This window comes from Odocoileus virginianus, chromosome 11 (genome assembly GCF_023699985.2).
Source record: "Odocoileus virginianus isolate 20LAN1187 ecotype Illinois chromosome 11, Ovbor_1.2, whole genome shotgun sequence".
Classification (NCBI taxonomy): Eukaryota; Metazoa; Chordata; class Mammalia; order Artiodactyla; family Cervidae; genus Odocoileus; species Odocoileus virginianus.
The window spans coordinates 49,365,110-49,436,469 of NC_069684.1; the positions used below are offsets into that span (position 1 = coordinate 49,365,110).

At 46.6% G+C, this 71,360-nt stretch overlaps 1 protein-coding gene across 1 annotated transcript; it reads left to right on the forward strand.

Moving 5' to 3' along the window:
* The first annotated feature begins 15,401 nt into the window (after positions 1–15,401).
* Positions 15,402–57,666, forward strand: PARP1 (poly(ADP-ribose) polymerase 1). The gene is made up of 23 exons (XM_070474433.1): positions 15,402–15,718; positions 21,157–21,322; positions 28,035–28,159; positions 29,645–29,859; positions 32,301–32,400; positions 34,211–34,327; positions 34,921–35,097; positions 37,640–37,784; positions 39,576–39,716; positions 40,359–40,601; positions 40,881–40,949; positions 41,066–41,198; positions 43,328–43,523; positions 46,525–46,653; positions 49,544–49,627; positions 51,244–51,366; positions 51,917–52,045; positions 53,504–53,602; positions 54,109–54,261; positions 55,189–55,316; positions 56,080–56,141; positions 56,731–56,845; positions 57,124–57,666. Exons 1-23 carry the CDS (start codon positions 15,599–15,601, stop codon positions 57,203–57,205), a joined length of 3,051 nt encoding a protein of 1,016 aa, XP_070330534.1. The 5' UTR covers positions 15,402–15,598; the 3' UTR covers positions 57,206–57,666.
* The last annotated feature ends 13,694 nt before the right edge of the window (positions 57,667–71,360 follow it).

The window sequence follows — 71,360 nt, forward strand, 5'->3', positions numbered from 1 at the left end:
AATGAGGGTAGGGGCTTGAGAACAGAACATGCATTCCTAAGTCAAGACTTACAAATGACTAACTAGTCTCATGGGCACCAGGAATATATCAGCGAAGATTTCCATCACTATCTGGGGAATAACAGAGCATAAAGGCTACATGGTCCTAATAATTATTAAACAATATCTACTAATTACAATGCCCTTGACAACAGAGAAATTATTTGCTGCACAGTACAGTCCTGGGTAGGGTCAACAGAAGGATTGGAGAAACTGTAAGTGCCCAAGATGGAGTCAGTTATGCTAATAGCTATACAGTGGGTAAGGAAAGCTGCACACCCAGACAACAGCTAAGAGGGGGAAGAAGAATTTAGGAGCATTAGTCATTGCTATGAGGGCGCATCCAGGGAACTGGAGAGCCCCTCATGGCTCCAGGCTTCTGCTCTCTCCAAGAGGGGTGGGAACTCCTGCAGGCAGAATAACCTACCAGCACCCCCATTGCAGGAGCATGCACCCACTCTCACCTCCCCACCCTGCTCCCCACAGACTAAATCACCAGTCATGGGCCACGACAAACAAAACCAGAGATGAACATATATATAATCTCTAATACACACATCAGCAGATGACCAAGAACCACTAAAGGTTTGACTGCCAACACTGCAAAAGTCACACAGAGAAAAACCCAGAGACAGCTCTGGTTCAGAGTTCAGGTGATTGGTTACAGCGTGCTTCTGACCCATGCTTGGTTCTTGAGCAGGGGCAAGATAAATTTTATCTTTGGAGGAGGCAGGGCATATATAAAACTCTTTGGAGAAAACATAGGGGAAAAGCTTCGTGATGATGGATCTTGACAGTGATTTTTTTTTTTTTTTTTGGATTTGACCAAAAGCACAGGCAACAAAAGTAAAAACAGATAAGTTAGACTACAAAATTAATTAAGTGTTAACCAAAATTAAAAACTTCTGTGGATTAGAAGACATATACAACAGAGTGGGAAATCTATAGAATGGGAGAAAATATTTGCAAATCATATATTTGATAAGGAGGACAATGTTAAACATATATGTAGAAGTTCTACAACTTAAGAGTAAGAAAACATACAATGCTATTACAAAATGGGCAAAGGACCTGAATAGACATTTCTCCAGAGGCGCAAACACCGACAAGCATGTTAAAAGATGCTCAACCTTACTAATCATTTACAGAAATGCATATCTAAACCATGTTGAGACACCATCTCACGCCCATTAGAATGGCTACTACAAAAAGAAAAGAAGACCACAGAAAATTACAAATATTCGGGAGGATGTGGAAAAACTGAAATCCTTAAGCAGTGTAGATGAGCATGTAAAATAGTAGAGCTGCTGTGAAAAACAGTATGGTGGCTTCTCAAAAATTTTCAAATAGAATTACCATATAATCCAATTCCACTTCTGGGTATATATTCAATGTAATTGAACATAGGACCTCAAGTAGAGCTGCATTGTTCACAATAGCCAAAAGGAGGAAGCAACCCAAGGGTTCATGGACAGGTGAGTGGATAAAATGTGGTATACACATACAATGGAATATTATTCAGTATTAAAAACAAAGGAAATTCTGATACATACTACATTATAACATGGTTGAAACTTGAGGACATTATGCTGAGTGAAATAAGCCAGACGCAAAAGGACAAGTACTATATGATTCCACACTTACATGAATACCTAGAACAAACCTCCAATTCCTAGAGACAGAAAGTAGGAGGGTAGTTGCCAGGAGTTAGAAGACGGAAGAAACGGGAAGTTGTTTCATAAGTATACACTTTGAGTTTTACTGAAAAGAGTTCTGGAAAGCAGTTGCACAACATGAATGTATTTAACACTACTGTAGAACACATTCTCTTAGAAATGGTTCACACACTTAAAAACGGTTAGGATTATAAATGTTACATATATTTTATCATAATTAAAATAAAATTTAAAAAACTTTCAATTAGTTGATATTTTCTGTTTTACCTTCATTCTTATTTCACTGATCACTGATTTCTGCTCTTATTTATTTTATTCTGTCTTTATACTTAGAGTTTATTGTTTTTGTCACTTCCCCCCTTTTTACCTATTTTTTTAAGTTGGAGTATAGCTGATTTATAACATTGTGTTAGTTTTAGGTGTATGGCAAAGTGATTCATATATATATTCTTTTTTCAATTAATTTCCATTGCAGCTTATTATGAGATATTGAAACTAGTACTCTGTGCTATACAGTAAACCCTTGTTGCTTATTATCACTTCTTTTTTTAAAAAAAAATTTTATTGGAGTATATTTGATTTACAATGCTGTGTTAGTTTCTGCTGTACAACAAAGTGAATGAATTATATGTATGTATTATATTATATGTATATATGAATCATTATATACAAAATGATACACCCACTTCTTTTGAGATTCTTTTCTCATATGGGTCATTACAGAGTATTGAGTAGAGTTCCCTGTGCTACACAGTAGGTCCTTATTAGTTATCTATTTTATATATAGCAGTGTGCATATGTCAACCTCAGTCTCCCAATTTATCCCTCTACCATCCTTTCCCCGCTGGTAACCATAAATTTGTTTTCCACATCTGTGACTCTATTTTTGTTTTGTAAATATGTTCATTTGCATCTTTTTAAATCTTCACATATTAGTGATATCATATATTTGTCTTTTTCTGACATTTCACTCAGTATGATAATCTCTAGGTCCATACACGATGCTGCAAATGGCATTATTTCATTCATTTTTATGGTCAAGTAATATTCCATTGTGTATATATATACCACATCTTCTTTATCCATTCATTTGAACATTTATTATCACTTCTTAAATATGGGCATTAACTCATTTTGAAAAATGGGCTTTCTTCTTTTTTTAATATAGGTAGTTAAGACTACAAATTGCCCTTGGAGGGCCAATCTTGCTGGATTCCACAACTGTGAAGCAAAATGTTTGCATTATCACTCAGTTCTGGGCATTTTAATTATTTTATTTTGTCTTTTTAAAAAAAAATAACCATTTTTTAAAAATCAAGGTATAATTTACACACAATAAAATACACAGATCTTAAGTATTCAGTTTGATGAGTTTCAGCAATTGTAAACCACTAAGTTATTAAAACTCAAAATAACATACAAAACATTTCTGTTACCCCATGCCTCTTCCAGTCCATAGTCATCCACCCACACCTGCTGCAATTACTCTCCTGGTTTCTATCACCAGAATCATACAGCATTAATATTCTGTAGTTGGCTTCTTTTGCTAAATGTGAGGTTTTAATATTTATCTTTGTTATCAGTAGTTTATTCCTTTTTATTGCCAAGGCATAGTTCTTTGAAAGAATGTAATATAATTGGTTATCTTTTTTCCTATTGATGGATGTTTGGATTGTTTCTAGTGCTTGGCTATGTAAATAAAGTTGCTATGATTCTTTTCTTTTACAGAATATGTTTTCATTATTCTTAAGTATCTAGGAATGAAATTCTTGGATCATGGCATAGATGTGTACATAATTTTATGAGAAACTGTCAAAGAATTCTCCAAAGTAGTTGTTCCATTTACAATCCCACCAGGAATGTGAAGGAACTCCACTTCCTCCATATTTTCACCAACACTTGGAATTGTCAACCTTTTCAATTGTAGCTGTTCTGTTGGGTATTAACTAGTATCTCATGGTTTTAAATTGTACTCCTGCTGACTTGCTCTTGAGTTCCTCACATGTGCTTATAAGCTATCTATACGTTTTTTTCCCTGAGATGTCTATTCAAGTCTTTTACATGTCTTTATTAGGTTGCTTGTTTGCTTAATATTAACATATATTGATTTCAAATTCTTTTTCAGGTACACCTGTGCAAACGTAGTCTCAAATTCTATAGCCTGCTTATTTAGCATCCTCATAGTGTCACTTGAGAAGCTCAAGTTTTTTATTTTGATGAAGTGCAATTTATCACCATTTTCTTTCACAGAAGCTCTCTTTATCATAGAGACTTACACTCAGCTTTTTAAAAGATAATGCATGTTCTTTCTCTGCGTGCTAACATCTTTGTGTTCAGACCCTCCCCAAACCCCACCTCAGATGTTTCTCCAAGTTGAAGCACTCTAAATTATGGGTGACTCCCTCAAATAGGTGCTTGCTTTACTAGCATGTGGGGTTTTTAATTATAATAGTATTAGCACAAGAGGAGTTCCTTTGTCAGGCCCATCAAGATGTGCAGTTTTCACTTGCACTGATACCTCAACATTCTCCCACTCTGTTCTTGTCTCCTTTATTGTGTGTGATCAAAATGTGGAAGGCATTTTGAGACCTTGCCTGTTTTCTCTCTTAAGGTCTATTTTATGTCTTTCTCTCTTAAGACCTAGAGGGCTTCCTGGTAGCTCAGTTGGTAAAGAATCTGCCTGCAATGCAGGACACTGTCTGCAATGCAGGAAACCCTGGTTAGATCCCTAGGTTGGGACAATCCCCTGGAGAAGAAAATGACAACCCACTACAGTATTCTTTGTGTTAATTTGCTAGTTAACCTTGATGTCTTTAGCTTTTCCCATAAAAGATATATTTCACTCTGAAGTCTCTCTGATCAATACTACATGATTTTGTTGTTGGTAAATCTGGTGGCAAATTGATTCTTGTTCTTTTGTGTGTTCTGCTCTTTCTTTATATAGGTTTTGTCATTTTATCTTTATTTTTGGTATCCTTAACCTTCTGTATGAGTCTATAGGTGGGTTGTTCCTTTTCTATCTGAAATTCTATGGATCTTGCAACCAAAGGTTTTTCATGTTTGTTTGTTTTAATTTGGGGGAAATACCATCAGTATTTCTTGAAATAATTCCTTCTCCATTTCAATTTTTCTCTTTCTGGAATAGAAAAGAATAGGGATTTCTATTATTCAGATATTAGGATTTCTATTTCTTGTCTTCAGTTTGGTAAGTGGCAATGCCAGTATTCAAAACAATGCATCTTGGAGAAGGATCAGGGTTGTGTAGAAACCAGAAGAGTTTACTGTCTTTATTTTACTTGAAATTAAGGTATTTATTTATTTATTTTAAATATTTACTTGGCTGCATTAGCTCCTAGTTGCAGCACTTGGGCTCTTTAGTTGCAACATGTGAACTCTCAGTTGTGGCATGTGGGATCTAGTTCCCTGACCAGGGATCGAACCAGGGCCCCCTGCCCTGGGAGCACGGAGTCTTCACCACTGGTTAGTCAGGGAAGTTCCCTAAGGTATTTATTTTATTTTATTCTATTTTATTTTCTTGGCCACTTGTGTGGCATGTGGGATCTTAGTTCCCCGATAAGGAATTGAAACCCTGCCCCCTGCATTGAAGACACAGAATCTTAACCACTGGGTCACTGGGGAAGTCTCTGCAATTAAAGTATTTATGAAAAGTAATAGGATAAACCTTTTCAGAGACAAACAAACAAAAGCACGATATACATACAAAATCTGAAGAATATAGAAAAAACATAATTCAGGATAAAGTACATAGTCTTAAAATACATATTGGAAAGCAATAAAAATCAGTAACAACTTAGGGAGGCAAGAGGTTAGATTATGAAATTGAATTTTCATCTTTTGCTCTGTACACGTTTATTTTCTCTAAATCAGCTCTGCCCAAAAGAAATATAATGCAAAACGCTTATGTAATTTCAAATTTTAGCCATTTTAAAAAAAGAAGCATAAAATTAATTTTAACAATATATTTTATTTAACCCAATATTCCAAAACATTATCATTTCAACATATAATCAATATAAACAAATTACCAGTGAGATATTTTACTTTAGTTTTTTCAGACTAAGTCTCCAAAATCCATTGTGCACTTACACATACGGCACGTCTGAATTCAAACTCACCACATTTCAGGTGCTCTGTAGTCACACGTGGCAAGTGGTTGCTGTATTGAACACAGCCCTGGTAGCTCCGTTGGTAAAGAGTCTGCCCGCAGAGCAGGAGACCTGGGTTTGACCCCTGGGTCGGGAAGATCCCCTGGAAAAGGAAATGGCAACCCACTCCAGTATTCTTGCCTGAAGAATTCCCTGGACAGAGGAGCCGGGCAGGCTACAGGCCATATCTCAAGAGTCAGATACAACTTAGCAACTAAACCACTAAACCTAAATATTTTACAAAATAGATGTGCTTGTGTGTCATGTGTGAAATATGAAAACTCAGTAGAGATAAACATAAATAACATTATCATCCCTCCAAACAAACCAACAAAAGTATGGTTCATCTATTTTATAAATTTGCAAGCCGTTGAAAGGAATGGTATCTCTGTGATATTAAAAAATGTAGGTTACAATATGTATTCAACTCATACTGTGTGTGTAAAGAATCTTGCAGGTTATAGGCTGACCCATAAACAAAGATGAGTGATGACCTCTGAGCTGTGGGAACAGACATAGGGAGAGATTGAGAGTAGAAAGGTTTTCATTCTTTATTCTATTTATACCTGTGTTGTTTAATTTATTGTTTGTTTTTGTCATTTAGTTTTATCAAAGAAAACACACCCCTTAAATTCAGTCTCTATCACACACATACTTCTCTCCTCAAAACAATAATGTCTGGACTCTGGGGCTCCTCAGGCATCTCTGGAGGTCCTGAGAGACGGTGAGCAGGTGGGGACACACTTGCCCCTGCCCGGTTGCCCATCCCCACATACACCAGGAATTGAGGTTCCTTTGGAGGTAGCTATTCAATTTAGAAAATTGAGGGTACTTGAAAAATATGGATTTGATCAAATAAACACTTTCTGAGAGCCAACTAAGTGCCAGGCATCAAGCTGTCATACAGAAAAAAAGTTGAGCAAAAGAGAGTTTCTGCCAAAGAAGAGCTGAAACCTAGTGAGGGGCCAGGTTTGGTCACAGCCGACTGCAGTATAAGGAAGGGTGTAGAAGACACCAGAGCTTTCATCAGAGAGAAAAGGATGGAGGAGACAGTGGCGTAATCTGTAAACTGAGAGGGAAAGGCAGAGTCTCAGTTCTCATCCTGGCTTTAATATCAGGTGACCTTGAGCCCGTCCATTCTTCTCTGCTTATTTCCATTTTCTTATCTGAAATGAAAACAGCTCCTGGAGAGAATGTAGCTTAAAAAGTGAACACAGAGCATAGAGACTGAGTCTTCCCTGAGAAGACAGGACAGCTGCCATGCTGAGAGGGAGCCCAAATCGCAGCGAGGCCGTGTGGAGATGCTTCAGCCTACAGCCCAGCCAAGAGCCAGCTGCAGCCACCAAGAGGAAGCCTTCCAGTTGACTTCAGCCTCATCCCCCTCTGACTGCGACCACCTGAGACCTTGAGTGAGACACATCTGGCTAAAACCAGCAAACCCCTAGAAACAAGGCAGGTAATGACCATAAGTGACCTTATTGTTTTTCACCTCATAGTTTTGAGTGGTCGATTATGTAGCAATAGATAACAGGGAAGTAGCAAGAGGTGAGAGGACAACAACAATTGAATACCCCATTTTAAATGAGCAACACTCAGTCAGCTCCAGCCAATTGTTGCCACATGAGACTTCGAGGTCCAGGGTTCCCACATTTCAAGTTAAAACAGAAATCCAGGCTTTTATAAGAAACATTCAGGTTTTGAAATGTTAAAAAACAGTTCAAAACCATCTTAAGCCTGTTTAAGACAATGCTGTGGGCCAAATGTGGCCTTCAGGCCACCAGCTGTCTTGGTCTGGTTGGGCAAAGTGGAGTAACTATTGTCTGCCTAGCCCCTTCTTTCTCTGGGGACCACCCCCACCCCATCTACGTAGCTGCTATACAGAAGCTCCATGTTCTTACGTGACCAGACCTCTGAGTCCCTGTTGGTTGGTTCAGTGACAGGCATCTGACCCACAGTGGTTTCATCAGAATTCTCACCTGAAATGTCTTATGCAAAACAGAGGGGGAAAGACCCTCCCCCTAATGATACAAGCCATAAATAACGAGAGGTCAAGAGACATCGGGGCCTTAATCTCTGCTGTACATAGCAGAAGCCAGTCTTCTATGAGAAAAATGTTCTGGAGAAGTGGAGACAAGCAGCAGAGATAGACCCAGAGGCATCTCAGTCCCTGGATCCCACCATCTCTACTGCCATCCACACTCAGTCCTTCTCAGGTTTGGTTGATTCTTCCCTCGCTTCTTGGGGCTTCCCTGGTGGCTCAGATGGTAATCTGCCTGCAATGCAGGAAACCCAGGTTTGATCCCTGGGTCAGGAAGATCCCCTGCAGGAGGAAATGACAGCCATTCCAGTATTCTTGCCTAGAGAATTCCATGGACAAAGGAACCTAGCAGGCTACAGAGTCCATGGGGTCACAAGAGTCGGACATGACTGAGCAACTAACTTTGACTTTCCTTCTCTTATATAGCTACTTCAGAATTCTCTCCCTAAATTGCCCTTCTGATCCATCTTCTTTCTAGCCAGATCTCTGTCATGTATAATCAAAAAGGGTTTTTTTTTTAATTTCCCTATTTATTTTTGGCTGCGCTGGGTCTTCATTGCTGTGTGCAGGCTTTCTCTAGTTGCAATGTGCCAGCTTCTCATTGCAGTGGCTTCTCTTGTTGTAGATCACGGGCTTATCTCCCCTGAGATCTGTGGGATCTTCCAGGACCAGGGATCGAAACCATGTGCACCTCTTGGGCAGGCAGATTCTTAACCACTGGACCACCATGGAAGTCCTAGAGTCGAAAAAATAATTTTTTTCCCTTTTTTAAAAAAATGTATTTTTAATTGGAAGATAATTGCTTTACAATATTGTGTTGGTTGTCAACGTTTTGATACAGAAATTCAAGAGAGGGTTTTGAGCAGAGTAGACCTCATGATCAACTTTATTTTTAAAAAAGTTAACTTTGGAGCTTTGGCAGAAAACAGTAAAATTCTGCAAAGCAATTATCCTTCAATAAAAAATAAATAAATTTTTAAAAAATGCCAATTCAAAAAAAGAGAGGGAGGGGACATATGTATAGCTATGGCTGATTGATGTTGATGTTTGGTGAAAACCAACACAATTCTGTAAAGCCATTATCCTTCAATTAAAAATAAATCAATTTAAAAAATAAAAAACATAGTTTTGGCAATGGATGTATTGGAAGAGGGTGGGCAGGATAACACTGGGGGGTGAGGTGGTGGAGACGATGGCAGAGGGAAGGAGAGGAAGGGTCAGGGAGGCAGCAGACAAGGCTTAAAGGACCAAGGAATGAGCCGTCACCAGGCCTTTCAGGTTCACCCTCTTACGTGAAAACTGGGATTCAGAAACCCCTGGAGACGCTGTTGAGGCAAGTGAGAGCAAGGGGCGCTGAGCAACTCTGTGCCTCTCTGAGGAAAAGTAACTAAACACCGGCAAGACAGAGGAGGCCCTGAGAAGTCTGAGGTCAAATGATGTCATAGGCTCTTTGCATTAACTTGCCGGAAGGAGCCCAGGAAAATCCATCCAGATGCTGCAATCATTCTCAAGTTATTCTTTAAATGCTCAGAAAGGGGACTTCCCTGGCAGTCACGTGGTTAAGACTTCACCTTTCAATGCAGGGGGTACAGGTTCTATCCCTGGTTGGGGAGCTAAGATCCCACACAACTCATTGCCCAAGAAACCAAAACATAAAACAGAAGCAATATTGTAACAAATTCAATAAAGACTTTAAAAATGGTCCACCCCAAGGGGAAAAAAAATCGTTTAAAATGCTCAGAAAGGTGGAAAGCCTTGTCTGATGAAGAGAAAGGAAAATGTCAAGACTGGACAAGGCCCCTTATAAAACAGAAATGAAAACTTTTATTCCTCCCAAAACAGAAACAAAAAGAAGTTCAGGGTTTCCAACCACCCAAAAAGCCTCCTTTGTCTGGTTTCTTGTGTTAGATGTACCAACCCAAAACCATAGAAGATCCTGGTCTGTCTATTGGCAATGAGGCAAAGAAACTGGGAGAGATGTGAGTGACAGCACTGCAGATGGCAGGCAGCCTGAAAAGAAGACTGTACTGTGGAAGGAAAAGTACCAAAAGGATCTTGCTGCATCCTGAGCCAAAGGAAGGCTGCTATGGCAAAAAAAAAAAAAAAGATGATGTCAAGGCTGATCCAAACAAGAGGAAAAAAAAAAAAAGAGGAGAAAGACAAAGGAGAGATAAATGAAGAGGAGGAAGATAAAGACAACAAAGTTGAAGATAATAATTAGTGATGAATGAAGTAGTTCTAGGGCAGCATTTTTTCTTTCTTTCTTTCTTTCTTTCTTGTCTGTCAAGAATTTAACCTCCCTGGACACAATTCATCCTTTTAAATTTAAAAAAAAAAAATTGAAATGTAAAACTGTGTAATTTATTCTTTTAAACTGCCCCTTTTGGGGGTGGGGGATTATTGTTAACAAGAATTCCCAAATAAATTTTTAGACAACCCTGTACTGGTGATATTTTTCATGGCCACCAACCTCACCTGGTACCGTTTTTGGTTGTAAATCAGCATGGGAATTCAAAGCAGCTTTGTGTTGGCACACAGAACAAATTAATATAGGTGCATGCTCATTTTCTCAGTTGCCTCTCATGAAGCTTATAGGAAATAATTGTTCTGTTACTGAATTGTCCCCTGTAATTGGAGGTAGGGGGAGTTATAACAGTTTCATGACAGTCTAAATGCTTCTAAGTAAATATAATAGTGTGTTAGTTTAAAAAAAAAACTTTTAAGGCATTATCAGTTCAGTTCGGTCACTCAGTTGTGTCCAACTCTTTGCAACCCCATGGACTGCAGCACACCAGGCCTCCCTGTCCATCGTCAACTCCTGGAGTTTACTCAGACTCATGTTGGTGATGCCATCCAACCATCTCATACTCTCGCCCCTTTTTCCTCCTACCTTCAGTCTTTCCCAGCATCAGGGTCTTTTCCAATGACTCAGTTCTTCGAATCAAGTGGCCAAAGTATTGGAGCCTCAGCATCAGTCCTTCCTATAAATATTCAGGACTGATTTCCTTTAGGATGGACTGATTGGATCTCCTTGCAGTTCAAGGGACTCTCAAGAATTTTCTCCAACACCACAGTTCAAAAGCATCAGTCTTCAGCTTTCTTTATGGTCCAACTCTCACATCCATACATCATTACTGGAAAAACCATAGCCTTGACAAGATGGACCTTTGTTGGCAAAGTAATGTCTCTGCTTTTTAATATGCTGTCTAGGTTGGTCATAGCTTTTCTACCTAGGAGTAAGCATCTTTTACTTTTATGGCTGCAGTCACCATCTGCAGTGATTTTGGAGCAAAATAAAGTCTGTCACTGTTTCCACAGTTTCCCCGTCTATTTGGCATGAAGTGATGGAACCAGATGCCATGATCTTAGTTTTCTTAATGGTGAGCTTTAAGCCAACTTTTTCATTCTCCTCTTTCACTTTCATCAAGAGGCTCTTTAGTTCTTTGCCTTTTGCCATAAGGGTGGTGTCATCTGCATATCTGAGGTTCTTGATATTTTTCCCAGCAATCTTCATTCCAGCTTGTGCTTCATCCAACTCAGCATTTCTCATGATGTACTCTGCATGTAAGTTAAATAAGCAGGGTGACAATATACAGCCTTGACATACTCCTTTCTCTATTTGGAACCAGTCTGTTGTTCCATGTCCAGTTCTAACTGTTGCTTGCTGACCAGCATACAGATTTCTCAAGAGGCAGGTGAGGTGGTCTAATATTCCTGTCTCTTTAAGAGTATTCCACAGTTTGTTGTGATCCACACAGTCAAAGGCTTTGGCATAGTCAATAAGGCAGGAATAGATGTTTTTCTAGAACTCTCTTGCTTTTTCGATGATCCAGGGGATGTTGGCAATTTGACCTCTGGTTCCTCTGCCTTTTCTAAAACCAGCTTGAACATCTGAAAGTTCACAGTTCATATGGCATTGTAATGAGCAGCAAAAAAAATATGTTTGGGAAGATGCTTTGTAAAAATGAAAATCTGTATAAGTGTAAAGGAACATTATTATTAAACAGGTGGGCAGTGCAGAGGAAGTACCAGATGCGGATTCATTCATTCACTCAACCAATATTTTGAGTGCTTGTGCACTCAGGATATTACAACAGGCAAAACCGATGCCCTAGTGGAGCTTATCTTTTGGTAAAGGAGACAGACAATAAACATATACATGTATATGAAATATGCTTAGAAATAATAAGTGCAAAGAAGAACATAAGCAGGGCAAGAAGATGAAGATGGCGTACAGATGAAGCATCTTAGCTGGGGTGGTCACAGAGACGACTTAGCAGAGGCTGAATTAAGAGAGGGAGTGAGGCTTGTGCTCACTGGTAAAGACTATTGGGTGGGTGAGGGGTTGTAAATGCAAATCTCCAGGGTGGGAGTGGGCTTGAGGAACAGGCAGGAAGACAATGTGGCTGGGACAGCGGGAGCCCTCAGGAGATGATGGCTACAAAGTCAGGGAAGCAGCCAGAGCTCAGATTCAACCATAGGAAGAACTTTGGATTTTATTCCAAGTGTGATGAAAAGCCTTTAGGTTTTGGACATGGAAGTAACACAGGCTCAGATCTAAAGTGATCTTATATGCTTTCGTGGGGAGAAAAGAATGTAAAAGGGCCAGCATGGAAGGAGACACTCCCAGAACTGCCAAATATGCAGGCGGTCCCGAAACCAGTGCTATGTTGATGGGAAGATACTGAGAAGACTGTGGAGGTCAGGAGGTCAGCATTCAGCGATGGATCGGATTTGGAATAGAAAAACAAGTCAAGTCTGACTACAAAGCATTTAGCCTAAGCAATGCAGAGAACCATGGACCATTTGCTGAGGTAGAAAGCACTGGGAGAGGTTTTGGACATCACTGGATGTCCATGTAAGATATCCAAACAGAAATATCGAGTAGAGGGGTAGAATATACCTGGTTTTCCTTAGTGTTCTGGGGCAGGAATTCCCCCCACCTTTTTTTAAATTGAACTGTAGCTGATTTACAAGTTTGTGCTCATTTCTGCTATATAGCAAAGTGATTCAGTTATACAAATTTTTTTCATATTCTTTTCCATTTGGGTTTATTACAGGATATTGAATATTGTTCCCTGAGCTATCCAATAAAATCTTGCTATTTATTCAATCTATATATAACAGTTTGCATTTGCAAACTTCCAATCCAACCTCCCACTTGGCAAGTATAATCCCTTCTCTATGTCTGTGAGTCTGTTTCTTAGATAAGTTCATTTGCGTCATATGTTAAGATTCCACATGTAAGTGATATCATATGGTATTCGTCTCTCACTTCACTTAGTATGATAATCTCTAGGCCCATTCACGTAGCTGTGACTGGCATTATTTCATCCTTTTTTATGACTTATACTCCATTCCATTCATCTGTCAATGGACATTTGGGTTGTTTCGACGTCTTGACTATCGTACACAGTTCTGCTATGAACATCGGAGTGCATGTATCTTTTCAAATTATAGTTTCATTCAGATATATGTAGGGCAGGGATTCTTAACCTTTGTGTGTGCACCCAGGGCCCATTTGTCAATCCAGTGAAGTCTATGAGCCTCTAATGCAATGGTAGCTTCCAGATACACTATCAGGCAAGTTTTATCTGAGAAGTCACAAAACAGAAAGCTCCACAGACTAAGATGCTTGAATTGCAGGGCTTATTAAATCAATTTGAAACACCTGATTGACATCTCCTACAGCAAGAACAACATGGGGTGGATAACATACCCAGGACAGGCTGGAGGAGACGTGGGGCACACCATCTAAACCTGGGGTCCTGCAATGTTCATTTGTTCTGTCTCTCTGTGAGATTGACAGTGGGGTTACGAAGACTGGAACTAAGGATGCTCAAAGTTATTCAACAGAGAGTAAGTACCTGGAGCCAACTCACAGCCACCTATCAGAAAGACACAGGGGCAAGCACATCTGGCCAGCTCTCCAATAATCTGCTGAACAGATTTTATCTGCAGTTCTTGAGCAGAGCTCATGGAAGCCAGAATGGGATCACAACATTGTCACCAGTGAGTGGCTATTAGGGATGACACAGTTGTCAACCCAGAGGTCAAATGATGATGCCTGTTGATTTGGTTACCCTCCAAGTAAAATTCATTTGTTGCATCATATATTCCACTTACTCTATTCACATGCAACATCAAACTGGTCACTACTTAAGCTTCTTGCCTAGGTCTGTCTCACAACCTACTAGCCTACTCAACATCCGCATCTCAAAAACTTCTAGCTTTTTCCTTCTCTATGTTTAACAAGTTTTGTTTCATTCATCCTGTTTATTTTTCTTTTCCTCAATAGAATGGAATATTCTCAAATAGAGCATATTCCATTATAATCATGTTTTAGATGACTAAAATAAAATGCATAGAATTTTAAAATAAACCAGATATATACAGTTCCACATTAAATAACAAGACCCAGGGCGGCAGGTCTTTCAATGACCAAAATTTAAGTAGTGATGAGCTTAATACTGAGTTCTCCCTGTTAACTAAAAAAAGATGTACAATGTAAGAGTTTTGAGTTGTTTTATTTGGGGCAAAATGAGGACTGCCGCCTGGGAGGCAGCATCTCAGCTAGCTCTGAGAGACTGCTCCAAAGCGGCAGTGGGGGAAAGTCAATATATAAGGTTTTGGTGAAGGGGGAGTTCACTGCCATAAACACTGAACTTACAAAAGGTTTTTGTTAGTCATGAGGATTTGATGTCACCATGAAGGGATTTAGTGTGTCTCTAGATATGAGGAGACGCAAGAACTGAGATCATAAAATCTGTTCCTAAACACATCCAACTATCTAAAGACTTGTCCCATCAGATTCCCTGGAGCACAGAGTGCCCCTCACTCCCCTGAACTCCCTCAGGGTTGTTGAAGGTCAACAGCTTTAGCAGCATGGGGATCAATCTCTGTAGAGGCAGATGGCAAATGCCTTTGTTGTTGTCACTGGCAATGCTCTTGGTAAGTGCCAATTTGTAATTTACATCCCAAACAACTGTAAAGTGATATTAAAATGCTGTGATAACTATTGCTGAGACTCCCGAAGTTTGTATCCATGCATTAAAATTCATATGAAGGCGATGCGAGATTTCAGGTAGTATTCGGTTCCAATGGTCCGCGGACTGCAGTCAAACCTGGGCGGAGAGCCTGCCCAGGTCGTTTGGCTGCCAAAGGCCTTTCCCCAGCCAGTCCAGTCCCTTCCAGATCTGGCCGCCCTCAACGGAGAGAGGACACAAGCATTAAAAAGCGACAAGGGTGGAATCAGTTGTGAGAACACTTAAGCCCTCCTGGGGACAAACAGTTAAAGGGGACAAATGATGAAACCCCGTCTTTCCCAGAGCTGCTGGCGAGGGGTGAGCCTGACCTCTGCCCTCAGCATCCCGGAGGGAGGTCGCGCAGCCGCAGGCGTCGGGGAGCTACCGCCCCGCCCCCCGGCCGGCAGGGGGCGCGCGCGCGCGCCAGCAGCCCCGCCCCGTGCGCACGGGCGCCGGGGCGTGCCCGCCGCCAGGCATCAGCAATCTATCGGGAGCGGCGGGTGGCCTGCGCGGCGTGTTCGGAGGCGGCGGCGGCGACGGTTCTAGACGCTTAGCCGCCCGTGGCTAGCGGATCGGTGGGTGAGGCTGCAGTAGCAGAAGCGGGTCTCCAGGTCGCGGCGTCGGGCTCCCGGAGCTGTAAGCAGCAGGAGAAGGATGGCGGAGTCTTCAGACAAGGTCTACCGGGTCGAGTACGCCAAGAGCGGGCGCGCGGCTTGCAAGAAATGCAAAGAGAGCATCCCCAAGGACTCGATCCGGATGGCCTTCATGGTGCAGGTGCGGGCGGAGGGGGCGCTTTGTGCGCAGCCGGGCCTTCGCGCGTCCGAGTAGGGTGGGGGGAGGGCCGGCCCGGAGCCGTGGGCCTGGCCGACCGCTCCCAGCCTGCGCGGGGCCTGCGGGCACAGCTGCTATCGCGGGACGAGCCCGCCGGGTGGACCCTTCTTCCGTCAGGTTTTGCTGATCTTGCAGGAAAAGCCCGGGAAATACGGTCTGCAGCCGGTGGGGCCTTATACTCTGTGAAAATAAGGAGCCACTTCTATCCTTTTCTGGGTTTATTTTATTGTCGTTCGCTTCGGGAAGGAAACTGACTCGTGGTTTTTTGAAGCTAGTCTGGTTTTGACCTACCTTGTTTTGGAAGATATTTGTCCTACATTGACGGTGGCGACTGGCAAGTGACGATTTGGATTTTTTTTTTTTAATCTATTTTTGGCTATCATTTCAACACCCGCTCGTTTTTTTTTTAATTATGCAAAACTATGCAAGTCGATGTTATTTCAGTATAGTGCGTTCACTTTTGGCTTACGCTACGGTTTAACATTTTCCCCCAAACTTTCCAAGTTCACAGAACGTTGTCTTTGTAGCTATCTGGTTTGAGTAAGAGTGGTTCCTGGAGATTCTCATCTGGGCTTCTTAATAGAGTCAAGATTCTCTCCGGTGGTCCCGGAGGCTTCCGAGCAGGCCAGAGGGGTGTTGGAGTGAGGTGGTGTGTCTAGAGACCCCTCCCAGGGCAGAGAGATTCCTGCCTCTTTCAGCTTCCAAAAGCTCCCGTCTGTCTGTGTAATTCTAGTTCCCACCTGCCCTGTCCTCCCCACCCCAACCAAGGTAAAGCTTTTGTCCAAGCTTAGTGCTCATGGTCAAGATGGCTTAATTTTCCCTCCATGGGTGAGGCGGTAAGGTATTTTAGGAATGACTAGATGGTATCGCTGCATTTGCAGTAGTTAGGTGGTGGAGGGGAATGGGTACTAGTGTGTACTTAAGCTATCTCATTTCATAATATTGTTACCGAGTCCCAACTCAATCTGCTTACTGCACGACAGGCTAATTGAAGCAAGGAATACTAACTTTATTATTTGGAAAGCCAACCGACCGAGAAAATGGCAGACTGTTGTCTTAAAATCAGCTGTCTTGTTGGGATTTGGATGCCCGCTTCTTTTATAGGACACAAAGGGGAAGGAGTTGTGAAAGTAAAGATCATTTTCTTGCAGATCTCTCCTGAAATGGCCAACCTTAGGGAGGGGAAAGAAAGAAACTGAAGTTACTTAGTCGTGTCCAACTCTGAAACCCCATGTACTGTAACCTGCCAGGTTCCTCCGTCCATGGGATTTTCCAGGCAAGAATACTGGAGTGGGTTGCCATTTCCTTCTCCAGGGGATCTTCCCAACCCAGGGATTGAAACCGGGTCCCCGGCACTGCAGGCAGATTCTTTACCATCTGAGCCACCGGGGAAGCCCTTAGAGAGGGGATGTGTGTGTTAATCTCTTCAGGCAGAGGGGTAGGGTGCCCTGAGGCAGGTTATTATATGTGGTTACAATAACAAGAGCAATGAAAAACAAAGGTTAAAGTCCAATAAACAGGTCCTGATCCATCTGGGAGTTAGAATTAGCAACAGTATGTCACTTCTTAGGTGGCACTAGTGGTAAAGAACCTGTCTGCCAATGCAGGAGACCTGAGAGATGCAGGTTTGATCCTTGGAAAGATCCCCTGGAGAAGGAAATGGCAACCCACTCCAGTATTTTTGCCTGGGAAATTACATGGACAGAGGAGCCTGGCGGGCTCCAACAATATGACAGGGATTGGCATTGTCATCTTAGTATCATTATCAGGACCACCTAGCTCACTACCCAACACTTATCACTTACTAAACACTCACTGAACACCAGTTAGGTTCTAGGCATGGTGTTAGGTACCATGGGCGCAAGGACAGACTCCATTTCTGGGAGCTCCCAGTTTGGTTAAAGGGGTGATGACTGGTAAACATTGCTCTGCTGGGGTGGGTGCCACCTGATGGAGCTGTGCCCTTGGCATGGTGGGTGCCAAATTGGAGCTCACCACAGAAGTGGCAGAAAGTTGAGGATGGAGGAGTAGACAGGCCTACTGTTTGAGGAGCCTTATCTCCCCCAGAGCGTCTTTTCATTTCATCCTAACGTTTGGGTGGCCGGCTGATCTCGTGAAGTCCCCATTAGTGCAGGGGCTCTTAACCTGGAGTCTGTGGGATGGCACATAGAACTCGAGAGGTCCATGAGTTTCAATGAGAAAAGATTCCTGTCTTCCCTGGACTTCGGTTACAATTCATCGCTTCCTACAGTTATGAATGTAAGCCACAAAGCAAAGGCACATTAACAGTAACTGCAGTTTTTGTCATCAGTAGTAGTTATTTTCATATCATTTATAGTTGTTGGGGATTTTTTAAAATAACCATTTATACTCATCTCAACAAGATGGTGGGCTTCCCTGGTGGCTCAGACGGCAAAGAGTCCGCCTGCAGTGCGGGAGACCTGGGTTCGATCCATGGGTTGGGAAGGTCCTCTGGAGGAGGGCACAGCAACCCACTCCAGTATTCCTGCCTGGAGAATCCCCATGGACAGAGGAGCCTGGCAGCCTACAGCCTGTCGGGTCACAAAGGATCGGGCATGACTGACCAACTAAGCATGGCATGACGTGGCAACAAGATGAAAGTGAAAAGTCGCTCAGTCGTGTCCGACTCTTTGCGACCCCATGGGCTGTAGCCCACCAGGCTCCTAATCCATGGAATTTTCTAGGCCAGAGTACCGGAGTGGTTTGCCATTTCCTTCTCCAGGAAGATTACAGTAGTTGTTAGCAATAAGATTATAGTAGTTATTGAAGTGGGTACTGTATCTTGTTATTTAATGCTTTAAAGTTTGTGGTAAAGGACAGGGAAGCCATGGGGTTGCAAAGGGTCGGACTGAGCGACTTGTAGATTACTGTATCCCAGCAAACTTTTTTAATGTTTTCATAATTATTTCAATACCATTGATTTCCTTTGTGAACTTACGTATTTTATTGTGCATTTTAAAATGTTACTCTGAGAAAGGGACATCATCCATAGGCTTCACTGGACCGTCAGAGAGGACCCTGTTCTTCTGGGACGCGGGTGAGCAGTGAAGAGGCTGGTTGGCTCTAGTCCAGGCAGTTGCACTGAGTAATCACTTCCTAAACTAAACAAAGTCTAACCTTCTGGGCTCTCCTTCTGCTTACTTGGTAGTGAAGGAAATTTTTGTTATTAAAATTAAGTGTGATTTTTCTCTAATGGTAATTGAAGGTGGAGTTTTAACACAAATGTTTTGTGGGTCCTGTAGGCTGAGCTGGTTCTTCCCCCACCCTCTTTGGATTTAAATACCTTCTTTTACATTTGTGTGGGAGGATTGTTCTCAGAGTATCAAATACCTGATACTTTAGCTGGCAGGCCCTGGGACAGCCTGGAGGGAAGTGAAGGAACCTTGGTGTTCTTGGGAGGGCCTGCAGGAAACACCTTGGTGACTTTCTTCGTGGTAACAGTTGTTCTGCACTCTCTGGGCTAGGCTGACCCTGGTGTGGCCTCTTTTTATGGCCCATTTCCCAGGAAGCAGCCTGAGAGTGGCTGGGTAAGGACCCTGGTGCATGGTGGGCACTCATGTTTGCTGAGTCTCCAGCCAAGGATTTTGCTCCTTACTGGAGCTGGGCGGCTGCCTGGTGAGGCAGTAGTCTTGTGACCTTGGTCTGGTTACTTTCCTGCCATCTCATCCTCAGTCCTGAGTTCTTAAGTATAAGGCTCTGCGTTGATCAAGGGTTCTTTCCTCTGGAGGGAGACCAGCTGCCTCGACAGTCCCGGAGTTTGTGCTGGGTATACCCTGGTGGAGGCTTTTCGTGTTTGGCACTGTGCCGGTGGCTGGGGACACAGCACTCAGGCCAAAGTTAAAGGAGCAAGTGTGGGGGCCTCAGAGAGCCAGAAGAAATTGTGGCCGTACGGTGGGGTGGGGGTAGAGCCGTGAGCCAGGGGCCCCGTCTCTGCACCTCGAGGAGGCTTAGAGAGGGGTTCCAGGGCAGGCAGAGCCAGGTCAAGGCCACTGCAGATGCTGTCACAGGACGTCCAAGTGCTTAAGGATATGTTGGCTGCCTTGGTGGACGTTTGAAAGCCGGGACACAAGTCCGCTCTCTGGAATGCCATTTGTTGTCTGATTGTGGATGGGGAGGGAGCTGTCTTGGAGGGAGCATCTTTCCCACAGCAGGAGTTCCTCCATCCTTCCTTTCTTCCTCTTCCCTCCAGACCTGGGGCACCCCACAAATGCTCTGAGTGCCTGCTCTGACTGTGCTGGCAAACAGGCATCGCTTGGCGCCTCTCTGGCAGCTCCTGACCTGATGCAGGACACAGATCTTGATCAAATAATAACCCAAATGGATCTTCTTAACTCTGGGGAGCTGTGGGAAGGGGCATCTGTCATGGGACCTGAGGAAGTGCTGTTGGCTCTGGTTAGTGCTGGGGAGCCCAGGGGACAGCCATTGCTGCTCTGCCCCAGCCGTTAACCCTGTATTTTATTCAGTGCTGTCGATAGAACCCAGAGAGAGACTGCTCACCTAGTAGGAGAGGCCGGTTGGGAGAGCTTGTCCCTGCTTTTCCTGAGCACTTTCCGAGTCCGCATGACTCCATCCTCAACGTTCTGTTTGGTGTTTATTTTTAAAAAACGCTGTTTTATGCCATCTGCTTGACATTTAGATTTATGTCCTATCAAAGCAGATGTTTGGGGCCTTCAGTCAGAACCGTCTGTGTATTTTTAAGTACCTCTTCCTGCCGAGCGACGTAGAGCAGTGTAGTGGAAAGACCCGGGGCTGAATCACCTATCTGACCCCACCCCCACGAGACCGCGAAATGGGGGTGCTGGCTCCTCAGAGACAGCTGCGGGGAGTCCCAGGGTCCCTCCAGCTCCTGGGGGTGGGGCGCCCGCCTGCCGGTCCCTTGCAGTCTCGCTCATCGAAGTCCTTCATTCCATGCACATCTGCGTGGTTGCTGCCAGCATGACACTTCTCTGAGACATCTGCTCAGCCCGGCGCTTATCGGGGACTCATTCCCCATTGTCCTAAGTGCACATAGCCCTGGGGGCCATGCGGGTCCTGGCAATGGTGGGGTCTCTTCCGCTTGGGGGGCCACGGGAAGCAGGACTGGCATCTCCTGCGCCCTCACCAGCTCTGAGCTGAGTCTGCGACTGAAACGCAGTGGCAAGTTTGGTGACCGTGCTTAGGGCTGAGCTCTAAGCTGTAGTGCCGGTCAGCCCCCGGGATGTCCTGGTGCCCGTCCCCAGGGCAGGCAAGGCAGCTTCCTCAGCTGAGGGGTGGGTGGTGTCCTCTGTTTACGGATAAGCAAGGGGGTTTGGGATGTCTGGTGCTGAGGGCCACGCCTGAGGCTCACAGCTCTTTTTCCGCCTCGGATTCCGCCCTTCTAGTCGCCCATGTTCGATGGGAAAATCCCGCACTGGCACCACCTCTCCTGCTTCTGGAAGGTCGGCCACTCCATCTGGCACCCTGATGTCGAGGTGGATGGGTTCTCCGAGCTCCGCTGGGATGACCAGCAGAAGATCAAGAAGATGGCCGAGACTGGAGGAGCGACAGGTGTGTGCGCAGTGGGGAGGCGCGGGGGTCGCCCCAACCCTGGAGCTAGGGGCCCGTTCTGTGAGAGCAGAGAGTAGGTCCTCCAGCTCACTCTCCCGTTGCTCCAGCAGCATCTCCGTGACCCAGAGTTGTCCTGTTGGGTGCAGGATATGTTACTTCCAGATGCTTGACATGTAGCCTTTAAATTTGCTGTGGTTGTTACTTTACTAGCCCCTCTTTTAGTGTAGTTTTAGGTTCACAGCACAATTAAGCAAAAAGTATGGAACGTGGAGAGTTTCCACAGAGGCATGACCTCTGCCACCATCAACTTCTCCCAGCAACTGAAGCTACATTGACACATCGGTTCATCCAAAGTCCAGAGTTTATATTAGCCATCAGTCGTGGTGGTGTACATCTTTCCTGTAAGGGTTTGGGCAAATGTGTAATGACGTATATCCATCATTATAATGTCATTCAGAGTATTTCCATCCCTCTGTAAAATTCCTCTGCATTCTGCCTGTTCATCCCTCCATCTCCCAACCCCTGGCAACCACTGATGTTTTTCCTATCTCCATAGTTTCATCTTTTCTAGAATATTGTGTCGTTAGAATCACACAGTATGTAACCTTTTCAAATTAGCTTATCTCAGTAGTATACATTTAAGGTTCCTGCATATCTTGTCACAGGTTGATTTCATTTCTTAGGGGCACTAAATATTCTACTGTCTGGAAGTACCACAGTTTATCCCTTCACCTACTGAAGGACACCTCAGGTGCTTCCAGTTCTGGCAATTATGAATAAAACTACTATAAATGTCCCCATGCAGGGTTTTGTGTGGACATAAGTTTTTTAATTGTTTGAATAAATACTAAATATCAAGGCACACAGTTGCTGGATTGTATGATTAAGAGTATCTTTAGACAGCAAGCTTCTTCCAAAGTGGCCAGACCATTACATTCCTACCAGTAATGAATAAGAGTTCCTGTTATTCCATGTCCTTACCAATGTTTGTTACCGGTGTTTTGGATTTTGGCAAGCTAATAGGTTTGTAGTGGTATCTTGTTTTAATTTGTAATTCCCTAGTACCGTATGGGCAAAGCTAACACAGTTCTGCTAAGAGAACGCACTGGTCATAGCAGACACTCTTTTTCAACAATGTAAGAGACACTTTACACATGGGTAACACCAAATGGTCAAAAGCAAGATCAGATTGATTACATTCTTTGTGGCCAAAGATGGAGAAGCTGTATATGTCAGCAAAAACGAGACCTGGAGTTGACTGTGGCTCAGATCATCAGCTCCTTATAGCAAAATTCAGGCTTAAATTAAAGAAAGCGAGAAAAACCACTAGGCCAGTACAATCTAAATCAAATCCCCTATAATTATGTAGTGGAGGTGATGAATAGATTCAGGGGATTAGATCTAGTAAGCAGAGTGCCTGAAGAACTGTGGACAGAGTTTCATAATATTGTACAGGAGGCAGTGAACAAAACCATCCCAAAGAAAAAGAAATGCAAGAAGGCACAGTGGTTGTTTGAGGAGACTTTACAAATAGCTGAGGAAAGAAGAGAAACAGAAAGCAAGGGAGAAGGGGAACGGTATACCCAACTGAGTGTAGAGGTCAAGAGAATAGCAGGGAGAGATCAGAAGGCCTTCTTCAGTGAACAGTGCAAAGAAATAGAAGAAAACAACAGAAGAGAAAAGACTAGAGTGCCCCTCAAGAAAATTGGAAATAGCAATGGAACATTTCATCCACAGATGGGCACAATAATGGCCAGAAACATAAAGACCTAATAGAAGCAGAAGAAATCAAGAAGAGATGGCAAGAATACACAGAACTGGACAAAAAAGATCTTAATGACATGGATAACCACAATGGTGTGGTCACTCACCCAGAGCCAGACATTCTGGAGTGTACAGTCAAGTGGGTGTTAGGAAGCACTGCTGCCAGTAAAGCTAGTGGAGGTGATAGAATTCCAGCAGAGCTATTTAAAATCCTAAAAAATGATGCTGTTAAAGTGCTGCACCCAGCATGTCAGCAAATTTGGAAAACCCAACAGTGACCGCAGGACTGACCCAATTCCCAAGAAGTACAGTACTAAAGAATGTTGCAGCTACTGGACAGTTGCACACATCTCCCGTGCTGGTAAGGTTATGCTCAAAATCCTTCAACCTTCCGCATTACGTGAACCGAGAACTTCCAGATGTTCAAGTTGGGTTTAGAAAAGGCAGAGGAACCACAGGTTAAAATGCCAACACTCATGGATCATAGAGAAAGCGAGGGAACTCCAAAAAAATCTACCTCTGTTTCACTGGCTATGCTAAAGCCATTGACTTTGTGGTTCATAACTGTCGAAAACTCTTAAAGAGATGGGAATACCAGACCGTCTTACCTGTCTCCTGAGAAACCTCTATGCAGGTCAAGAAGCAACAGTTAGAGCCTTATGTGGAACAACTGACTGGTTCAAAATTGAGAAAGCAATATGATAAGGCTCCTGTTTGTTTAACTTATATCCAGAGCACAGCATGCAAAATGCCAGAGTGGATGAGTTATAATCTGGAATCAAGATTGCCAGGAGAAATATCAACAACCTCAGATATGTAAATGATACCACTTTAATGACAGAAAGTGAAAAGAAACTCAGCCTTTTGAGGGTGAAAGAAGAGAGTGAAAAGGCTGGCTTTTAAAACTCAGCATTAGGAAACAAAGATCATGACATCCAGTCTCACCACTTCATGGCAAATAGAAGGGGACAAGGTGGAAGCAGTGACAGATTTCCTCTTCTTGGGCTCCAAAATCACTGTGGATGGTGACTGCAGCCATGAAATTAGAAAACAGTTGCTTCTTGAAGACAGGAAAGTTACAGCAAACCTAGACAGTATATTAAAAAGCAAAGACATCACTTTGCCAACAAAAGTTTGTATAGTCAAGGCTGTAGTCTTTTTTAGTAGCCATGTATGGATGTGAGAGTTGGGCCATAAAGAAAGCAGAGTGCCGAAGAATTGATGCTTTCAAAGTTGGTGCTGGAGAAGACTCTTGAGAGTCCCTTGGACAACAGGAAGATCAAACCATTCAATCCTAAAGGAAATCAACCCTGAGTACTCATTGGAAGGACTGATGCTGAAGCTGAAGCTCCAGTACTTTGGCTACCTTATGCAAAGAGCCGACTCATTGGAAAAATCCCTGATGCTGGGAAAAATTGAAGGCAGCAGGAGAAGAGGGCAACAGTGGATAAGATGGTTGGATGGCATCACCGATTCAATGGACATGAACTTGGGAAAACTCCAGGAGATGGTGAGAGACAGGGAGGCTTGGCATGCTGCCGCCCATGGGGTCCCAGATAATCAGAAACAACTTGGCAACTGAATAACAAGAAGTACCATGTGATTTTGCGCATCTTTTCACTTCGTTTTATTGAGTTCATCATATAGTTTGGACAGCAGTCCTTTATCAGATACGTCTTTTGCAAGTATTTCCTCTCAGTCGGCTTATATTTTTTATTTTCTTGGTGCTGTCTTTCACAGAGTAGACATTTTTGTTTTTAATAAAGTCTAGCTTATCAATGATTTCTTTTATGAACTGGGTCTGGTACTGTCTAAAAAGTTATCACCAGGGGCTTCCCTGACAGTACAGTGGTTGAGATTCCAGTGTGGGAGACTTAAGAAACACAGGTTCAGTCTCTGGGTTGGGAAGATCCCCTGGAGGAGGAAATGGCAACCCACTTCAGTATTCTTGCCTGGAGAATCCCATGGACGGAGGAGCCTGGTGGGCTCCTGGAAGTCCATAACGTCCCAGAGTCAGCCACGACTGAAGCAGCTTAGCACCATACCCGAGGTCATCTAGATTTTCTCCCATGTTATTTTCTAGAAGTTTTATAGTTTTATGTTTAATCAATACATTTAAGTCTGTGATCCATTTTGAGTTAATATTTGCAACAGATGTAATCTGTCTAGATTAAATTTTTTTTGCACATATATGTCCTGTTGTCCCAGAACCCCTTGTTGCAAAAGCTGTCCTCCGCTGTGTTGACTTTGCTCCTTTACCAAACATCAAGTGACTGTATCTGTGTGGCTTCTGGACTGTGTTCTGGCATATTTATCTATTTGTGTATTTCACCAGTATCACACTGGCTTGATTATGTAGCTTTATAATGAGTCTCGTTACGCAGTGTCAGGTCTTTTTACTCAGTGTCAGTTCCCCGGCTTTGTTCCTCTTTAATAATGTGTTGGCTATTCTGGGTCTCCTGCCTCTCCATAAAGATGCCTTTAAATTTTAAATGATTGATTTTTTTTTTTTTAATCATCCTTTGAAGGCGATCTCCTGAGACTGTATTCTCATTTCTCTGCCTTCCTGTGAACTGACCCAGTTTAACTTAGGATTGTGACTCCAGGCTGTTGTTGAGAACAAGAAGTTTTAAATTGTCCCAGATCCTGTAATTCGGAAAGAACTATCATTAATATTGCAGGATGTCTTATTAGAAAATGTTTTCTATTCAGATATTGATGCTTGTGTGTTAGTGTGTTTTTACTCCTGCAGAAAAAAGATTCTACCTTAAGTATAATACTAACTTCTTTCTTAGTGTCCTATCACCTTTTCTTTGTGATAAAATAAACATAACACAGTGCTTACCACTTTAAGTGTACATTTCAGTGGTGGTAAGTGCAATTCACACTGCTATGCTGCCATCACCATCATCCTGCTTCAAAACTTTTTCATCTTCCTAAACTATTACTTCATCCCCATTAAACATTAACTCCTCTTTTCTCCTCCCCCTACCCTCTAACAACCACTATTTCTGTCTCTGTGAGTTTGATTACTTCTAAGTACCCCATATAGTGGAATCACACAATATTTATCCTTTTGTGTTTGGCCTATACTGTATTTGTCCACCTGTGTCTGACTTATTTTACTCCGCATCATGTCTTCAGGGTTCATTCATGTGGCATCTGTCAGAATTTCCTTCCTTTTAAAGGCCGGATAAGAATTCTGTGATATGGCTATTCCACATATCATTTATCTGTTCATTCATCAGTGGCCATTTGGGTTGTTTCTACCTTTTTGGTAATTGGTCAATATTGGTATGCATTTATCTGATCCAGACCCTATTTTCTGTTCTCTTATCTATATACTCATAAGTGGAGTTATGAGTGGAATTATCATAAGTGGGATTATATCAATACTGTACATTCAGTTTTTTGTGTAAACTGCAGTACTGTTTGCCACAGCAGCTGTGCTGTGGGATTACGCATCCCCACCAAAAACACACGGGTTTTTTATTTCTCCACATCCTTATCAACACTTTTGTGTTCTGGATTTTTTGGTTTTTCAGGATTTTTATAAATAATATCCTTCTTAATGTTTTGAAGTGATATCTCATAATCTTGATTTGTATTTCCCTGTGGTCTACACATTGCATTTTACAGTTTAATATTTACTCTTCTCACATTAAAAGTTAACATTTCCATCATTATTGTTTAAGATAATGTTGAATTCATTTATTCAGATCTTGCTAAATTTTGTGCATCATTCAAGTATTTGGCATATATTATGGGAGTTTGATTGAATCTTTGCCCCATTGCTTTATCAGTTTTTCCAATTGAGTTGAGACACCTGGAGGTTAGTTGAGTGGCCCAAGGTTACCATGGTGGTGAACGCCCGAGGTGAGATTCAAGTCCAGACTCTTTTGCTTTTGAAACGAGGCTGTAAACCATCTAGCTCTGTTACAAACAGAACTTTCAACAAATTTCTCGTATATCCTGGGCATCTGTCCAGTTATTTCTTTAATTCTAAGAGGAGGAAATACTGCTAAAAAAGATGAACTGTTTCAAGGTATGTGTGCCAACCTGCCTTACAGAAAGATTTTATCAGTTCTACCTGTACCAGCAATGTGTAACGTACTCATTTCTCTACTTCCTCACCATCCCTGAGTACTTTCATTACTTTTCATTTTGCTGGACACGTGTTTCATTATAATGAGGCTTCATCTTTGAGTGTTCTTGTGATAATATCTGTTTTCTCACAGTACCTGTTTTTGGTATTTTGAAATTTTTCATCTGGAATTTTTTAAATAATACAGTTATATGCACAGACTTTACATGTACAATTCAGTGAATTTTGACAAATGCATGCACACATCTAACATTTACCCGTCAATAAGGTCGCTTATGCCCTTTCCGAGTTATCCTTTCTCTCATCAAGGTAACCACTGTTCTGATTCCTGTCCCTTTGAATTAATTTTGTGTGATTTAACATTTCAGAGAAAAAGGAATAGTATCTCTTTCTCTTGAAAGTTGCTTTTGTTCAGCATGTCTGTGAGACTCATCCAGGTTGTCTTGTGTGTCATCAGTTCTTTTTTTTAATTACTGAAGAGTGTCTCAGTTTGTTCATTCAATCTCCTGTTGGTCTACTATCATACATCATAGTAAGCGCTTACTAAGTTCTTTCCAAAGTGAGGAAGGGGGCTGCAGAGGAGGAGCCGGGGCTGGGGGTGGTAAGACCACCACCAGCTAACATTGTGCTGTTTCTAGGAGCCTGAGAAAATTTTTAATTTTATTGCCAGAGAAGAAACTGCTCACCAACCACAGTAGTTAGAAGCAAACGTAGATGAGATAGACCAACTGTGGTTGCCCAAAACACAAGGTGTCCTGGTAGAGAAATCCCAAGAGGTAGAGGAGGAGGGCAGGGCTCTTCGGAACTACACTGAGGCTGTTGAAATGAGCGTGGCTCTGTCAGATGTTTCAGGCAAAGGCCAAGATGGAGTTGGCAGCAAGACCGAGAAGACACTGATTGACTTTGGGGCTGGGTACGCCAAATCCAACAGAAGCACGTGCAAGAGCTGCATGGAGAAGATAGAAAAGGTGAGAGCTTGGGGCTTGGTCTGTCTGACTTTCAGGATTTCTTGCATAGCATGTCACTGGATATCTCAAAAAAAGAAAATAGGGCTTTAGGTGTTGGGTAAAAATAAAGTGAACCATCTTAGTAGAGACAGGAGATAACAATGACTTTTCCTGTGGGCAGATCTAGCCCTGGTTATCCACAGTGCCATCCTTGTGTGTGTCTCTGAACCTGCTCTTAGGAAACCTGGGAGAGTTTGGAAAACATGTACACAGTGGGTCTCTTCTGGACCCCCACAGGGCTGCAGGAAGCTGTTGGTTGTGTTTTATGGTAGACTCAGTTTAAGGAGTGCGTTTGTTCCCTAGCGTCGGCGTCCAGGCTTTCTTCCACTTAGTCAGGCACTTCGTCCACCCTCCTTCCTTTCCAGCTCTCACCCCTGTAGGATGACAGCTGGTCGGGTGGAGTGACTGCTGTCTGAGTAGCTCAGACGCAGGTCGAGGGGTCAGCCTGTGCCCTTTAGCCTTGTTACCCGAGATCCTCTCATCTTGGGCAAACATGCTGGTTGATTAATTCAAGGCACTGATGAGAAAGTTTCTGCCTCCTCAGTATTGTACAGGAAATTAAGGCGAGTCACTGAGTGTTCAGAAAGGAAAAACATGAAATTGCTGGATCTTCTCCAGCTGCCTTCTCCCACAAGAATTTGAGGCAGAAGTTAAAAGTGTCACAGAGCGCGCCCAGGCCTGAGGTCACGTTGTATCAGTGCCACTTCGTCTGAGCCTCCCCATCTGGGGCCCACGGGCCTGAACCTCAGTGGGGATGTCAGACCTGGGCAGGATGGCAGGACTGGATGCTGGCTCACAGGCTTGCTGCCGCATTTTAGGGAGCCTTCATCTGCTCCCTGAGACTGAGTGGGCTGGGGAGGAGGTTGCAGAAGACCCCTGCTAGGATTGGGGCCTGCTCTGCATCCCTCGGGGGCTTCCCTGGTGGCTTAGATGATAAGGAGTCTGCCTGCAATACAGGGGACCCAGTTTTGATCCCTGGGTCAGGAAGATCCCCTGGAGGAGGAAATGGCAACCCGCGCCAGTATTCTTGCCTGGAGAATTCCTTGGACAGAGGAGCCTGGCGGGCTACAGTCAATGGGATTGCAGAATCAGACACGACTGAGCGACTAACACTTCCACTTCTGGCTCCCTCGAGCCGGCAGTGTAGTGTCCCAGGCACTGTTCTTACCTCTGCTCCGGGGTCTGCAGAGCATCCTCAGGGTGATGTTACCACTTTATCGCTTGCCCAGGCAGCTGGGTGGGTAGGTAGCTAGTTGGACTTAACTTTATTTAAAAATGGGGAGCAGAGGCTTCAGGGTAACACAATCCTTAATGGCATAAAACAGCCAAAACCTTACAGCAGCCCTCCCATCACCTTCAGTGTGGACCTGGTCGCCCCTGGGCTGCCCCGATGTTTGACCACCCTTCTTTGTCTCTCTCTGGTAACACGTGTGGATTCTCCTACAGGGCCAGGTGCGCCTGTCCAAGAAGGTGGTGTACCCTGATAAGCCCCAGCTGGGCATGGTTGACTGCTGGTACCACCCAAAGTGTTTTGTTCAGAAACGGGAGGAGCTGGGCTTCCGTCCCGAGTTCAGCGCAAGCCAGCTCATGGGCTTCAGCTGCCTCACTGCAGAGGACCAAGAAGCCCTCAAGAAGCAGCTCCCGGAAATCAAGGGTGAAAGGTGGGTAGAGGGACTGGGGGTGGGGGGTGTCCATGGGGCTTCAGGGAAGAGCTTCACAAAGGCCCAGAGTCTGTATCAGACCGCTGCACCCTCCTGACTGCCCCGTCTGAGCACTCCCCTGACTGGAGTCCACCACCACCTTTCCTCTCACCACTCCATGACCCACTCTCACGTCCCCGTGGCATCCTCAAGTGTAGACGCAGCCTTCAAGCACTATCTCAGTTCTAAATGCGCGCGTTTAGGACGTCCTGGTGGTCCAGTGGTCGAGAGTCTGCCTTGCAATGCTGGGGACATGGGTTCAGTCCCTGGTCTGGGAAGATGCGACGTGCCGCAGGGCAGCTAAGCCTGTGTCACAACTTCTGCAGCCCATGTGCCCTAGAGCCCATGCTCTGCCACAAGAGAATCCACCACAATAAAGACGTCCTCGCACCACAACTAGAGAAGGCCCGCACACAGCAACAAAGACCCAGAGCAGCCATAAGCAAGTAGTAAATTTTAAAAATGAAATAGGTGCACAAGTTTATTGTACAGCACGTGTGGCTCTGGAATGTTAAAGAAAACTAGAAAGTCAGAGGCATGGATTTTATTTTATTTTATTTTTTTCATTTATTTTTATTAGTTGGAGGCTAATTACTTTACATCATTACAGTAGTTTTTGTCATACATTGAAATGAATTAGCCATGGATTTACATGTATTCCCCATCCCGGTCCCCCCTCCCACCTCCCTCTCCACCCGATCCCTCTGGGTCTTCCCAGTGCACCAGGCCCGAGCACTTGTCTCATGCACCCAACCTGGGCTGGTGATCTGTTTCACCCTAGATAATATACATGTTTCAATGCTGTTCTCTTGAAACATCCCACCCTCGCCTTCTCCCAGAGTCCACAAGTCTGTTCTATACATCTGAGTCTCTTTTTCTGTTTTGCATATAGGGTTATCGTTACCATCTTTCTAAAGTCCATATATATGTGTTAGTATACTGTAATGGTCTTTATCTTTCTGGCTTACTTCACTCTGTATAATGGGCTCCAGTTTCATCCATCTCATTAGAACTGCTTCAAATGAATTCTTTTTAATGGCTGAGTAATATTCCATGGTGTATATGTACCACAGCTTCCTCATCCATTCGTCTGCTGATGGGCATCTAGGTTGCTTCCATGTCCTGGCTATTATAAACAGTACTGCGATGAACATTGGGGTGCACGTGTCTCTTTTAGATCTGGTTTCCTCGATGTGCATGCCCAGAAGTGGGATTGCTGGGTCATATGGCAGCTCTATTTCCAGCTTTTTAAGAAATCTCCACACTGTTTTCCATAGTGGCTGTACTAATTTGCATTCCCACCAACAGTGGAAGAGGGTTCCCTTTTCTCCACACCCTCTCCAGCATTTATTGCTTGTAGACTTTTGGATAGCAGCCATCCTGACTGGCGTATAATGGTACCTCATTGTGGTTTTGATTTGCATTTCTCTGATAATGAGTGATGTTGAGCAGAGGCATGGATTTTAAAGTCCTCAGGGCGCTTTGACACTCGGTATAGGTGTAGGAAGAATGTATAAGCTTCCATTTATGCAGTACCACCAGAATTGGATGAACACTTCTGGTGTGCTGGGCACTATGCTAAGCCTTTTACAGGATAATTCATTTAACCATCACCACAATCCTACAAGGTAGAGGGTATACTTTTCCCCACGTTAATGAATGAGGGAAAATGCAGGCGTTTGATCTCAGGCCAGTGTGAGAGCTGAAAGCATTAACCACCATGGCTGACGTGCCCCGTTTCTAGGGGCTACTGATGACCCTCAGGGCCCTCTCCCAAGTCAGGGGTGATGCTCCTGGACTTGGTCAGCAGCGTTTGCTGACCAGCTGGCAGCGCCTACACTGTTGCTTCTTTGTGGGCTTTAAATGATAGCACAGCCTCCCGCTTCTGAGAACAGCCTCTTGGCCTCAGGAGCAGCCCCGTGTCTTAGCTTGACTCAGAGCCTGACCCTGGTGCTTTGTCTTCTGTGGTCCCTGCCCTCACCCGTTGCCTTAACTCTATAGTCCTTGCCAGATCTTCCAGGCCACCATGTCTATGCCCGGAGATGGGTGGCATTTTGATGTCTGATGGGGCCTAAGCCCTGGGTGCTACGCCGGGTTGTTCCAACGCTCTGGAGTGACTGCTGGCCCATCCTTGCAGTGGAGTATGTCGTGAAGTGGCAGCTGCGGGCCTGAGCAGACAGCGAGCTCCTGAGTGGGCAGCGCCTGGCCGAGCCGCGTTAGAGTGGCGTGAGGATGGTGTTAGAGGATGCTGCATGAGGATGGTGTTAGAGGATGCTGCGTGAGGATGGTGTTAGAGAATGCTGCGTGAGAATGGTGTTAGAGGATGCTGCGTCACCCCAGGTGTTGGTTTTCAGGGTTTCAGTGGTTCTGGTTCTTTCTCTCACATCCTTTGTCTCTTTCAGAAAGAGAAAAGGCGATGAGGTGGATGGAATGGATGAAGTGGCCAAGAAGAAATCTAAAAAAGAAAAAGACAAGGAGATTAAACTTGAAAAGGCCCTCAAGGTGAGTCCCAAGCTGCATGTCTCCTCTCCTCTCGCCATTCAGTCTAATTCTCTCCCTCATTCTGGGGAAAAAGTTCAAGGAGGTGCGGGTGTCCTGCTTTGTAAGAGCTTTTAAAACTCCCAGATCGATAGCTGTTGTTCAGTAGCCTGGCTTTCCCCCAAGGCTTTCTTCCCTCCTCCCAAAGCAACATGAAAGCATCCACAGTGGGCTCTCGGCATCAGACCAGTGGCCAGGCTGGTGGGAGCCGAGCTGTCGCTTCCCACTCGGCCTCTTGCTGGGATAGGCGTGTCATGCCTCAGCCACACAGTGCATCACTGCATCCCAGACCTAGAGCACGTTGGAAACTGGGTATTGAGTTCAAGGATACTCAAGGTTGTTGGCACAGAGAATGGCTGAAAGAAATAAAATTCGATTTTTTTTTTTTTTTTTTTTAATGAAAATCTCTTCTTGGGGGGAAAAAAAATAGAAGGCATACAGTAAAAGGAAAAAACTGCCCATTAAATCAGTGGTCATTGACCAGAGATATTCATCACCGTGTTGGTAAACGTGTATTAAAGCAAAGTGAGAATTATCAACCAGGAAATGGCGAGTGTTTGGGAAACTGGGGGGGGGCAGTCAGTCTCTTCTTGGGGCTGTGATTTCCATGCTTAATATGAATCACAGATTCGGTGCGAGTTGTCCTTCAGTTTAAAACGTGTCTGTTCTGTGCCATCCTGGGCTGCAGGGCCCCTGCGGTGGGTTTGATGTTCTTCCTTCCATGCCCCACACGCTCCCCAACCCGGCACATCCGTTTGTGCTGGCTTCCCATCCTTGGTCACATAGGTGACATCCTTCTGCTGCTTCCATCTCACCTTGCGCCCTTAGACTTCTTCCTTGTCCTCCCTCGTTCCTATGCTCTCTCGTTCCACATGGTCCTGCAGGGGTGGATATTTTTAGTTGTATATTTTATTTTTAAGAAATGATGCATATTTATATTTATTTTTACTTTTTTTTTCTGGACCACACCGTGTAGCATGTGGGATCTTAACTCCCCAACCTAGGCATCGAATCCATGCCCCTTGCAGTGGAGGCAAAGATTCTTAGCCACTGTACCACCAGGGAAGTCCCAGGGGTCAGTATTACTGAGAAGCCCTTACGGAGGTGGGGCAGGGGAACCAGCCCCACCTGTGTGTGCGATGCAGCTTTGTCACGTTAAAGTCCTCCTCACCCAGTGCTGAGAGGGCTGGCATTTCCATCTGTCTTGCAGAGGTGGGGTCTCAGGCCTAACCAGGCATGACTCGCCCAGTCCCCTAAAGTGGGAGGAAGTGCTCCCCTGCCGTGAGGAGGCCACTGCCTTCCTAAGCAAAGCAGATGTAAGAATAAATAGTGATGGGAAAAGTGCCCACGAAGAGTAAGCACTGCATAAATATTACCACAGAGATTTACAGTTCTGTTTTCAGAAGAGCTGAAGTCTGTTCACGATAGTGAGCAAGCATGACTCACGATTGAGGAGGTCAGGGTGTTTGGGACTTGCCCCCGCTTGCTCGCAGGTAGTTGGGGAGCTGCCCCTCCTCCCTTCGTTGCTGGGCAGATACACCTTCCTGCGTGCATGTCCTGGGATTTGTCTCTGAGGGGCTGGTTCCAGGGACTCTGGTGCCCGAGTGCCCACACCCCAGGCCGACTCGGTGCCCCATGCTGGGAGCAGAGTCCTGGGATAGGGCAGCTCTGCTCAGTGCAGGGCTGTGAATCAGGGCCAGGGTGGACCCTTCCTCTGGCTGGGCTTCTTTCTCTGAGGAGAGCCGATCTCTCAGTTGCTGACTGTCGCACACAGGCCCAGAATGACCTGATCTGGAACGTCAAGGACGAGCTAAAGAAAGCGTGCTCGACAAACGACCTGAAAGAGCTGCTCATCTCCAACAAGCAGCAAGTGCCCTCCGGGGAGTCGGCGGTGAGCTGCCCTTGTGTTACGGGAGCCGCAAGCCAGGCGGCCAGGCCGTGTGCGGCGACTGTCCCGGTGGAGTGTGGGAGGCCCTCCGGTTGAACACCTGCTGGTATTAATTGGGAGCGACATTCCACAGTCGTGTTGCATGGTCATCGCCATCGAGGTTGCCATTTGCGGGGGCAGGAAGGGGCAGGCGCTGAAGCACTGAGGTGGGCTGCATGTCTGCCTCGTGTTCATGCCGCACACTGGGGCCCAAGGAGCTCTCTGCTGCCTTCCTCCCAGACTCCCCAGGGGCCTCGGGGGCTGTTTCCCCAGCAGGCCCTGCCGTCACTCCGGTGCACTCAGAAATAGTGGGTGCTCTGGGCTCTCCCTCTATTTCTAAGTCACTGAGGGAAGGGGTAGCTGCAGAAACACTTCGTATGTGGACATAAGATCCAAGCTCCAACCATGAACCGCCTCCCCTGGGGAATGTTAGGGAGCCTCAGGGCACTCCCTTTTTTAGCAAGTGAAGTCTGTGCAAACTCTTCATCCCACATTGGCAAATGTCCTCTCACGGCCCCCCTCCTTTCCTCCCTGACATGTTTCTTCACTGGCTTCAGATCTTGGACCGAGTGGCTGACGGTTTGGTGTTTGGCGCCCTCCTTCCATGCGAGGAATGCTCAGGCCAGCTGGTCTTCAAGGGCGACGCCTATTACTGTACTGGCGATGTAACTGCCTGGACCAAGTGTATGGTCAAGACACAGACACCCAACCGGAAGGAGTGGGTGACCCCAAAGGTAAGTGAGGTGGGAGGTAGGAGCAACCCTGGGATCTTTTTACAGAAAAACCTGGTCCCTCCTTCCGTGCTTATCCATACTTGAGGCCACCACGACTGCAGAGTAGAGTGTATCAGACCTCTTTACATTGGGGCCTTCCTCATAATCGGAATCTAAAATTATGTCACTGGTTCTGTACATTTGCAAACCACACAGATGGAGAACCAGTGCACTTCCAGCTGGAGCACAGGTTTGTCTAGCTGGTGAAGACTGAGTCATTTTTATTTTCTGTTTCTCAAGTGCCTACCCTCTGCCAGGCACTGTTCTAGGCACACGGGACACAGTGGTGAACCAGTGGCAATTCCTGCCTTTATGACAGGAGGGTACTTCTCAAAGACACTTCCTTGCCTAGGTGCTGGAGGAGGAGTAGGACCCAGGGTTCACATGTCCCCTGTCACCTTCTCTCTGCTGAGTTCCCAGAATGCAAAAAGCCTCAATTGGGGCACCTTGTTAGGAGCCATGCTGCTGGGAACCAGCAGTGTCAAGGGGCTGGCTGCTGGAAGGACCCAGCACCACCTGGGTTGGTCGTGGCCCTGCCGCTCACTGGGCTTTGGGATTGTGTCTGTCAAGTTCCCTCACTGCCTGTGTCTTCTCCTTGGGGTGGAGCGTTTGGACCAGCAGCGTGTGTAACTGTCACCTGCATCGGGGCTGATCGCCACTTTCCCACATTTCCCCTTTTGCACACATTCTTTTCCTGTCTTCTCTGTCTCCTGCCGCAATTACTGAATACCTCTTGTGCAGCTGCTCTGAAACAAATCTGACTCTGTCGCTGCCCCACCCTTAAAACCTCACAGTGATTCCCCATTTCTTCTAGAAATATTTTCCCAGTTCTTCTGAGAATGTCAATGTTATGAGCCCATTTGTGGTATTTGTATCCCTTTCAGTATCTGAGCTTGGGTAAAAGATAAGATTGTTGCATGAACTGTTTTGTTCTTGATATGTCAGTTGCGCTGCATCTATGTGTAGTTTTTTAAAGGTTGTTATAAAAGGATACCTGGGTGTGCAAAGACATTTTGTCAGGTCAGCAGTGCTTGCTGCCCAGGCGAACTCATGGACTTACAGGTCCTGTGTAGGGACTGTGCTGCCACCAGGTGCTTGGATCACAGAATCAAGGGCATCTCCTTAACTTGAACCCCCTTTTCCAAAGCCCTCCATGATCCAACTCCAGCTGCCTTCTGCAGCCCCGCTTTTGGCTCTTTTATTCCTCTTCACATATTACTCTCACCACTTGACATACACATTCTCTCTGTCATCGTCTTACCCCTTCCCCAGTCCATCCTCATCTGTATCTCTTTCATTACACACTCAGCAGTGGGGAACCAACTACAGTTGTGTGTTCCCAGTACATCACAATACCTGTCCAATGCATTTACTTAACTGCCTACTTTTCCGCTTCCAGCCAGCTGAGTGGGTCACTGCTTCTGAGGAGCCCTCCCAACGTTCCCAGCGTTGCATCACTTTAGCACGCCTCTGGTTTAGAAGCCAGCTCCTATGTGGAAGTTGCCTTCTTACATCTGACTCTCAGTCAAGGCTGAGTTTGTTTCTCAAAGGCCAAAACTCTTTTAAACCCACTGTGACATGTGGCACATGTTAGATGCCCAGCATATGTTTTATCCACTGGATGGTCATTGACCATGGATCTAGCAGGGAAGGACCGTTTCTTTTTTTTTTAACTTTTTATTTTGTATTGGAGTATAGCTGGTTAACAGTGTTATAAACAGTGAAGGGACTCAGCCATACATATGTACGTATCCATTCTACCCCAAACTCCCCTCCCATCCAGGCTGCCACATAACATCGAGCAGAGGTCCGTGTGCTATACGGTGAGGAAGGACTGTTTGTTGATGGGATGGAGACTTAGGAGAGTAGGGACCTGGTACCCCTGAGCCTCATGCATGTGATGTTTATTGCGTGACTGCTTAGAGCAGAGCCCACACAGGGGTCACCTGGGGTGCAGGGGAACTGTGCTGCACGCTGACCATTGTCAGGCCGCCTGCATCCACGGTTGCTTCTAGGAAGGAGAGAGAATTGCCTTGACTTCCTTCCAGGTAATTATCTCTCTCCCAGGGTATGGCAAGTCTGGGGGGCTTTTGGTCATGGAAAGGACATATGACCCTAGGAAGATGCCTCTTGACCCTTAGGATTATAACTAGAGAGTGAGGCCCAAGGGTTATAATCAGGTTCCAGCAGGGGTCCCCTAACCAGATAATCAGCAGGGTTTTTTGTTGTGTTTTGTTTTTTAAGAAAAATATTTTTCCTCTTAAAGCGTCATAGTACCAGTTCTATTATAAATATAGAAGTGCTGGTAATAAGTACTATATCAACAGTATTCCACCTGTTGTTGTTGAAATACTATATCAACTGTATTTCATACTAAAGGCCTCTAGTTTTCCTATTTTGTTATTCTTTATTGTGAGAGGAAAAAGATTCTCAAATTCTTTGCTCTGTCAATTGGTTATTTCAAGGGAGAACTGGTTTCTTAACTACAACTTACGTTCTTTAGGAATTCCGAGAAATCTCTTACTTCAAGAAACTGAAGATCAAAAAGCAGGACCGTATATTCCCCCCAGAGAGCAGCGCCCCAGTGGGGGTGGCACCCCCGCCCTCCGCAGCTTCAGCGCCTGCTGCTGTGCACTCCGGCCCCCCAGGTACAGCTCCGGGCCTGGCCTGGGTGGGGAGGGCTGGGGCCCTGAGCTTAGCGGGGAGATGGCATCCAGCTGGGTTCTCCTCCTGTTGGCTGATCCCCTGGGCAAACTCTGCCCTTGTTCTCCCCACCCCGCCCCCAGCAGGAGGAGAAAGGCTGGGGAGGGGCTTCTGAGTAGGATCAGGGGACATTGTCCTGCCCGCCTGAGTCTGCACTGCTGAACAGAGTCAGTCCAGGTCTCACCTTTCCGCCTCCGGGCAGCCCCCCACCTCCACCCCCACCATTCATCCCGAGCCTAATGTGACAATGGGGCTCTGTCCCCTCAGAGACCCACTGTACACACTGTGATCGACATGAGAGGTATTCCACACCAGCAAAGACAGTGAGATCAGCCTGTGTTTTCCTGGCAGAAAGGAGCCACTGTCTTTGTTTACTCAGAGATATGTGGCATAGTTGTGGCCACCGTGTGGCAGGTGGAGGGTGAGGATTCATCTGTGAATGTGAGCCTAGCAGTGCCCTCCCTCCATCCCCTGGGGAGAGATCATGTGGTCATCCCGAGTCACTGTGCCGTTTGCAGCTGGGTTCAGGAGCATATGCTATGGGCTCGGCGGGGTCGTCATCCGGGCCCTGCGCTGAGCGTCCCCTCTGCTTCCCCCTCACTCGCAGTTCACAGCTCAGTGGTTCTGTTCCCTGTGGAGACCTCGGGCAGCTTTCAGTTAAACCCTGTGGGTGTCTCTGATTGTTCCCCCCTCACAGTTCAGTTGAGTTGCTCAGTTGTGTCCGACTCTGCGACCCCACGGACTGCAGCACGCCAGGCTTCCCTGTCCTTCAACAGGTGCTGGAACTTGCTCAGACTCATGTGCATCGAGTCAGTGATGCCTTCCAACCATCTCATTCTGTCGTCCCCTTCTCTTCCTGCCTTCAGTCTTTCCCAGCATCAGGGTATTTTCCGATGAGTCAGTTCTTCACATCAAGTCGCTGAAGTATTAGAGCTTTACCTTCAGCATCAGTCCTTCCGATGAATATTCAGGACTGATTTCCTTTAGGATTGACTCGCTTGATCTCTGTGTGATCCAAGGGACACTCACAGGGATGGCCTAAAGGATTCCACAACATCACTTGTGGAAGTGTGTCACCAGCTCTATATGTCTCCATTTGCAACAAATAGAAGGCACACTCCTGATCCAGGTCTTCCTGGCCTGGGGTTAGTGCTGAACACCCGAAATGCCAGGGTTCTTGGTGCCTGAATCCATCTCAACTCTGTGTGGTCCTGCTGACCAGAGCTTCCAGTGGTTGTCATGGACGAGACTGATTTTTTTTTTAAATGGGGTTGATTATTAAGTATCCTGTGAGGATTGTAGTTTGTTTTTAGTTGTAGAATGGGGGGGAAATTAACAGAAGGAATTGTGAGTTAATATGATGACTCTGACTGCCCACCACTGCCCAGACCCCTGGTCCTTCTTGTCTGTGGTGCAGACCCAGACGCCCCCAGCCATCCGTGCACATGGCCTAATTGTAGAACGGTGTCAGTGCATGGCGCATCCCCAGCTGGCCCTTTCTGTGCCGAGGACTGGTGTGGTTTGCTGTCCTGTCTTCTGCTTTCCTGTTACTCTAGCTCTTTGCTGTTACGTGGCCTTTTCCCTGAGGAGACCCATTTCTCCCTGATCAGAGAAGGTGCTGAGGCCATTCAGGCCTTGCAGCCTGTCTGACTTTTCCCTGGGAGCTGCTGCCTAGTTTTCTACTCTCCCCCACCGCAGGCAGCAGCCCTGTCTCATCATCCTGTTTTCCATTCCAGACAAGCCATTATCCAACATGAAGATCCTGACTCTTGGGAAACTCTCCCAGAACAAGGATGAAGTGAAGGCCACGATCGAGAAACTCGGGGGGAAATTGACAGGGACGGCCAACAAGGCCTCCCTGTGTATCAGCACCAAAAGTAAGTCTCACTGGCCTGAGAACCAGGGGACCTTGTCTGTCTCTCGTGATTGTGTTGAGCCCAGTGTCCGACACAGAGGGGGACCCTAGAAGTGTGTCTCTTATTGCGGGCATGGTTCAGGTTCTCTGTGAAGGGGCATGGGCTCTCATAACTTGGCCTTGCTGCCTGTTGTGGCCTGTGCTCACATGTCTAAAGACCAGCCCACTCTTCTTGTCACTTAGCACTGTTCACAAGATGTTGGTAGATTTTCCACCAGAACAAAAGTTCACAGCTTAAGCAGGCTTGAAATGCGGAGTTCAAGGTCCACAGTTTTCTTTGCAGGCTTATTACACCGATGACCATCTTAAGTCTCCAAGAGTGGAAAGCACTACACCACTTTTCCCATACAAACCTGACTCGCCTTCTCTGTGAAATCCTTGTTGACATCTTGTTCTGTACAAGAGTTTGGAGAAAGCAGCTCTCATTCATCACACCTTAGAAAAGGAGAGTTGTTGCCAGGGGCAGACAATTGTCGAAGTGAGCAAAGTTCCTGAGCGCTAGATTTTGAAGGAAAAGAAAACTGAGTGGTGAGGAAAGTAGTGAGTAAGTAACGACCCTGGAATAATTTGAGATTTCGCGTTTTCTTCCTTCCAATTTGAACAGAGGAGGTGGACAAGATGAATAAAAAGATGGAGGAAGTAAAAGAAGCCAACATCCGCGTGGTGTCTGAGGACTTCCTCCAGGACATCTCCGCCTCCACCAAAAACCTTCAGGAGTTGCTCTCCACCCACCTCTTGTCGCCCTGGGGGGCCGAGGTGAAAGTGGAGCCTGTTGAAACAGTGGCCCCGAGAGGGAAGTCAGGGGCCGCGCCCTCCAAGAAGAGCAAGGGCCCCGCCAAGGAGGAAGGTGAGGCCCTGGGCAGCCCCGCCCTCCTGTGGCCCCATCGGGTCCACCGGTGCAGAGCCCCTTCCCTTTATGCACCGACGGTCTGAGGAGTGCTGCCCACACTGGCCTCCTCGGTTCGTTTTCCCTTGACCCAGAATGGCAGCAGCTTGGGGTGGTGGGAGGCAACGCACACATCCCCTGTTGACTCTGATACAGGCAAAGATGACTCACTTGCCCTGCCTGCCACCTTCCGCTTTCTGGTTTATTTTTAATGTTTGCATTTCTCTGTTTCCTTCCAAGGTACCAACAAATCTGAAAAGAGGATGAAGTTAACTCTTAAAGGAGGAGCAGCCGTTGACCCTGATTCAGGTGAGGAAATGGGAGTGAACAGAGCCGGCTGCAGGGTTCCCTGGTTCTAGCGAACCAGCAGGGTCCCCTCCCTCCCCCACCGTGGGGGCGGACTCCAAGGAGCTCTGTCCTGACAGGTCTGGAACACAACGCACACGTCCTTGAGAAAGGCGGGAAGGTCTTCAGCGCCACCCTCGGGCTCGTGGACATCGTCAAAGGGACCAACTCGTATTACAAGCTGCAGCTCCTGGAGGATGACAAAGAGAGCAGGTGCGCCCGGGGACGGGGAGGTGTCCAGAGGAGCGCGCTCCTGAGAGCAAGGCCCCTCGGAGCTGGGCTGTCCGCGCACCTGGGGACCAGCCACCTCTCGAGGATCATAGGTGTGTGGTGAGGTCTTCAGTGAAGGAGGAAGGAGACCGTGGCCCCTGGACAGCCTTGCTGTCCTCGGTTATCTATGTCACCTCAGGCTCCCTGGTTACCAAAGGTGTTTGGGTTTGCTTACTTATTTTTTATTTTCAACGTCATGGAGCCAGGTAAGAGCCAAGTCCTGGGGTGCTGAGAGACTGGGCTGGCTTGACTGCCCGTACTTATCTAGTAAGTAAGTATCTAGTAAGTATCCGCTGAGCGGATGGGCCTTTGTTACAGTCACTGTGGAATGGGAGCTGCTGTAAGCAGGAGAGGTGTGTGAAAGGAATGCTTACCCTAATGGTGGCAGAAAAGCACTTTGTATTTTGAACTTGACCTCTTCTTCTTAGCAAATGGAAACAGTTTACCCGTTGAAGTCCAAGAGATTCAAACAGCTTTACTCATTGAAAGGCAGACCCCTGAGAGAGTGGCAGCCCCGGGGAGAGGTGTCAGCACCTGGCAAATCTCGGCAGCTGCAAGTTGTAGGCACTGGCAGGCTCAGGCTCTTCCCATTTCCTCAGCTTCTCACAAACCTGTGATTTAAAACGTGAACCTCAGGGACTTCCCTGGTGGTCTAGTCATTAAGACCCCATGCTTCCAATGCAGAGGGTGTAGGGTCCATCCCCAATCAAGGAACTAAGATCCCACATGCCACACAACACAACCAAAACGCAAAAGACTGCCAAGTCTATCCATTTGAATAAAACAAGGTTTTAAAACTTGAACCTCAAAAGTGACCTTACAAGGGCACATAACATCCGTGTGGCTATTTAAAGTTTGTAAAGAAATAAAATCCTACATCATTAGTTTACTGGCGACTCTTGGAGATTTGAAGATAGGGTTTCTTGCTTGTTAACATAACCTTCCAAAAGCTAGCTGTGTATTGGAGTGCAGGAGGAGGAGTAGGGTTTTTGTAAAAACACACTGAGTGCTGTAGTTCGTTGACCACAGGCAGTGAGAACGGAACTGTCTACTACCGACACACAGGAAGTTATACTGGTGATTTCAAATGGGTGGCTTACCCTGGTGGTCTCGATTTATTGGTTTTTTATAGGGAAAAGACATTTTGGGCTGTTACAAGCTAGGTCCATGTGGTATCTTCCAAACATTTCCAGAGGGGAAAAAACCAACAGAGAATGAACTTTTATGCCTCTGGGCAGTAGCCCAGAAAACCAGCAGGAAGCACCAGCTTTTCTTTGAAATCTCTGATTTTACTGTTACTTACTTATTGTGGTGTGAGATTTAACTTCTGCATGATTTTCACTAAGAAAAATGGACTCCCCCGAAGCTACACAGCCCTGCCCCTAGAGTACCTGGGACTTAGCTCTAGCTTGAGATGGAAACTGAGGATGTTAGCCTAGGTCTGTAGGTGGCTACACTCTCCTGCCCCCTCCCATTTCATTGTATCTCAGCCTCTGATCTGAGCCAAAGGTTCTTCATTCTTTTTAGTACCTGTCGTTAATGAATGCATGACTTCCAGGCAGTACTTGCTGTATTTATTTGGGAAAAGGAATCGGATGTTTTTATGTAAAGTCCTCTGGAGAAGAAAATGGCAACCCACTCCAGTATTCTTACCTGGAGAATCCCATGGGCGGAGGAGCCTGGCTAGCTATGGTCCATGGAGTCGCAAGAGTCGGACATGACTTAGTGGCTGCACCACCACCATGTAAAGGCCTCAGGATTTACTCCTCAAGTTCAGCTGCCAGATCCAGGATTAAACTGTTCTTTGGTACTTTTTATAGCTCACTTGCCAGTATGATATGGGAGGGAATTTTAAAATTACTTTAAACTTAACAACTCTCAGTTTGATAGAAATTAAAATAAAGGTTGTTTAATGCTGGTTCCTCTTGTCCCTGTTTGTCAGTCACCGTCATTTTGGGGTGTTTGCAACTCTTTTCTCCCTCAAGGGAAATGGCAGGGAGAGGAAACTCATCCTGAAATATGACTGGCCGACCCGCGAAATTATATCTGATGCTCCTCTTCTCTTCCCACAGGTACTGGATATTCAGGTCCTGGGGCCGTGTGGGCACGGTGATTGGTAGTAACAAACTGGAGCAGATGCCATCCAAGGAGGATGCCATTGAGCATTTTATGAAATTATATGAAGAGAAAACCGGAAATGCCTGGCACTCCAAAAACTTTACGAAGCATCCCAAAAAGTTCTACCCTCTGGAGATTGACTATGGCCAGGTAATCATGCTCTGACACTTGATCATGCTAGTAAAAGGTTTTCTTTTAAAATCCTGCCATGAATCAGATGACATCATTGATTAATTCCACCAAATATTTAAAGAATTAATACTGGTCCTTCGTAAACTCTTCCAAAAAACAGAAGAGGAAGGAACACTTTTCAACTCATTATACAAGGCCAGTATTATCCTGATAACCAAAGATGGATAAAGACATCACAGGAAAACTACAGACCAATATAGTTATGAATATAAATGCAGAACCTTCGACACAATACTAACAGACTGAATCTAGCAGCACACAGGATTTAGACATGATGATTGAGTAGGGTTTATCCCAGGAATGCAAGGTTGGTTCAACTTGCAAAAATCAAATCAGTGTAATATAACATGAGTAGAATAAAGGATAGAAGCTACACAGTCATCCTAATGAACACAGGAAAAGCATTTAATAAAATCCATGCCCTTTCATGAATAAAATCTGTTCCATGAAGTGTGAAGTGAAGCTTGTAAGAACAGTGTGAGCATTTTTAAGACTGTCACAAAGGAGCAGTCTTAAGTTGCTCCCTAAACACAAGGGAGGATTCATAGTGAGGTTTCTTATCTGAAGGTCACATGACTTGCTTTATCATCAAGATAGAATTATAGTGACTACATGATCCACTGGGTCACAGTTTTTAGTCCTAAATTATTTCCTGATAATTTCTCATTATTTTTATTTGTAGCTTGACCATCTCCCTGTATATTACCAGGCAACCTTCCAGTGTCTCTTGACTGATACTGTTGAGGCCATTTGTTTTGACAAAATTCTTACAATGTTTCTGTATGAAAACCTGTTGCTTTAATAATGAGGGGTGGTGCACATTTATTATGCAGAGGGAAAGAGGTTTATCACTACAATAAACCTCAGGTTTTAATCCAAATCTTTGAGGTCTAACATGTCTCAAAGGGGGATTTGAAGACTATAAACTGTAAGTTCTCTAGTTTATAGAGTGTCATGAACTTTACCATTAAAAACAGAAATTAACTCTTGTTTAATGTTGGGGTAGAGAATTTGGACTTGAGTGTTGGACATACTTGGTCTAACTCAGCAGTGCTCCCTACTGAGTTTAATTTTTGCATTTCAAAAAGATGTACAGTTGAACAAGTTTGAATTACATGGGTTCACTTACATGTGGAATTTTTTCATTGTACATACTGCAGTTCCATACAATCCATGGTTGGTTGAACCCACGGATGTACTGAGGATAGAGAGAAACCATGTATGCAAATTTTCAACTGCAAGGAAGGGTAGCTAGCACCTGAGTTGTACAAAGGTACAAAAAAAATTAAGCTCAAGATATGTGTCTTTATATTCTTCTTTTCAGTTCACAGGTACTTTCAGCCATCGTAGTCCTGTAGTCTTTCCTTATGCACTGTGTCGCCACCACCCACCTTTTGCCTTAATGTTCTAGGAGTATTTCCCCATGTCCTCAAGAGCAGTGCTGTCCAACAGAGAGATGCAGCCACTTCCCGCGATTTTAAATATTCTAGTGGCTACATTTTAAGAAGTAAGAACAGTGAAATTAATACTCGTTATTTAACCCAGAATGTCCAAAATATTATTTTGATATGTTGATATCGAAATATCTTTTTTTTTAACTCAGTCTTTGATAGCTGATGTAGTTCTAGCTCTTAAAACATATCTCAATTCAGAATGATCACATATCAGAACCAGGGACTACTCTGTTAAATGGTACTGAACTAGAGCATCATTTCTTAAGTCTGTATAGAATTCCATCCTCTGGTAGTGGTAATAGTGTTAGTCGCTCAGTCATGTCCAACTCTTTGCGACCCCATGGATTTTAGCCCACCAGGCTCCTCTGTCCATGGGATTCTCCAGGCAAGAATACTGGAGTGGGTTGCCATGCCCTCCTCCAGGGGATTTTCCCAACACAGGGATCAAAACCCAGGTCTCATGGGTGGATATAGTTTGTAATTTACCAAACAACACTCCCATCCCCCAGTTAGATTATTTCTAGATGTTCGCTATAATGATGCTGATGTACACATCTGTATGCCTTTTTGCTTACTATCCTTAGAGTTACTGGTTACAGTATATGCATATAAATAAGGCTTTCTAACGTATTAATAGTTTGCCTTCAAGTAAAGTTACAGCTCGAAGATGAGAAAGCACGTAAAGACTTGTGTCTCAGCATTGAGAGCAGATCCACTGTGACTGACAGCAGCAGCCCTGAACACTAGCACACGGGTTCTTCTCTGCAGCTTCATTAAGCCAGGCAGATTCCAGGAGCAAGGCCCAGTGCCAGTTACCTTCATTCAAGCAGGGTCTTGGCTCAGCCTGGGATCCCCAGCTGGCAGGAGTTAAAGTCCTGTGTTGTTAGTATATTAGGAAGAGCAATCCCAGGGAGCAGGGGTGAGGGGTAGGGATGATGCTTGTATGTGTTTAACATTCTCAAGCTACCTGGCAGGAAGTGGGACTTGGTTGCTTGATCCTTTGGCACTATAGAGAAGGCTGTGTGAATTCAGTCTTGGGTGAGGCAGTGTAAGAAGAAAGGAGGCAGAATTTGTCCATCAGTCCAGTGTCCCTTGGATCCATGGTTTGCCCTTGTAGCTGCCAGCACTTCCACGCTGGGCATGAATGGGCTCTGGGCAGGTTCCCAGGCACAGGGCACCAGCAACCCCAGTGTGGGAGGCAGTGCGGGCATGAAGAGAGTGTGGGTACCTGCAGGTCTGCCTATACAGAACTGTCTGCTTCGGCGGTGTCTGGAATAAGAATTGGGAGCAGCCACGAGGACCTGGGGTGCACAGGCAGTCTCATCCTGTCCACTCTACATGTTCCTCCTGGCAACTAATGCTAAACCTTTTTGATGAACACACAACCTTTCTTTATTTAGTTCTTTTTTTGCCAGTGGCACTCCATCCTATATCCTTTGCCGGATGACACTACCGCAACTTTGCTTGGGTGGTTTAATTGGGTCTCTTCCTGGTTTTCCCTACAGGATGAAGAGGCGGTGAAGAAGTTGACAGTAAACCCTGGCACCAAGTCCAAGCTCCCCAAGCCAGTGCAGAACCTCATTAAAATGATCTTTGATGTGGAAAGTATGAAGAAAGCCATGGTGGAGTATGAGGTTATTGCACTTTTGTTATATTTGTGAACATTTGCTGGGGTGGATGATTGGAGTGCTGAGTTGGCAACGAGTTCAGTGGCTAGTGTTCAGCCTGAGACACACAGGAGCACTGAGGCCTCGGGTACCTACACTTTCACAGAGAATCATTGGCCTGTTGTGAAATAGATGGTATGTTGTCCCCATTGCACTTTTTCCCTTGAAGTTGCCATAATGGAGTGTGGGGCATGCTTCTTTTGTGGCTCAACCAAATAGGCCACTCAAAGTTGTCATGGGAAGTCCAAGATGGAGCCCATTTACAGTGAAAGAACTGCTGTGACCAGCAGAGAGATTCTGACACTTGCTTCATCAGATTAAATTCATACCAGCCAGTTACAGGGGTGGAGGGGAGTGGGAAGTGATGAGTGGATCAGTCATGTTTCTGTCCAAGGAAGAGTGGTGGGGACCACCAGCCAGGGCCAGGTATTCTCTGTTTGTTCCCTGGGAGATGAATGGAGAAGGGCTCCTTGTTCTTGCTGCCTCGAACCTTTGGGCTGCTTTGAAAAAGAAGCAGGGACCAGCAGAGTGCAAGAGTTGCAGATTATTAGCCTTGACCATTCCGCCCCTGCACCACTTGCTTCCTCCCTGCTGCTTCCCTAGGGCCTTCCTAGAGGCTGCCAGCATGCCTTGGAGAAGATGAGACAAATCTGGGTTGTAGAGACCACTACCAGCTTCTCTTCCTCAGCCCCGCACCTCCCTGTCTTGAGCCCAGCCTGGCAGGACTGCTCGGGCTCTGCTGCTGTTACACTGTTGGGTCATGTCTTAGACAACCCCTAACAGATGTGACGGTAGCTCGGGCTTGTGCAGATATCTTGTTCAAGTAGATATACAACCAGGCTTCTGGCTGGGAGGTCTGACAAGTTTGAACAGCTTATGGTAGGCTCAGCAAGAATGCCTAGAGAAGAGGTGTGCTGGGGCGGGCAGGGGCATCTTTTCATTTCATGAATCTTCTAAAAGAAAGGTTGCACATATCCTTTCTGGCTTCTCTGTGATTCATAGAATTTCTCAGCTGTCATCAGACCCAGTCTCTTTCTGTGAAATGACTTTTTTTTTTTTTTAAGATTGTCTTACACTCTAAAATGGGCTTTCCCTGGTGGTTCAGACAGTAAAGAATTTGCCTGCAATGCCTGAAACCTGGGTTCAATCCCTGGGTTGGGAAGATGCCCTGGAGGAAGGCATAGCAAACCCACTCTAGTATTCTTGCCTTGGAGAACCCCCATGCACAATGGAGCCTGGTGGGCTGTCGTCCATGGGGTTGCAAAGGGTCAGACACGACTGAGCAGCTAAGCGCGTACACACTCTAAAACAACCTAGAGCCGGGGAACTAAGTGGGTTGAGCATGTGGAGGGTGGGGCACCCACTCCCAGCCCAGTGGATTCCACATCGGGTGGGGTGGCCAGGTAGAAAAGGAAACATAGTAACCAGGAGCACTGTGTGCTCCCAGTGGGGCAGGTGAGCCCTGAGCCCAGAGCAGAGTCCCAGCCGGGGCGGGGAGGGTGTGCGCTGAGTCCAGAGCCCACGCTCCAGCTTTGCAGCCTCCTTCCCCCCTGCAGCCCACAGTCAGGAGTGCAGGTGGCTTGGTCTGGTTGAGCCCTTCTCTTGCTCTTGTGGGCTGTGTCTGTGCAGTAAGGGTGTAGGTTAGAGAGACCAGGTCTTAAAATCAGCACCAGAATTACCCAGCTCTGGGAGATGCTTCCCTCAGAGTCTGCTCTCACTCTGGTCACTCTGCTCTTGGAGCATCTTCTGGAGTTCCCTCTCTAGAATTGCGTTCGAGCCAACTCACAGTCCATGCTCGGGTCACTCTGCTCATTTACTGTACTGTGTCCTTGGCTCAGAATGCATTATCCACCCTCTTGTCTGGACTGCACTCCAACTGTTTAACTCTTCCCAGAAACCAGCTCTCCCTGGGGATGGATGGACGGTACTGAGGCTTCAGACGCTGTCACCACTGGTCCCTGATTGGTGCCTGTTGGGCTGTGAGCGCATTCACATCCTCTTAATATTTTGTCTAATCAGAAAGCAGTCCTACTTCTTGAGGGCTTGTCCAGCTCCATCTTTGTTCCAGGCCCTGCAGGTGCTGGAGACGCAAAGATGGGCTAAGTGCAGTCCCGGGGCCAGGAGCTCAGGGGGTCTGCTGGGAACAACCGTAGAGACAGCGGCTCAGGATTCAGAGCAGGGGGCTCCGTGGGGGGCTGACAGAGGAGGGGACCTAGCCAGCTTTCAGGCAGGTCGCTCCCATAGGGAGTGGGTGCCTCGCTCGCTAGCTGGTGACCAGACCCCTGGCCACAGAGTTCACACTTCTCCCACTGCAGCCAGCTCCCTGCCTTCCTGCTGGTTGCCAGGGTGTTGTGAGCAGCACTGTTGTAGGGACAGATGTTTAACCTTTGGGGTGACTGATTTGAAGGGTACATTGTTATATTGATGTCAGTATGTATGTCCAGGAGCGTGTCCTTTTAAAAGTAACTTTCACCACTTTATGGTTATTTTCTGGCTGGGAATGGCCTTGGCTCTGAGACCCCAGGGAGGGTCTCACTTGGGAATTAGATGAGAGTCTTGCTGTGTCTTCCAGAAGTGTGGGACTGTTTCAAACCCAATCCAGGGGTGGGAGCTTGGCTTAATCTCTGCCATAAATGAAATGAACAAGAATCTTCTCTCACAGACTCCCATTCACTGCACTGGGGGTGGGGCTGCGGAGCCTGTGGAGTTGGGTCACCAGGTCGCCCTTGGAGGACCAGACTGTGGCTGCTGCTTTTGGAGCCCAGGAGGCCTGGGGTGATGTTCAGCCCAGCTCTCCTGTCATCGCGCCGGACAGTGCCCAACTTTCACAGGGAAAAAAATCCCCCTGTTTCCTCAGATTGACCTTCAGAAGATGCCCCTGGGGAAGCTGAGCAAAAGGCAGATCCAGGCTGCGTACTCCATCCTCAGCGAGGTCCAGCAGGTAAGACACCAACCTCTCCTCCAGCTGCCCCGTGTGGAGGGCAGGGGTGTCTCCTGGGCTGCCTCTCATCCTCGGGTGGGGAATGTAGCAGTATATTTATTCAAGGTTAAGAAAATAGACATACTGATTCCGCTGATTTAGATGGTTTTCAATTCACCAAGTATGACAGAGAAAGTAAGATGAACACAATCCTAATGAATTAGCAGTGTTTTCAGTTGTCAGATATGAAGTAAACACTGTATGCCTGATGAGGAATTTCATTCTCCTGCCTCGTAAAAATATTCTGATTTTATTTGTGTGTCCTTAAGAGAGGCTGAGCAGTTACTAGGAAATCATTAAGTAGCAAGTTAAAATCGCATTGCTCTTGTTCATGTTCATTCCACGTCAACTTGCTGAGCATCTCCCAAGGTCCCCCAGTCCCCAGTGCCTTCCATCCTCTTCCCTGGATGGGGCTGGAGGGTTCCACGTGTGTTTGGGAGTGGCACATGAAAGAAGAAAACCACATTGGACACTGAAGTCGGGCCAGAGCAGTGGACTCTGGCTGGTGCTGGAGAGGAGGCCCTGAAACATTGCGGTTAAATCCGGTTACAGCCAGTCCTGAGCAGTTGACCTCTTTCCTTGTTACCCACTGCTGGAGACCTGAAAGGCTTTCCTCAGCCCGAGGTCTTTGCTTTCCAGAATGTCCAGGCGGAGGGGCTGGGGTGGTGTCCTTTGCCTGTTGCACAGAGCAGCCTGTAGCACGGGCAGAGGTTTACAATGAGGACAAGCCCGTGTCACCGTGAGAAGCCAACCTAGGGCTTCAGGTGCTGACTCGTTGCCCCTTTACCCTCCTGTCGGCGCTGAGAGTGTCGGCCACGCATGCACTGACCAGTGGTCCAGCTCCTCGTCTCTGCATTTACTGAGCACCTTCTGCATGGAGCAGTAACTAGGAGTGCGGCATGGGGAGGGGCTGACCCTGGCCCTCTAGGTGGCGCTAAAGACAAATTCCTCCCCACCCCCCTTAAAGATGGTCAATGGCCAAGGGGGCCTGATAGGATTTTATAGCAAGGGGGTTTTTTCCTCCCCCTCAACTCTTTTTCTGACTGTGCCAGGTCTTAGTTGTGACATACAGGTTCTTTGTGGCGCTGCACAGGCTTCTCTGTAGTTGGTGATGCTTGGGCTTAGTTGCCCCACGGCATGTGGGATCTTAGTTCCCCAAATGGGGATCAAACCCACATTCCCTGCATTAGAAAGCAGATTCTTAACCACTGGGCCACCACGGAAGTCCCCAACAGTTTGTTAAGTTGAAAGACTTCTGCAGCAACAGCCAACATGCCCACCACCAAGATGCCCCAGTGAACGTTTTGCATAGTGGTGCAGGGTTTATGGGTGTATAAATGCACAACTACCTGTACACATGAAATCATGTACAGGAAGCCCATGTGTCCTGAGCCACCCAGTTTGAGGATGGGATCCTGCCGCTGCCCAGCTGAGTGACAGACACTGCCAGAAGGTGGTTTCCTGGCCTGGCCACACAGACTTGGCAACAGCATCCAGCTTCCAGAGGAGAAAGTCCGGCCAGGTGCTGGGAGCTCAGCAGTGCCTCAGACTGTTCCGTCTGTTTCCTCCCCACAAAGGCACTGTCCCAGGGCAGCAGTGACTCTCACATCTTGGATCTCTCCAACCGCTTCTACACCCTGATCCCCCACGACTTCGGGATGAAGAAGCCCCCACTCCTGAACAATGCAGACAGCGTGCAGGTAGCGCCACGGTCCAGGGGTGGCCACGGGTCTGGGCTGTGCGGGGTTGGGTGTCACTCCCTCATCACTGCCCCTCTGTGTTGTGATTCCTGAGGGCAGCGGCCAGGGCCAGAGGCCCACCGCTGGGCTCTCATTTCGAAGTAAGGTTTCTCCCCATGTTGGGAGCCTGACCGTGGGTAGGAGAGCTGGGTTTTCCTGCCCTTGCTGAACCACATCAGTCTGGGGAAAAGGAACCATAGGAGAGGGGGAGCGTCTTTGTCCCTGCTTTCCCTCTCTCCTTCATTAGGGGGCCAGTGAGAGGTCTCCACCTGTCACCAGTGCGTAGTAGAGAAACCCCACACATAGGGCCATGTGGTTTCTGCCTTTTCTGCCCTGGGGAGCAAGCCTCCTTAGCATTCCAGAATCCTTAGGTGTGTTCCCTGTGAAGAGAGAACGGGCTGTCCCTGGACACCTGGGAAGGACCTCGTCACTGTCTGTGTTGGACGTTGTCTGGGTTCCGGGGTCTTTCTCTCTCACCTTGTACTTAGCTCAAGGTTTTCCTTTCCTCCAGGCCAAGGTGGAAATGCTGGACAACCTGCTGGACATTGAGGTGGCCTACAGTCTACTCAGGGGCGGTTCCGATGACAGCAGCAAGGACCCCATTGATGTCAACTATGAGAAGCTCAAAACTGACATTAAGGTAACAGGGCCCGCCCTTTCTGAAGCATCAGACCCTCTGTCCCAAGAACAGTGGTCCCCAAACTTAAGCATGCATCAGGATCTCCTGGAGAGCTTGTTAGAACAGATTGCTGGGGTCCAAGGATTGACCATCCTGATAAGGTTCCCAGGTGTTTCTGCTTGTGGTCCTCCGAGAACCTCAGAGCCTTCATCTGTAAAGAAGCACCTCGTCTGCGAGGCAGGCTTCCAAATCAAGGCAGGCGCCTGATGGCAGCTGTAATAAAGCTGCAGTGCCTAGGTTCATGTTCTCTGGAGTCAGAGTGGCTGTGTTGGTGCACACAGTTCTTGAACTTGGGTCTATTGGAGGCTTGGGCAGAAATCACCCTGCCTTGGCCAACCGGAGAAATTTTTGCCTTAGCTGTGAGCTTGCCCTGGCTTTGAGCCTGGTCTCGCATCTCGCATGTGCCTCATTTCACAGCCCACGTCCTGCCCTGCAGTGTGAGGAGGTTCAAGTACACTGGGATCTGTTCAGCCTGGTGTCCTGTGTTTACATAACTAAAAAGAGCCTTTGCTCCATGCTTAGGACAAAGTATAGATTTTATGTGGTGTGTGGGTGTATGCAGGGTAGGATACCAAACAGCCTGGTTCTTCATGAAGGGGGTTGTTAATGGAGACATTAATGGTTGTGAGGCCATTTAATTAAGAGGCAATGAGGAGAACTAGAATTTCTGCATTCTCTGAACTTTGGATTAGACTGTGAAAATATAAGTCCCATCACACACTCATTGATTTCGGCAGAGATTGCATTATTTGACGGTTATTTAGTGTACATTTGCTCTGAGCCACAATGTGCCTGTCCCAGAAGATTCAAATGGAGCACCCATCAGCATCGTCAAAAGCCCTAGAGTCTGTCGTATCCTTGCTGCTTTTGGTTGCAAGTCTTGGCTGCAGGGTGTCTCCTGGCCCCCGGGCTTTAAGTCATGATTCAGTTCGGTACACACAAGCAAAGTCGTTTCTGACTCTTTGTGACCCTATGAACTGTAGCCCGCCAGACTCCTCTGTCCATGGAATTCTCCAGGCAAGAATACTGGAGTGGATTGTCATTCCCTTCTCCAGGGGATCTTCCCGATCCAAGGATTGAACCCAGGATCCCCTGCTTAAGTTATGGTTAGGGGGACTATTACCTGAGAGCCAGCTCCTCATTGTAGAGGTTCTCCGCTCCCAGACAGTGAGCCCCATGTTCCTAGCTTTTGTGATGTCCCAAAGCATAGGGTTCTAAGTAGGAGGGAGGCTGGGATCGTGCAAACAGGTGATGAAGAAGCTGATGCCCGAGGAGGTGGGGGGCCTGGAACACAGGCTGACTCTCCCACCTGGGCTCCACGTGAGCCATGTATTACTTGTGCGTCAGCTGAGCCTGTCATTGTTCTCCCTGCCTCTGTGTGGCTCTCCTTGCTCTGATTCCAAGACGCTTCACTTCTAGGTTGTGGACAAAGATTCCGAAGAAGCCGAGATCATTAGGAAGTATGTGAAGAACACTCACGCGACCACACACAATGCGTACGACTTGGAAGTCGTCGACGTAAGGCTGTCTCCTCCCACTGCCCCCTTTGTGTTCTCCCAGCTCTTCCCGGCCCATTCCTCCGACCTGGGCCTGGGTAGAAAAGAGCGGTTGGCTTTGCTTTAAATAACCAGAAGAAATGACGCAGTTGTTTGTGGGACACAAAAGTCCATAGTCTTGTGGTCTGAGGTTAGCTTTTTATTCTGTTTTAAAGGACATTTCTTCCCTACCATTCCAAAAACCTAGTTCTAACCTATTAGCTTTGGAATCAGAACTATTAAGAGAGAGTCAAAATAAAGTGCCTCAGGTGTGCCTCTGCTATACGCAGTATGAATTTTAGCTGCTGGTCCCTGCTGGACGAGACCTTGAGTGGGGCCTGTTGCCACATCCCAGCCTGATTGGAACACCTTACATACTGCAGAAGGCCTCACGTGTCCCAGCTCTGTCCCTGTGTCTCGTCGGATCTTCCAGTTCCCCACAGTAACTGGTGATTCCTTCCACTTCTCTCCTTTTAATACTCTGACCAGATCTTTAAGATAGAGCGCGAAGGGGAGAGCCAGCGTTACAAGCCATTTAAGCAGCTGCATAACCGGAGGCTCCTGTGGCACGGGTCCAGGACCACCAACTTCGCAGGCATCCTGTCCCAGGGTCTCCGGATAGCCCCACCTGAAGCGCCTGTGGTACGTGCCTGGCCTGGGAGCCACAGCAGGAGAAGGGTGGGCTCTGCCCATCTCTGCAGCCATCTCCACTTGAGCCCTGGGGGTGCTTGTGTGGGAAGCTGCTGTGTGCCTCTGTGACCATGCGGCCTTGTTTAAAGATGTAGGTGCAGCCGTCGTGGTTGAGCTGAGCGTTGCTGCACATCCCTCTCTTGGCCTGACTACCAGGCTGCACACAGTTTCTGGAACAGAGGAAGTGAAGTGTTTTCCAGACCCTGCTGTGAATGACAGTTGGGTGTGTTGACTGGCAGAGAGTGCAGACTTTGGCCACGGGCCAGGCCGAGTCCCGACCTGCCTCTCCCACCTCCCAGCCGGGGACCTCCAGTCTGCCTCGAGAGAGCCCGACCCAGACCCAAGTCAGACCACTGTGTCAGCTGTTCAGTTACAGACGTGACCCACCACGCAGGAACTTGAGGGTCTGCCAGGCCCCTTGTTCTGTGGTTGTATAAAGCGAGGAGCTTGAGGACTGGACTCGTTAGTGTGGCAGAGTCCGCTGTACTGTGTGGCGGCAAACACTCTCACGTCTCTTAACCCCATTTTCCCTTAAAGGAATAAAAAGTATAGCCGTGATTACCAGGTGTTCACATGTGCCACACCCTGGTCTAAGAAGCCGTTAGTAGCTCATTTAATTTTCACAGCAGTCCCATAGGGTTCTTTTCCCCAGTTCAGCAAAGAAAGGGGGATCCGGAGAGATCCAGTGACTTCTCACAGCCCCTAGGCAGCAGTTGGAGCTGGGATCCAAACAACCTGGTCCAGAGCGCAGGACTCTGCCCACTGTGGCGAGCGCTGTGGGGGCCGCTAGTAACCTGTCACAGCTGTTTTCTTGGCGCCTGGCTCGCAGTCAGCGCTCCCATGAGAAGGTTTTCAGCTGTCCCTTTTCCATCCTTCCAGACAGGCTACATGTTTGGTAAGGGGATCTATTTCGCTGACATGGTCTCCAAGAGTGCCAACTACTGCCACACATCCCAAGGAGACCCAATAGGCTTGATCCTGTTGGGAGAAGTTGCCCTTGGAAACATGTGAGTAACCCCAGCTCTGGGGCTGGTGGCACTTGATGGGGGTGGATGGGGTGAGCTGCAGGAAGGAGCTTCCCCTGGCTAGGGGTGATCCTGGAAATTCCCCACCACAGTTAAGAGGACCCACCAGCTCGGCGGTGGGTGTCAGACACCAGTGCAAGTTAAGTGAATGAGGGAGGCACAGAAATGCCTCATGAAACCAAGACAGGAAGACAGCCAGGCCTCAGGAACTGGCAGTTGTGTTCTTCCTGTGGACTGGGAAGCACAGAGGGTGGTCACTTCATAGCCCCTGTCCCCCTACTGATATTTAGATTTCCTCTCTGAGACCAACTCAGGTTGAATTAGAATCTTAATCCTAGTTGCAGAGTCCTTGCAGAGAAAATCTGATTGGCCCAGCTTAGATTGGTTGTCCACCTTGGCCTTATTGACCATAACCCAAAGAGAGCAGGGTTATGTAATAGACCAGGAGGGGTCTCGGGGTCATGGACTGGACAGAAAGTTCCAGAATAACAGCTACACCATAGATCTAATCAGGCCCTTTCCTGGAAGTGGCCTTCTGGCAGTGATTGTTGGCACCAGCTGTTCAAAGGGGGCTGCACCTTCCATGTCTAGAACCAGAGCAGAGGGGAGCTCCTAGCAGGGAATGTGGACTGGGCTCTCTGAGTGTTGGTCTCAGCAGCTTCCGTGGCCTTGCTCTGCTGTTTGTACTGTTGGTCTGAGAGCCCAGTGACCTTAGAGGTTCTTCTGAAACTACCTTCCCTTATAGGTATGAACTGAAACACGCTTCGCATATCAGCAAGTTACCCAAGGGCAAGCACAGTGTCAAAGGTAATGTGTTTCAGAAGCTGCTGCTGCAGATACCCCGGACGGCACAGGGCGGGGGCTTTCTTTCCCCCAAAATCATAGTGTCTGTGGCTAGCTGTTACAAGTTGTTCTTTTTTTTTTTTTAATGTTTGACTCTGGCCACGAATGACCCTGGTTTTACAAATGCCACATAGAAGAATTCTGGTTCCATCTCCTAATAACCAGGTGCACTGGCTTTGGGTTCTAACCTGACTCTTAGCTTCAGTTTGTTTTTTTTTTTGAGCTTCAGTATTGAGGGCCTTCTGTGGCATAGTGGTACCTGGAGCTTCTTGAATTGCTATAGCTCTTAGCCCATAATGATTTAGGACTTCCTTCTGCCTAGTTGAAGTGAGGGCTTTTGGATTCTACTTAACAGAAAGCAGGGTGGGGGCACTGCTATGCTGATGAAAATCAGTTAGGCTGGAACTTGGTATATACTTACAGCTTTATGTCTGGAAGGAGGACACAGTATTGGGTTTTGTATGTCTTTTATATGTATACACAGATCTCATCGCTCTGAAGTGTTTTCGGCATGTTTCCACAAATCATATCCCATCTGCCTTCCGTCCTGCAGGTTTAGGCAAAACTACCCCTGACCCATCGGCTAGTATTACTATGGATGGTGTGGAGGTGCCTCTCGGGACAGGGATTTCATCCGGTGTTAATGACACCTGTCTGCTATATAACGAGTATCCTTTGACATGTGTGCTGTGCATGCCTCGAGCAATGGTCTGGGGCTGTGGAGTCACTTAAATGCAGCCAGTTCACCCGGAGGTGGGCTGGCTCAGGACTGTCCCATGGTGTGTCTCACAGGGAATAGTTCCGCTCAGTGGTCTCCCCGGTCAGGATGAGAGGCCCAGCCCCTGACCTGGGAGGGTTTGTGGGGTGTGGCCACAGGCCAGCTTATGGGCAGCAAGCACATCCTCCATTGTGGAAGCATTTGTACCTTGACACACTTCCCCTCTAGGTACATCGTCTATGACATTGCTCAGGTCCATCTGAAGTACCTGCTGAAGCTGAAGTTCAACTTTAAGACATCCCTGTGGTGAGCTGTGAGGGGTGCAGCCCGCTGACTGATGTGCTTCGCACTGACCAGGCAGAAACCTCAGCTGAGTTGCTGAGGCATAGTAGCTTCACTCAGTCTCCTTAGAAAGGATTTTATATGAACACTTGGTCACATGTTTCAACGATTTTCCCAACTTTTCAAATCCCTTGATTGTGTTGGGTGGGGGAGTGGGCGGGGGGTTGTTTTGGGGTTTTTCTCCTACCAGCCATAACCCTGGTAGGTACAACTGACAATAGAGGGAAAGTCGGGGAGGGTCTTAACTGTCTAGATTAGTCCAATGAGAGAGCCTTGCAAGCCACGTTAGAACGTCTGCCTTACTGGTTTCCCCAGGGAAGGAAAAAAATAATCTTCTACCCTTGTTTCTAAGTATTCATCTTTAGTTTTGGAAAAATGTTAAGTGTTTATTTTGAAGTCAAAATAAAAACTAATTTCATACTATTTAAATTTCCTTTTTTTTATTATTTTTGTAATTGTTGTCACCCTTCCAGCCTCTTGTTTTTCTGTGAGAAGTGTTGGGAGACCACAGGGAGGAGCTTTAACAATTTCTCATACTGAGAAACAAAAGGCACTTTCCTTTTTAGAGGCTCTTGAACGTGGACGCTCTCGGAATACGTAGTAGTTTTAGGTTGCATTTGAAATTCTCAGTTTTCCTCTGAGCAAGTTTGTCTTCTAAATTAAGACTAGCATCACCAAAATACCAAAGGGCTAATAGTAATTCTGGATTAAAATGGAAATGGCTTCTGTCCTTATGTGTGTTTGGTCTCATTCTGACCGCGGATCTATTAATCTTCATGGTGCAAGGTCCACAGAGATTGTAGGGGGATTGTTTGCACTTGTATCCATGAAACCCCAGGATGTGCCAGGCAACATATAGCAATGCCCAGAAGGAAAGCCCCATCTGAGTAACAGAAAGGCAAGCATAGGAGACCATGCTTCTTTCTCTTCAGTTTATCAGATAGTTAGCGGTGATAAAACCTGTGTCAGCGTGCTCTTCCTTTCTGTGGAGTGTTATCTTACATATACTATATTGCCTCCTACCGCTACTGTGTATTTGAGCATGGTGCTTATTAAATATTTACATTTAAGTTCTCTGAAAGCCGGGATGGTATCTTATGACACTTTTAACCTTCTCCAGAAAGAGAATGGGAAGTGAGGGCTGGAAGGTAGAGTCACAGACAAGAGAATGCCTCAGAATGAGCTGTTGTCGCAGCCCCAGACTTACACAGGTGTTCTGGGTCAGACTAACAAAGAACAGACATCATTCCAGAGAGGAAAGAAGAAAAACACATTTTCTCTGAGTTGAGTTACATTGAAGTGATGGTAGCGGCAGGTACAGTTTATGAACTGTGGCTGTGTGTCATGGTAGCCGTTTGTGGCTTTCTACAGTAAATTTGAGGGCCATACAAACCCAAGTTAGGGTGTCGGATTTCAGAAACAGGCAAACCAGCTTCATAACAGAGTCTTTATCTTTTGTTTGGTGTCCTTAACTTTTGATGAAAATCCTTAGCAAAATCAACCTGAGGCCCCTCTCCTGGTTAGCTGGCCACTCAGCAATGCTCTTAGGCTCCCTAGATCCTGAATATTCTGTATTCTTCACCATTTTTTATCAACACAGAGAAGGGCAATTACTAGCCCCCACCCCTCCCCCACCACAGTATCTGATTAAAGAAGAGTATTTTTAGGTTGGAGTGATTGCCTAATGGGTTTTCTATAATCAACTGATTTCTTTCTTAAAGAGAGATTCTGATTCCATACTTTTCTGCTAAAAGAGGGAACTTGCCATGTTATGTTTCAGTATTCATTTTTATTTTCTTTCTTCACTTTACAAAAATTCAGGTTAGCAGCTAAAGTGTGTGTAGTTAGTTTAAAATGTAAATCATACAGAAGCACAGAGTGCCTAGTGAGCCAAGGTGCAGCCCTGGGCCTCTGCTGGGAGCTGCCCGCCCTCCTGCCTTTGCCTGGAAATGCCCTTGGACGACAGCGGCTGCCGGAAACAGCATTTGGCTCACGTTTCAGTCCACATTGTTCCACACAGCGTGGCGCACCCCCATGGTTTAAATGTTCTGAGCAGAGCACCACCCATTACTCCAGTGTGTTAACCAACAGGTTTTGCATTGGCAGTTCTCTCTTGCCCTCTTTTGGAAGCTGAGAACAGCTCCTTGAACAACCCAGAGCACGCCTGTGAAGCTGCTATAGTGATGTGATGACTGGAGCTTCGCACTGGGGTGAACCCCAAACCACTGTGCTCTTAGGGTCCCCTGAGTTAAGCCCAGTGGCAGCTTGGCCCCTGATACATGCAAAGTGTGTGTTCAGTGTTCATGCTGAAAGCCCTTTGACCTGCTCCAGACACCTTGTGTCTTCTCTCCATGAGGATCTGAATATCAGGGATAGGTTTATCTCTGACCTGTTGGGCTGGTTTTAATTACTCTCCTTGACACCCAACTACTTTAAGGATTTCATATTTCCAAAGTAGCATCACTTCCTCTTCCAATTCCCCAAATACTGGAGTTGTCTTTTTAAAGGAATGGTGTTTTAAGTGAGGCTTTTCATATTGTGGCTCCCTGAGGGCTTATAGCTGGTTTTGTGGGGTCCAGAGCAGTGATGACCAACATCCCACCACCCCCCTCACTTCTGCCCCGTAAACTTTGCCTGAAAGATCGTCAGACAGCTCCTACATGCATTTCTCTGGCTTTAGAGAGCAAGGCCAGGCCAGGATCTAGGTTATAAGCAGGTATATTTTTGGAGACTCATTTTGGAAAATAAAAAGATAATGGCCTACAAACGTTTTTCCTCAGGTAAGAGGTTGCTGACTGGTGGACAGTGCTGGTGATGGGAACACCTGGGCATTAGCCCTATTCCACCACTGTGCCTTTCTGGGCAGGGGGTCTCACCTTGCAGCAATGGGCTCGTGCCCGTAAGTCAACTGGTTTTACCACATGTCCCTTCACCCAGAAGTGGCCTCACTGAAGGTGGAATGGCTCCTAAAGTTGAGCCAGTGTGCCAAACGGGATGAGGCTGCACCACAGGGCCTGTGAGATCTTAGTTCCCCGATGGGATCAAACCCTCGCCCCCTGCATTAGAAGCATAGTCTTAACCAATGGACTGCCAGGGAAGTTCCCCAGAATGTGCTTTAGATCAGATACCAGCCTGTGGTCCTAGAAGTAAGGGCGGGAGTGGGCATAGCTCCTGACTCTTGCCACGTGTGACTTCCCTTGGAGCTCTGCTGGTTTGGAAGCCCAAGGCCTGAGGGAGACATGCTTCCCTAGGGGCCACAACAGTGGTTCCACAGAGTTGGACGATAAGGCTGCCACTTTAGGGCTCTAAAACCCACCGTCCCCACAAGCAGAGAAAGGGGTTACTGTGCTGGCTAGTGTGACTGGTTACCCAGTGGGAGATTGGGACGCTGGACCTTGGAGGTGGAAGGACAGTCTGCAGCCCAGGGGCTTCTCAGCGTCACCTTGCCCACGATGTAGTTGGGGGGCAGGGGGGAGCTGCGGTAGGGGGAAGTCCATGACAGCCCATGATAGTGGGGGGGCTGTTGAGGACCTGACCCTCAGGAACAACGGTTTGGGTACTAAACCAGTTCAAAAACATCAGCTACGGTTCAGACTGATGGCAGAAGAAATAGGAAAGAAGAAGCTGTAGGTAACAACTGTGGTTGTATGACCCGAGTACAAACAACTGAAATAACCAGGTAGGGGGCTGTAGACAACTGGCCTAAGTGGCCTGAGCCTGGGATTTGAGATGATGGGTTAGAATGGCTATAAATGTAAAATTGTTTATAAAGTGTCTATAAATGTCAGTATGGGGCTTCCCTGGTAGCTCAGCTGATTAAGAATACACTTGCAATGCAGGAGACCCCAATTCAATTCCTGTGTCAGGAAGGTCCCCTGGAAAAGGGATAGGCTACCCACTTCTTGGGTAGTATTCTTGGGCTTCCCTGGTGGCTCAGATGGTAAAAAATCCACCTGCAATGTGGGAGATCTGGGTTGGAAAGATTCCCTGGAGGAGGGCATGGCAACCCACTCTAGTATTCTTGCCTGGAGAATCCCCATGGACAGAGGAGCTTGGTGGGCTACAGTCCACGAGGTCACAAAGAGTCGGACACGACTGAGCAACTAAGCACAGCACAGCCAGATGTCAGTAAAGGTTACATATTTACCCCCAAGCTCCCCACCCCATACATAATTCAGTAGATCCTGAACTCAGGGATGCTGTTGCCTGAGAACTGGTGGTGGGTTCAGCTTGGGGGACACAAGGTTCAGGGCCCAAAGGAGAGAACCCCTGACTTCCCAGGGTCATCTGAGTCCTTTCAATCAGGGCTTTTTCTCTTGACTGCAGAAAAATGAATCAGGGCTTTGCTGGTGGCTCAGTGGTAAAGAATCCACCCACCAATGCAGGAGACATGGGTTCAGTCCCTGGTCTGCGAAGATTCTACGTGCCACAGGACAACTAAACCCGTGAGCCACAGCTACTGAAGCTTGCACACCAAGAGCCCATGCTCCGAAACAAGAGAAGCCACCGCTATTAAAAGCCAGTGCACTACAACTAGAGAATACCCCCCGCTCGCCACGACTGGAGAACACCTGTGCACAGCAGCCAAGACCCAATGCAGCAATAAATAAATAAATTTTAAAAAGAGAGTGTCAAAAAAAAAGGAAAAATATAGCCATTCTGAATGCCTGAAATCTGTTGGTACCAACCTCTGAATTGCTCTGAGAATGTGTGTACTAATTCCTATAAAGTACTTGGCGTGGTTCCTGACCTTGATATGCCCTCAGTAAACCTCAGCCATTATCACTGAAATCCTAATGGATACCTTTGCCTGGGGTGTAAGTTGAAACAGGAAGCTCCAGTTTAAAAAAAGAAACTGGGGCTTCCCTAGTAGTCCAGTGGTTAAGACCACCCTTCCACTATAGGGAGGCATGGGTTTGATTCCAAGTGGGGAAGTTTCTCATGCCATGAAGTGCAACCAAAAAAAGAAGGAGAAACCAAGAAACAAGAGTAAGGAATAAATCCTATGTTTGTTGGGAGCCATTGGACAGTCAGGAGGAAGTGAAAGAAACGTGAAAGTGTTAGTCGCAAAGTCGTGTCTAACTCTTTGTGATCCCATGGGCTGTAACTCTGCAGGCTTCTCTGTCTATGGGATTCCCCAGGCAAGAAAGTGGAGTGGGTTGCCATTCCCTTCTCCAGGGGATCTTCCCCACCCAGGCATCAGGAAGAAAAGCCCAAGGTCGTAAAGGTGACCTTATGCCCACATTTTCAGTCTCCTGTGCAACCTCAGTGACGTTGGCCTCCCCTCACTGTGCCTTCGTTCTCCGTCGCTCCCTGTCACCCCCTTAACTAGAGGGACAGACGCGCCTACTAAAGGGACAGTGCTCCCCCCAGGCCCAGCCCTGCTTCCAGCCAGGCCTACTGGGGCTCAGAATAGCCCAGCTGCTGTCTCAGCAGATGGCCAGTCTAATTTTAGCCATGTGGTGCTCACCCAGAGACCAGGCTGGGCTGTTTAGATTTGAATAAGCCAGTGTGCGACTTTGGTTTGGAGCCAATAACAGAGCTTTGAGTTGTTGTGATCCGTGTCTGCGCGTGCTTTACAGGCATTCCAGAAATATAATTTTTGAAGTATTTTGTTTCTCTAAACCAACAATAGCCCAAACTGTAAAAAACCAGCAGGCAGTCAAGCCTGCGGTGTGGTGGGAACCAGCCAGGAGACTGAGTGAGGATGGAGGGACATGAGAAGCAGACTGTGGTGCGGGCTCCTGCCATGCACCCCCAGCGACAGGCAGGTGGCCGGTCTCAGTATCCGGGGCACACCTACCCCTCAATGTTGTCTTTGTCAAAACACAAGCAGAAAGCCTAAGCTTCCCAGTTCATCTCCTGAACCACTTCTGATTGATGGGCTGTATTTTGATGCTGTGGAAGGACTGTGATCAGGAAGAAATTAACCACAGATGTAAACAAGAATGGGCTTCCCAGATGGCGCTAGTAAAGAACCTGCTTGCCAATGCAGGAGACGTAAGAGACTTGGATTTGATCCCTGGATAAGGAAGGTCCTCTGGAGGAGGGCATGGCAACCCACTCCAGTATTCTTGCCAGGAAAATCTAATGGACAGAGGAGTCTGGCGGGCTACAGTCCATGGCATCACAAAGAGTCAGATGTGACAAGCAACTTAGCACGCACACACATACAGTCCCTTAAGACAAGGTAGTGTGAAGTAGCAGATACGGAAACTGAGTCTTAGAGAGGTGAGACTGTCCAAGTTCCCACCACAGATTGGAATTGAGCAGGTTGAGAACCTGTGTCTTCCAGCATGATGTTTCTTACACATCATCTCCCATATATGAAGACTGCTTTGCCTACAAATTCTCTCAGAAAGTTAAGACAGCCCAGTGTGGCTTGGAGACCCCTTATGTAGCCTGCCTTTGCCTTTCTGAGGGCTGATAGTTGAGAAAGTTGAGGACTCGAGAAGACAATCACTAGAATGAGATCAGGCTCTAGTTCACAGCTTCCAACACTGGGTCTGTGAACTCTTAGAAGGTGCTGGATGATCATCAGGGAATCCACTGAGTCAGCAGCTGCTTTCAGCGGTAAGAAAAGGAAACCAGGGACTTCCCTGGCAGTCCAGTGGTTAAGACTTTGCCTTCCAATGGAGGGGGTGTGGGTTCGATCCCTGGTCAGGGAGCTAAGATGCCACATGCCTTTTAGACAAAAAAAACTAAAACATAGAACAGAAGCAATATTGTAACAAATTCAATGAAGACTTTAAAAATGGTCCACATCAAAAAAAAAATCTTAAAGAAAGAAAAAGAAAGCAGTTCCAACAATAATAATACATGTCATCTCTCCAGTCCGATCACTTCATGGCAAATAGATGGGGAAACAGTGGAAACAGTGGCAGACTTTATTTTGGGGGGCTCCAAAATCACTGCAGAGGGTGATTGCAGCCATGAAATTAAAAGACGCTTACTCCTTGGAAGGAAAGTTATGACCAACCTAGACAGCATGTTAAAAAGCAGAGACTTTGCCAACAAAGGTCCATCTAGTCAAGGCTATGGTTTTTCCAGTGGTCATGTATGGATGTGAGAGTTGGACTATAATGAAAGCTGAGCGCAGAATTGATGCTTTTGAATTGTGGTGTTGGAGAAGACTCTTGGACTGCAAGGAGATCCAAACAGTCCATCCTAAAGGAGATCAGTCCTGGGTGTTCATTGGAAGGACTGATGTTGAAGCTGAAACTCCAATACTTAGGCTACCTCATGCGAAGAGCTGACTCATTTGAAAAGACCCTGATACTGGGAAAGATTGAAGGCAGGAGGAGAAGCAGACAACAGAGGATGAGATGGTTGGATGGCATTACCAACTCAGTGGACATGAGTTTGGGTGAACTTCAGGAGTTGGTGATGGACACGGAGGCCTGGCTTGCTGTGATTCATGGTGTTACAAAGAGTCGGACACGACTGAGCGACTGAACTGAACTGAACTGTCCAGAAGTGGACAGTGGCAGGATTGCTTAATTCAGCTCTCTATTTCTCTCGACGGTGACAGAGTGGCAGCTGGACTCCTAGCATCAACACCCAAAGGAGGAGACAGTTGCCCCCTCATCCTTCTCTTTTTTACTAAAAAGATTTTTCACTTTTTAATATATTGATTTACTTCTGTGCTGGGTCTTTGTTGCTGCTTCCGGGCTTTCTCTAGTTTCAGTGAGTGGGGGCTACTCTCTTAGTTTAGGTGTGCTGGGTTCTCACTGTGGTAGCTTCTTTTGTTATAGAGCACAGAGTCTAGGTGTGAAAGCTCAGTAGTTTTTGCGTATGGGCTTAGTTGCCCTGTAGCATGTGGGATCTTCCCGGACAAAGGATCAAACCTGTGTTGCCGGGGGTCCAGCCTCAGCAGGATCCAGGGGTACCCTCAGGATGAACGGCGTCAGCAAGAAAAGGAGAGAGAGAGAGAGACCAGACTGGAGGGGTGTAGTAGAGTCTGGCAAATCTTTATTTTTTACAGTAGCTTTTATATTCTAAGTTATTACATTTTTAGGGGAAGAAAGTTTAACATTACATCATCTTGTCCCTCAGGAAACCAGGGTGTTTCCAGTAACTTCTTTGTGAGTGTCTTATACATTATCTTCTGGCCTCGGGGCCTATTGACATTTTATGACCTAGGTGAATGCAAAGCTGTTTTCCTGTAATCTATACTTTAATGAACACAAAGGTTAGTCCTTTTGCAGAAGTTATTAGTTGAATTTATCTAAAAGGTTTACAACACAAAGACTCTGCAGCTCTGATGAGGCAGCCCCTGTTGAGCATTCCTGGTTAAAATGAACAATTCTAACCACTTTTAAAATAATATTTTTGTGTTCTCTAATAGGGCTTCCTCACCCCCCGAAGGGCTCTGTGCCTATTAGGGATGGTGTTGTGAACAGTCATGTACATTAATACGCATTTGCCAAGCAGGCTAGAATGCCAGCAAAGGGGTCTAAGTTGAAACACTCCTTTCATCCTGGATAATCTTATAGGATACCGCCGTCCAGGGGACATGTTGACTAAAGTTCTAAATTGATTCTGTTTGGAGAGAAATCGGGGAAGGCCTTCTACCTGTGTCACAGAAATTAGGGAGTAGTCTAATACAGCAAGCATCAGAAAGACAGAGATCATCTTTAAGGTGAGGGCCGGGGCAGCTTTTCGAAATTCCTGAAGTCCTGATCTGCCTTGCTTGTCAGGCCTTCTCCTCATGACCTTGTCATGGGTGGGATCTCGTGTGCTGGCTCCCGGCACTGTGTCCCCTGCATTAGCAGGCAAATTCTTATCCACTGTACCACCAGAGAAGTCCCAAGACAAACTTTTCTCCATTACTCCTAGTAGACCTGGTCTCACTGGCCAGGGCTGGGACACAGCTATGAGGGAAGTTAGACCAAGAATATATGGTGTTTTCAGCCTGTTTAGAGGGAAGTGGGCTCTACCAGCAAGGACCAAGGGGGTCAAGAATGGTGGTTGAGTGCATCTCAGCCCCTGGGAAGTGGATGGGAAGAAAGGTGAGGCCCAGCCACACTTTTTTCTGGGCAATGGGTCCATCAGTTCGGTCGCTCAGTCGTGTCCGACTCTGCAACCCCATGAATTGCAGCATGCCAGGCCTCCCTGTGCATCACCAACTCCCAGAGTTTATCCAAACTCATGTCCATCGAGTTGGTGATGTTATCCAGCCATCTCATCCTCTGTCATCCTCTTCTCCTCCTGGCCCCAATCCCTGCCAGAATCAGGGTCTTTTCCAATGAGTCAACTCTTCGCATGATGTGGCCAAAGTATTGGAGTTTCAGCTTCAACATCAGTCCTTCCAATGAACACCCAGGACTGATGTCCTTTAGGATGGATTGGTTGGATCTCCTTGCAGTCCAAGGGACTCTCAAGAGTCTTCTCCAACACCGCAGTTCAAAAGCATCAATTCTTCAACGCTCAGCTTTCTTCACAGTCCCAACTCTCACATCCATACATGACCACTGGGAAAACCATAGCCTTGACTAGACAGTCCTTTGTTGGCAAAGTAATGTCTCTGCTTTTTAATATGCTATCTAGGTTGGTCATAACTTTCCTTCCAAGGAGTAAGCGTCTTTTAATTTCATGGGTCCATAGAACCCATCAGATTCTCAGCAGTCCATGAATGCAAGGCCTTCCCTGAACCATAGCTGTGGAGAAACTACACCTCACTCAGCTGCTCTCACATTCTGTGGTGTTCCTGAAGAAAGATACAGACCATAATAGAAATAGAAACAGTTGTCCAGAATAGTTTAAATGGCAGTACTGAGTGCTCATCTTGGACTTCCCTGGTAGCTCAGATGGTAAAGACTCAGCTTGCAATGCAGGAGATCTGGGTTTGATCCCTGGGTTGGGAAGATACCCTGAAGGAGGGCACAGCAACCCACTTCAGTGTTCTTACCTAGGGAATGGACAGAGGAGCCTGGCAGGCTACAGTCCACGGGGTTGCAAAGAGTCAGACACGATGGAGTAGCTAAGCACAGCACAGTGCTTATCTCACAAAGTCAGGCTTCGCTGATGCTGTCGAGGTCATGGTCAGCAACCCGTGGGAACGCCAAGCTCTTCTTTTCCTCTTTAGCTTTATTTTTTGCTGTGAACCCCAGGGTCCTTGCCCAGAAGATGATCATGCTCTGCTTGTCTGGAGCTGAACTCCTTTGTCTGAGTGGGCGCTGGATTCCAAGTGGTGATTCCATTCCTGCTTGGGTCAGGGCAGCCACTGTGGTGCCCAGGACACCAGGAAACAGATCCAACTGGCTGGGCCAGTCTGAGGAGATCTTGCTGCACTGGGTTAGTGACTCCGTAGGGACAAGGGCCCGGAGAAGGCAATGGCATCCCACTCCAGTACTCTTGCCTGGAAAATCCCATGGATGGAGGTCGCTGAGAGTCGGACACGACTAAGTGACTTCACTTTCACTTTTCACTTTCACTCATTGGAGAAGGAAATGGCAACCCATTCCAGTTTTCTTGCCTGGAGAATGCCAGAGACGGGGGAGCCTGGTGGGCTGCCGTCTGTGGGGTCACACAGAGTCGGACATGACTGAAGTGACTTAGCAGCGGCCAGTGGGTCACGGGCACGGAGAGCTGCCTTGAACATGGTTAACTGCAGCCCGGTCGTCTCGGTTACCACCCCCCACTAACACTGGTGCAGGGGGTCCCTTCTCCTGGAAAGCCCTGATTTATGGCAACAACTGTGGAAACACACCTAACACCCCTGCCAAACAAAACACATCTTATCTATATTATGTTGAACACGCACAACTTGTGATCGAAACCATTTACAGTAAGTCTATATACAAATGAGTTCTGTTCCAAGAATGCATTCATAAGTTTGTAAGTCAGAATTAGCCCAAGTACCCAACTAACACAATCAGTTATGTAGTACTGTAGTATGTTTTAGTCACTCAGTCGGGTCCAACTCTTTGTGATCCCGTGAACTGTAACTCACCAGGGTCCTCTGTCCATGGGATTCTCCAGACAAGGATTCTGGAATGTGTTGCCATTCCCTTCTCCAGGGGATCTTCCTGATCCAGGAATTAAACCCAGGTCTCCTGCATTGCAGGCAAATTGTTTACTGTCTGAGCCACGGGGTAGCCACTGTAGTATAATAGGTTTATAATACTTTTCTGAAAAATAATACATAAAAAGCAAAAAATAAAGAAAACAGTTTTAACCTTCAAGTATAGTACTCTAAGATCAAGGAGATTAAACTAGTGAATCCTAAAGGAAATCAACCCTAAATATTCATTGGAAAGACAGATGCTGAAGCTGAAGCTCCAATACTTTGGCCACCGATGTGAAGCGCCAACTCACATCAAGACCCTGATGAAAAGAAAGACCCTGATGCTGGGAAAGATGGGAGGCAGGAGGAGAAGGGGACAACAGAGGGTGAGATGGTTGGATGGCATCACCGACTCAATGGACAGGAGTTTGAGCAAGCTCTGGGAGGTGGTGATGGACAGGGAAGCCTCATGTGCTACAGTCCAGGGGGTCACAAAGAGCCGGGACATGACTGAGCGACTGAACAACAATAATAGTACCCTTAAAAGTGCAGTAGTACAGGGCAACAGGTGGCATATAGGGAGTGGCATCCAGCGAACAGGCAAAAAGTTACTGACTGGAGGAGGGAGAGGAGGTGGGAGCCAGTGGAGCAGAAGGATCATCAGCAATAGAAGACAGAGGGCAAGCTGCAATTTCACCCATGTGAAATCACCATGTTGATGGAACACTTGTTCACATCTTTGAAATTTCGAAACTTGAAGATTTGTATGCAGGGGACTTACTATATTTTTCTCCCACCACCCTTTTAAAATTGTTCAGTGAAGGAACTTTGCTGCTGCCACTGGAAAAAAAAAAACCTCTGCAGGGAGGCCCTTGACCTCCCTTCTATAAAGGCAGATGGTCTTTTACACCCCATGGTGACTCTAAGATTCAACCATTTCAACTCAGCCCAATCCAAGATGACAATCAAATCTCCAGACTTGGTTTTAATGTTACCATTTCTCCCTCCTTCGGCTCCACTGGGCCGGCTTCAGGCTGGAGGCTGAGACGGATCCCCTGAAGAAGGAAACGGGAACCAGCTCCAGTATTCTTGCCTTGAAATAATCTGCCTGGGAGACAACAGACTCTAGTCCAGCATGCCCCAGGCTGAGGGCTTCTAGACAAGCCTTCCAAGAGAGTCACCCACTTCCCCTTCCAGAGGGAGAAAGATGGGCTCTCAGCATAGCTTCTTATAAGATGCTCCCCACTACATGCTGACTTCCTTTATATCCCTGACCCGATTGAGGGTTCTAAGATTCTTAAAACTCTTTTCAGACTGTTTCCTGTTCATGTCAATTGTATTTCGGAGTCTCCATTAGAATTGCATTCCTAATACCCTCTTGCACACTACTTACAACCCTGTGAGGTAGACATTATTATTCTTACTCTCCTGATGGGAAATAGGCACAGTGAGGCTAAGTGACTTGTCCAAGGTCCTACAGCTAATGGATGACTGTTCTCAACATGCCTTTTTTTGTCTGTCATGCCATTCCTGTGTGCTTAGTCGTATCCGACTCTTTGCGGCCCTTTGGACTGTAGTCCGCCAGGCTCCTCTGTCCATGGGGTTTTCAAGGCAAGAATACTGGAGCTGGTTCCCATTTCCTTCTCCAGGGGATCTTCCCAACCCAGGAATCGAACCTGCGTCTCCTTTGTCTCCTGCATCGCGGGCAGATTATTTACTCACTGGGCCATCTTGGAAGCCCTGACCACTACACAAATCCTGCTGAATGGGTAGACCACATGACAGTCCGCTTCTCCTAACCCAAGGCCAGCAACTGATGATCAATATGTTCAGTAATCTGTGCAAAGAAATTAAAAAATGATTGCTCCCCCATGGAATGCTTTGGGGGTGATGGAAAGGTTATATATCTTGATTGTGAGGTCAAAGTCATTGAGTTACACACTTTAAACAGGTGAATTATTAAGTTATACCTCTCTGAAGTTGATTTTGAAATACCAATTACATAATAATAATATCCTCTGCTCCCTCAGTGATGAGGGACTAGAGCTGAGATGTCATTATGCAGATGTGGAGCTAGGGACTGTGGACTCTGCATGAAGAGCTAGTGGAAGTCATCAAAGGGAAGGGAGGTGCCCAGCAGAGTTCCAGAGAAGTCACTTGGCTCCCACCTCAAAGGGAAGAGAAGACTTTAGCTCCTGACTTTCTACTTTCCTCTTCCTTCTGTTTCCTTCCTCTGGACTCCCAAGTCCTCTGTAGCTTTATCGTTAAGGTTTCCCCTTTTCTTGAGCCAGACCAAGGGGATGGCTGCTCTCCACCCCAGTGTGTGCAGCAAAGGGACCCCAGTGCAGGTTCTTGGGCCCGAAGTCCCTGTCTGAGTTCCCAACTGCCACGTTTCAGCTGGGCTGGCCCTCTCCTTCTGGGGACTGCATACTCATCCAGGTACTCTGACACCTGATGAGCTCACCCTCACCTCCCCGCAGAGTGCCTACAGGGCCTCTCTGGGAAAAGGGCCGATGAACAGGGAAATGTATGAGGGCTGTCTGAGGCCAGACCCAGTCTGCTGTCTGCTGGTGTGGCTCCTGCTTGGAGGAATGGGGCAGGGAGAAGCCATAGAAACTAACCAAGCAGGTTAGTCAAAGGGAGCATCTGAGCCCACTCTCTGCATGAGGGGGACAAGAAGGACAGAGCCGATGATGCCTGAAATGGAGAAAGCACTGGTTTGCCCAAATGAAGGAGGTTGGTGTGACTGTTCTGAACCCTTGTAGCTTGAATGGGAGGGGACCTGATGTGATGAGCCCACAGCCAAGGCCCAGGGCAGGAGAGCATGATCTCCAGATACACTGGGCTTCAGTCCTGGCTTTACCAGTTTTGAGACCTTGGACAGGTTACTAAACCTGTCTTTGCCTCATAGTCCTCATCTGTAGGTGAGGATCACAGCACACCTACTCATGGAGTTGTTCTGAAGGCTTGGGACAATTTTTGTTTCTTTTGTTTCCATGAGTTAGAATGTGAAGTACTTAGATCAGTGCCTAATCAGTGTGATTCTGTGGCCGCAGCAGCAGGCCACATGGCTTCAGAAAGTTGCTTGACAGTCAATACCAAGCTCTTCTCACCC

Bases quoted from the DNA above. Each gene is read 5' to 3' on its own strand.
- PARP1 (XM_070474433.1), top strand. From the start codon at position 15,599: ATGGCGGAGTCTTCAGACAAGGTCTACCGGGTCGAGTACGCCAAGAGC. The intron at 37,785-39,575 runs GTACAGCTCCGG...TTTCCATTCCAG, and splicing joins TGTGCACTCCGGCCCCCCAG to ACAAGCCATTATCCAACATG. The intron at 40,602-40,880 runs GTGAGGCCCTGG...TTTCCTTCCAAG, and splicing joins GGGCCCCGCCAAGGAGGAAG to GTACCAACAAATCTGAAAAG.